The sequence below is a fragment of the Panicum virgatum genome, chromosome 3N, assembly GCF_016808335.1.
Source record: "Panicum virgatum strain AP13 chromosome 3N, P.virgatum_v5, whole genome shotgun sequence".
NCBI lineage: Eukaryota > Viridiplantae > Streptophyta > Magnoliopsida > Poales > Poaceae > Panicum > Panicum virgatum.
In genome coordinates this window covers 55463856-55535030 of record NC_053147.1, presented here as the reverse complement: position 1 = coordinate 55535030, position 71175 = coordinate 55463856, and the positions used below count along the sequence as shown (strand labels likewise).

General features: G+C 46.8%; 3 protein-coding genes, 2 long non-coding RNA genes and 1 pseudogene across 5 annotated transcripts; 2 read left to right on the top strand and 4 right to left on the bottom strand.

Moving 5' to 3' along the window:
* Nucleotides 1–20902: 20902 nt before the first annotated feature.
* LOC120666234 (phospholipase D delta-like) lies at nt 20903–21854 on the bottom strand. Its single transcript, XM_039946018.1, has 2 exons — nt 21368–21854; nt 20903–21282 (listed from the first exon to the last, which is right to left on the bottom strand). The coding sequence occupies exons 1-2, from the start codon at nt 21533–21535 to the stop codon at nt 20989–20991; spliced, it is 462 nt and encodes a 153-aa protein (XP_039801952.1). The 5' UTR covers nt 21536–21854; the 3' UTR covers nt 20903–20988.
* LOC120667909 lies at nt 21590–25591 on the top strand (annotated as a pseudogene).
* A 20872-nt stretch (nt 25592–46463) lies between these two features.
* Nucleotides 46464–48230, top strand: LOC120666233. Its single transcript, XR_005671635.1, has 2 exons — nt 46464–46766; nt 47883–48230. It is a non-coding gene; the product is annotated as an uncharacterized LOC120666233 (long non-coding RNA).
* On the bottom strand, nt 46947–51344 carry LOC120666232 (receptor like protein 22-like). Its single transcript, XM_039946017.1, has 2 exons — nt 49565–51344; nt 46947–49087 (listed from the first exon to the last, which is right to left on the bottom strand). Exons 1-2 carry the CDS (start codon nt 51207–51209, stop codon nt 47319–47321), a joined length of 3414 nt encoding a protein of 1137 aa, XP_039801951.1. The 5' UTR covers nt 51210–51344; the 3' UTR covers nt 46947–47318.
* Nucleotides 51345–52379: 1035 nt separating this feature from the next.
* Nucleotides 52380–53545, bottom strand: LOC120666231. Its single transcript, XR_005671634.1, has 2 exons — nt 53509–53545; nt 52380–53433 (listed from the first exon to the last, which is right to left on the bottom strand). It is a non-coding gene; the product is annotated as an uncharacterized LOC120666231 (long non-coding RNA).
* Nucleotides 53546–54686: 1141 nt separating this feature from the next.
* On the bottom strand, nt 54687–56622 carry LOC120667908 (zinc finger MYM-type protein 1-like). The gene is made up of 2 exons (XM_039947897.1): nt 56335–56622; nt 54687–56249 (listed from the first exon to the last, which is right to left on the bottom strand). The coding sequence occupies exons 1-2, from the start codon at nt 56572–56574 to the stop codon at nt 54687–54689; spliced, it is 1803 nt and encodes a 600-aa protein (XP_039803831.1). The 5' UTR covers nt 56575–56622.
* Between the last annotated feature and the right edge of the window lie 14553 nt (nt 56623–71175).

Below are 71175 nucleotides of genomic sequence, written 5' to 3'. Positions count from 1 at the left end.
TTTTTGTAATTAGTTAATTAGTGATTAATTTCATCACTAGTTAGTTACTAACCATGAAGGGCCATACCGAAGGGGCATGTCCCTTCAGCCTCTCTTGGTCTTGTATATAAACAGAAATTTCTCATCAATGGATACAACAATTTATTCCCTCAATTCATTTGCTCTCTCGATTCTATTCTTTAACAACTTGATCTTGTGTCTACATGTTACCTATGATGAGAAATAGTAGTTGCATGTAATTTGTATATTGCTCAAATTGCTTATTAGAACACCAGATTAGCATGGGGAGTGGATGAGAAGGTTTATCCGGTGACACTTCAATGAAAAGTCCTAGCTGTTGCTTGCTCGTGGGATGCACAGGAATTAACAGAGCAATGTGAGCGTAAACCAGATGCACAGGAATTAACAGAGCAATGTGAGCGTAAACCATATAGTATAATGCTGCTTGTTTTAGGGCCGTTGTGTTAAGCTTGGACAGCCTGCAGAACATCCACCAGTTCTACACCTGTCTGCAGAACTGTAGAGTATAATGCTGCTTGATGTAGCGCTCACAGGTGCTGGCTGCTGTCCAATGAAATGAGGGGACCGGAGAATGAGGCCTCTACAGACTTGCTGCTTGACAATGGCCAAACGAATATGGTTGAAGACTCAGTGATATTAACTACTCCCTCCGTTTCAAATTATAGGTCGTTTGACTTTTTTGACACCAAGTTTGTCCACTCATCTTATTCAAAAAATTTATACAAATATAGTCAAATTCAAGTCATTCTTAAAGAACTTGTATTGATAAAACAAGCCATAACAAAATAAGTGATATTTTGCACAAATTTTTGAATAAGACGAGTGATCAAACTTGAGGTTAAAAAAGTCAAACGACCTATAATTTGGAACATATGTAGTACCATATATAGCATTAATTCTATTGGTATGCCCGGGTACCACACGTGACTTCTAGCATGAAGAAGAAACTGTAATAAGCCGAGCTACTGCCTTCATACTAGTATATATATCGGAGCTCAACAACTTGCTACTATATGTACTTCTAAAGCTGATTGATATGATCGGAAGTTGTCGAAGATCAAATGATTTTTTTTTTGAAATCAGCCAGGAGCTCTGGCACATCATGTAAGAAAGAAGGAGGTGGAGCATCCGCGCCGGCCGGCGTCGAACGCGGGTGGGCTTGCTCAGCCCCAGCTGGGCTAGCCAACCGAGCCCCAGCTCGGTCCCCGAAGATCAAATGATGGTACTCGTGTCCAGTGCTCTGCTACTTGGGAACAGAATGCACAAGGAATGTTAGCTGAGCACAATCGTCTCTTTTGTCAGGATTTAGTGAGATTTCTTTGCCATGTAGATCGGTTGTGCCACTGGCTGGTCATATACCATCTACTAGTAAGGACTAAGGAAGCGGCAGCTTGCACCTGCACAGGCCAACTTCATTCTCGACACCTAGCATTAAGGCTCAATTACACTGCATCGGAAGTCCTCATGTCATCGATTAATTAAAGAAGATCAGCTCGATGATGGTCTATAGGGTTGCGTGAAAAATCTTGGAAATGGGATCAGAGAAATGATGTGCCATGTAAAACTCTGCCATCATTTAACTTCATATATGGTGGAAGGTGTGGCATCAATCAAACCCAACCTCAACCACACCAAATCCTTCTCCAAACCCTATTCACTTGATACTATACTCTTCATGCTAACGATGATTAAATGCTGGGGCTCCACCACCGCTTTGGAATTGGGCCCTTACTCACGAGACAAGGGCTTCTATGTTTCGGGTCATCATTCCATACATGCTGCAATAAGAACCCCCCCCCCCCCCCCCAATGGTTGTACTCATGACGGGGTGCAATAAGATTTGATGAAATCATCAGAAACCGCTGGGTGCAATAAGAACCGCTGGGTGCAATACGAGGTGCAATAAGAACCGCTGGGTGCAATAAGATTTGATGAAATCATCAGAAACCATACTCAGTTATTAATTAAATTATCTTATAATATATTATCTAGTGATATTTGTAAGAATTTCATAATTTTTCCTATACAGTTTCGTTGATAGTTCCGATTTCTTTCCAAACAAATTTGATGCAGGGCATTGCTAGAATTTCCTTTTCCTCGTTGAACATTTCTTAACCAAGTTCTTTTGGTTGGGCAGAGCTTTGTTGCAAGAAGCCCACCTAAATGAATGATGGGGTCAAACATCGCATGGTTTAATTGGTTGTCGATCTTGCGTCCTTGAAGAAAATTCCACTTTGATGATATACATGCGCTGAACATATACATCTTTTGGCTTCATGGGAATGGCATGACCCTGCTACATGTGGGAATAGGAAGATGTTATCGCCATAAATTAACAGGATTAATTTATGGGCCGAAAGCAAGATAGGCTTAAAGAAGAAGATTGAAGAAGACTTGTAAATCGGCTCCTGCGTGAGCATCTGGGCCACATGGGCCATGTATCCTTAGATTTAGTTTAAGACCAGAGATAGAGTCCAATCGGGACAAGATTAGTTTAGATTGTTTCCCAAGTCTCCGGACTATAAATATGTACCCTTTGTTATTCGTGAAAGAGAGCGTCATCACGTCTCGCAAACAACAAACTCTCGGCGCATCACCACCCCTAATCCTAGGGTTTCATCCAAGTAAGTGCCATGCTGCCCTGATCGCACCTCGCGATCAGGGCAGCGTTGTTTTTGCTTTTACCTTAGTATTACATGTACTGAAGCGTTTTTGATGGCAAGTAATACTAGTTATCTTGATGTTCGTAGCATGGCTTCTAGTAGATCCGTTGTGCTTCGTTGCTTATCATCTACGAATATCATGTTGTCTCTGTGCAATCACGTTTCAATCTCATGCTAGTTCTTATCGCATAGAATTAGTTGCACAGAGACAACACCCTGTTTCCTTTATGTTTAGTAGATCTGATCTGTTACAGTTTGCTCTTGTTCTTAAGAGTTGGCGTAATATCTGCTAGGTTAGGCCTTGCAAACGGATTGGACGATCCGGTGGTGTCTTAGATGCTTTGCTTTAGTCTTAACTGGGAATTGATCCGGGAATCGGCTTTTGCTAGTTCTTAGGCCTCTGTTTTGGTTATAGCTTAGTTATCTGCTATGTTTATTAGGCCTAGTCACGTGTAGGATGTTCCGATCTAGCAGTGAAGCCTTTACCGTTGTGGATTAGATCAACTAGATTTAATTGAAGCGGCTTTACAGTTATTTGCTTTAATTATCAATATCTGGATGCAACAGATCCCGTCTGACACCGGGACTCGATCGGCTCTTTAAAGTCGATGCAAGAGTCGTCCCGGGGAGCCGACCACGGCTCGGACTTACGTTTCCACGTGTTTGTGTGTGCATGTCAATCATCGCAAGCACGTCCGCACCTTCCTGATCGGGTATAGGTCAGGTGGCGCGCCCTGCGTCTTCACAAGCTGAGGCGCGTTGCTGGAATTGCGGGCCGTCGACGAGGGAGCAGTGCCTGCCAGCGCCCCGGCGACCTCCCGGCTCTTCGTCTTGCCCATCGCTGCTAGCCGGTGGGTTTCGACCGACAACACATTCTGGCACGCCCGGTGGGACTCTCTTCGGCAACAACGTCCACGGCAACAATGTCTGGAGCTCAAGATCAAGAACCCGCTCCCAAGCCCGTCACGTACGAAGAGCTCTCTCCTGAACACAAGAAGAAGTATGATGAGATCAAAGCTCTGCTGGAAGCCGATCTCATCGGCTCTTTTGAGAGGACCCGCAACCATGGCATCAGGTGGAAGGGGTTCTCACCAGAAGGTGCTCTTGACAACATAGATCTGTCTGTGCCATCAGAAGAGCGCACCAGAGCCCTGCGTCATGAGATGAACTACATGGTGGCCCATGCGCTTCATCGGCACTCTCAGAGCCTGATGAACGAACTCGAGCGCATGGCGCATCGCGTCATCCAGGAGATAATCAAGAACCAGTACTCTCCATCGGGGCCAACCCTGGGGAGTCACACAGAAGAAGCTGCACTGCATTCTAGGCCGCAATTGCCATTCTCATTTGCGGCCCCAAGACCACAGAGCGCGCCGATCTACGTCGTCCACAAGATCGGCGGTGATCCTGGAGAAGGCCAGTTCCTCACCGAGCCACCCAAGGAGATCCCGCACGGCTACACATGCGCCTACATCCCTGACAGCGTCAATCCAGCACGCTCGGTGCAGATGGTAAACCCAGGAGCTTCTGGAGCAGACACAGAGAAACAAGCGTGGCTGGCGAAGTACGCTACTGGGCCGAGTGCTGAGCCATCGGCCCCAGGAGTTCTTAGCGTGGAGCAGGTCAGAGCAATACTAAGAGACCAGTTCGGCATCCTGCCCAAGAGGAAAGCGATCGGTTATTCCAAGCCGTATCCACGTGACTATGCTTGATCCCACTGCCACCCAAGTATCGGCTTCCTGAGTTCACCAAGTTCAACGGGTCAGAAGGAGCCAGCTCCATCGAGCACGTGAGCCGATACTTAACGCAGCTTGGGATGATCTCAGTGTCGGATCCGTTAAGGGTCCGGTTCTTCGGCCAATCCCTTACAGGCCCAGCTTTTGGGTGGTATGCATCACTGGCTCCGGATTCGATTCGGACTTGGAGGTAGCTCGAAGATCAATTCCATACCCAGTACCACTCGGAGGCTGCTGAAGCTGGAATTGCCGACCTCGCCCAAGTCAGGCAGAAGCGATGAGAAACTGTGTCAGAATACATACAGCGCTTCAGGGAGGTCAAGAACCGATGCTACTCGTCGCGCATCACAGAGAAGGAGGCAGTCGACCTGGCTGTCCTGGGACTCGCTAAGCCGATCAAGGATGCGGCTTTTCAGTTGGAGTTCACATCTCTAGCGCACCTGGTGCAGAAGCTTACAGCATACGAACATTACCATCCTGAGCTATACCAGGACAAGTTCAAGCGCCATGCAAACATGGCCCAGGCGGACGAATCTGATGACTCTGGCGAGGAGCAAGAAGTAGCCGTGGCAGAGTGGACTCGGGGGACAAACCCTGTCCCGTGCAAGTGGATCAAGCAGCAAGGGCTTGTGAAGGGCTTCGACTTCGACGTGACCAAAGCAAAACAGATATTTGATCTGTTCCTCAAAGAAAAACAGCTGAAACTCCTAGAAAATCACAAGCTACCAATGCCACAAGAGTTGCAGGGAAGACTGTACTGCAAATGGCACCACTCATTCACTCATTCCACGGGTGAATGTAAGGAGCTGCGTCGTCAGATCCAATCGGCTATCGAGCAAGGCCGATTAATTTTGGCTCAACATACGATGAAGGTCGACACAAAGCCCTTCCCACAAGCCAATGTGGTAGAGTTGTCGGACTTCACTCCTACGGGCCAGAATTTTTCATTCCAGATCAACATGGTGGGACCCATGAGCCGCCATGACAAGCAGGGGAGAGAGACCGCTTCTGGCAAACGGCCGCAGGATGAACGTGAGCTGGAACAGCGGCATGTGACTGAAGAGCAGGTGCGTCACATCCGCAATCAGCTTCCAGCTTCTAATCGGCTTCTAGAAAAAATACCAGTACCAGTACAAGTTGCGCCGCCGATACGAATCGGAAGAAGATGAGTACGAGCACTGCTCAGGAAGGACATTGGGGAGACGCCAGGCTGTACGCGACCACTGGCATTGCCCGTTCTTCAGGTACTGTTGAAACTCTGGCATGAGCCGATTGCCTACCATAGATGATTGCTTGGAGTGCAGGCCTCGAGGACACCAGCAGGACGAGACGTCAGTGTTTCGGCGCTTAGGGCCCAGAACACGTCATGATGACCGTGTGAGGAGGCCAACCAGGGGTGATTCCAAGCAAGAAGAAGAAGAAGAAGACAGGTACCATCATCCATGGTGGTGTCCTGACAGGCTTAATCGCTCGCAAAAGCGCAGAGTGCAACGCTTGCGCAACCTGGAAGAGGCAGAAGCAAAGTATCTTGACGTGCTGAGAAAAGCGCGTCCGGATCTCGCGGAGCAAGTCAAGCAACTGCGAAGGGAAGTGAGGCGCCCTCCCAGAAAAGAGTGGCACCCCAAGAAGACAAAAGCCGATGAGAAGCCATCGGCTGATGTGAACATGGTATTCGTGCTCCCATCGGAGTTTCGGGCACCCCAACTGGAAGAATCGGCTATCGCACAGCTGGATCTGGGCCCACAGCCGATCATCTTCGAGAAGCCCAAGGAGAAAAGCTACAAGCACCTGAAGGGATTGTATCTCAAGGGCTTCACTAATGGCAAGCCTGTGAACAAGATGTTGGTCGACACTGGTGCCGCAGTCAACCTGATGCCATACTCTATGCTGCGCCGATTGGGTCGTTCTTCTGCCGATCTGATCAAGACCAATATGATGCTTAATGACTTCAATGGACAGCCATCAGAGGCGATGGGGGTCCTGAATGTGGAGCTGAAAGTGGGTCGCAAGACTGTGCCAACATCGTTCTTCATCGTCAACAGCAAGAGTACATACACAGTACTGCTTGGGAGGGACTGGATTCATGCCAACTGCTCTATCCCTTCCACAATACATCAGTATCTGGTCCAATGGGATGGCGATGAAGTAGAAGTGGTCCCTGTAGATGATTCCAGCGAAGTATCACTCGCAGATATGAATGCCTGGGATGCAGATGGACAAGAGCCGATCTCAGGGATTGCCTTGGAAGACTGTGATCGGATCGAGGCGACAAAAAACGGACTGAGGTTGGTCTTATCCACTGGCCTCACAGAGTAGACGCATCCTGCCATGCTACGGGATGTGATAGAAATAGAGAGGCCGATCCCAGCGATCGGCCCCAAAAAATAGAAAAATCTTGTTTGGGTTCGGAATTGTTACATCATGTACACACGATGGCCTGCTCTGGCAGCTGGCCACTCATCGACTATTGGGTTTCGAATGATAATGGAAGAGTAGAAGTGGCCAGCCCACGCGGTTGGCCAAATAATTTTTCTTGTCATTTCCCTGTGTTTGCCGCTGATCTTACGAATAACGAAGATTCGCTTGCGTTCACAGCTGATTTTTCAGACGACGGCAAACTCGGATACGGGTTCATGTCAGTTGATGACTTGGAAGAGGTTGACATCGGTCCTGGGGATAAGCCACGGCCGACATTTATCAGCAAGAAGTTGGATCCGGCCTTGCGAGAGGAGATGATTGCACTACTGAAAGAGTACCGGGACTGTTTTGCATGGGACTACACCGAGATGCCCGGTCTGGATAGAAGCATCGTCGAGCATCGGCTCCCGCTTAAAAAAGGGTTTCGGCCGTTTCAGCAACGAGCACGTCAGATGAAGGCCGAAGTCATAGAAGAAGTCAAGAAAGAGGTGGAGAAGATGTTGGATGTTGGGTTCATCAGGCCGTGCCGGTATGCAGAATGGATCTCTAGCGTGGTACCGGTACAAAAGAAGGATGGCCGATGGCGTGTCTGCGTCGATTTTAGAGATCTCAACAGAGCGACACCAAAAGACGAATACCCAATGCCTATTGCAGAAACATTGATCAACACAGCTGCCGGCCACAAGATGATAAGTTTTATGGACGGTAATGCCGGCTACAACCAGATCTTCATGGCCCCAGAAGACGTGAACAAGACCGCGTTCAGAGTACCAGGCGCGGTCGGATTGTTCGAATATTTGGTGATGACCTTTGGATTGAAAAATGCCGGTGCAACATATAAACGTGCCATGAATTATATTTTTCATGATCTCATCGGCAAACTGGTAGAAATCTATATTGATGATGTCGTGGTCAAGTCCAAATCAACTGGGGGGCATTTAGAAGATCTACGTCAAGTGCTGGAGCAAACTCGAAGGTTTGGGCTCAAAATGAACTCAAAGAAGTGTGCCTTTGGCGTGTCGGCCGGTCAATTTTTGGGATTCCTGGTGCATGAACGGGGAATTGAGATCGGCCTGAAGAGTCAAGAAGCTGTGAAGACAATGAAGCCACCTACTACAAAGAAAGAGTTACAGAAGCTCATCGGTAAAATTAACTTTGTCAGACGATTTATTTCTAATCTGTCTGGGTGCATTGAACCATTCATGGGTTTAGTAAAGATCAAATCCGATGATGAGTTTCGCTGGGGGGGTAGAACAGCAGCAAGCTTTTGATGAAATCAAAGAATATTTGTCAAAGCCTCCAGTGTTGGTTCCTCCTCAGCAAGATAGGCCGTTCTACGTGTACCTATCCGTGGGTGACACTTCTATTGCTTCGGTGTTAGTCCAGAAGCACGACGGCCAGGAGAGGGTGGTTTTCTACCTCAGCAGGCGCATGTTAGATGCTGAGACCAGGTATCCTGAAATCGAGAAGCTTTGTCTTTGCTTATACTTTACATGTACAAAGCTTCGTCATATTTTGCACTCGGCGGAAACAATTGTCATATGCAAATCGGATGTCATAAAGCACATGTTGTCGGCTCCTGTCCTGAAAGGCCGACTAGGAAAATGGATGTTTGCATTATCAGAGTTTGATATTCGGTATCAGCCTGCGAAAGCAGTCAAAGGACAAGCACTGGCAGATCTTGTTGCAGACAGGATCAGCACGAATATTGCTGCACTATTTGTTCATGCTTGGGCTATGTTCTTCGACGGATCGGCTTGTGATGATGGGTGCAGTGTGGGAATTCTATTGGTCTCGCCTCGTGGAGCGATTTACTCTTTTTCCATCAGAATGACTTCCCCATGCACCAATAATTTGGTGGAATATGAAGCCGTTCGCAAAGGGATGGAACTGCTCCTTGAAGCTGGTGCAGAAGCGGTGGAGATTTTTGGAGATTCAAAGCTAGTGATTTCTCAACTCATGGAAGAATATAGATGTGAGAGCGAGGCTCTATTCCCGATATGGATGTAGTGCCGTGATTTGATGTCACAATTCAGGTACATCAATTTCCACTGGATACGTAGGACTCTGAATAATGAAGCCAATGATTTGGCACAGATGGCTTCCGGATATAGGGAAACAGCCGATGGGGTTGACGTGGAGGTTCAGTTTCTAGAACCCGGAGACTAGAGAGTCGATATCTTCAATTACTTGAAGGATTCGGCTCGGGGGGCACCCAGAAGGATAAGACTCAAGGCCATGAAACATGTTCTGATAGGGGATGACATGTTCTACAGGACTTTGGAAGGACTACTACTTAAATGTCTGGGACCTTCAGAGTCAAATCGGCTCTTGCATGAGGTTCATGAAGGAGCCTGCGGTACTCATCAATCGGCTCATAAGATGAAGTGGCTGATTAGGCGATCGGGATATTACTGGCCCACTATGCTTGAAGATTGTTTCAAATATTACAAAGGATGTCAGGCATGTCAGAGGTTTGGCAAAATTCAGATAGTGCCAGCATCAGTAATGAATCCTATCATCAAGTCGTGGCCATTTAGAGGTTGGGCCATGGACATGATTGGTCAGATCAACCCGTCGTCTAGCAAGGGTCACCAATGGGTCTTAACTGCTATAGATTATTTCACAAAGTGGGTAGAGGCAGTGCCCATGAGATCAGTAGCATCAAGAGATGTGATTAGCTTTGTCAAAGAGCACATCATCCACAGATTTGAAATTTCTCAGACTATTACGACCGATGGAGGATCGGTCTTCATATCCGAGGAGTTCAGAAAGTTTGCCGATGACATGGGAATTAAGCTGATCAGATCATCTCCATATTATGCTCAAGCTAATGGACAGGCTGAAGCATCCAACCAGAGCCTCATCAAGCTCATAAAGAGAAAGATCGATGAATATCCTAGGCGCTGGCATGAGGTGTTATCAGAATCTTTGTGGGCATATCGTATTTCATGTCATGGGTCCACCAAGACGTCGTCGTACCATCTAGTCTACGGCCAAGATGCTGTGCTACCATGGGAGATCACGGCCGGATCAAGGTGTGTTGAATTTCAGAATGATTTATCTGCTGAACAGAATGCAGCCTTCATGAATGACAACGTGGAGGACCTGACAGAGCTAAAGCTTTGGTCGCTGGAGAAGATCAAAGAAAATAAGGCTAAGGTTGCTCGTGCATACAACAAGAAGGTCAAGCCTAAGGATTTCCAGGTGGGAGACTTGGTTTGGGAGGCAGTATTGCCGTTGGGAACTAAAGATAAAAAGTTTGGTAAATGGTCTCCAACTTGGCATGGGCCGTACAAGGTTGATCAGGTTTTGCCTGGGAATGCATACATGCTCGAGGAATTGGACGGCGTCAAGTTTCCTGTTGCTGTCAATGGCCAACATCTCAAGAAGTATTTCCCGAGCATATGGGAAGGCGAGTAACGAAAAGCCAATGAGATCCATCTGGCTGCAGTATAATAGGCCAACACGTTGAGTTGGCCGCAAAAAAAAATCATGACAGGCCAACACGTTGAGTTGGCTAGTAAAAAAAAAGAAAAGAAAAGAGATAGGCCAACACGTTGAGTTGGCCGGTAAAAAAATAGTAAAATACATATGAGGAACGAAACAGCCGATGTGTAACCATCGGCTTAAGATGTTTTTAAACAAGTACAAGTTTCAGGTTAACAGGCAGTGCTAATTGTCTCTTGAGCCTAGCTACTGGTTCAGGAATTCTTCTATGGCGTGGATGGCTTCTGTGCAGACGGCGTCTGCTCGTGCTATGATTGCTTCATCATCCTTGTCATCGCCTGTTACTATCTGCCGACTCAAGGTGCTTATCTCTGCAAACTCTGCTTGTATCTGCTCGGTTATTTCCTGGGTCTTTTGTTCGGAGTATGAAATGGAAGTTTCTTCGGCCTGGATGAGCTTCTTGGTGGTACGGACCTTTTCTTCGAGTTCTGCCAGTTCTTTCTTCAGGAAGTCGAGTCGCTTCTTGTTGGCAGACACGTCAGCTTTGGTATCTAGAGTTGCCTTCTTCTGGTTGAGGGCCTTGCACTTTTGAGCAATGTCAGTTTTCAGAGAAGCTTGAGAGCGACGTGCTTCTATTCTTTGTTGTGCTTTGTTCACTTCTACCCGGAAGAATGGAAGATTGCTAGCTGGCCAAAGCTTGATTTGCAGTGGCTCCGAGAGTTGGGATTCTATTTGCTCGAAGATGTTCTTTATTTCACTAGAATCGCCAACTAGAGCAGTGAGTGGAGCAGATAGTAGGTCCTTGATGAGATGAAGCTGATGGGCCAAATTAGTCGATTGCTGCAAAGATGGTGTTTCTACTCCGGGGGCAGTCAGACCCATTGATGCTGGGTCAAAGCAAAGCAAACCTGAAATGTCGAAGCCCTATGGACATATCTGGAGTTAGAGCAAGGTGCATTTATAAAGCTATCGGCTGATTCAGAATTGGATTGGTAATGTTACCTGTTCTGAAGAAGTGTTGGGCGATTCAGGAGCAATAGTCCTGTTAGAGCTTGTGTTGGCATCGAGAACATCGACTGTATCGGCTTGTTCCTCGTTTGCCTCCATCAGAGCGTCAGGAGTTGCAGCTATCTCATGTTGATCCAGGCTTTCTGCATTGGGGATTTCTTCAGCTGCGTCCTGAAAATAGAATTACAGTCAACCAGAGTACACATGTATGAAGTAAAGGAAAAGTTTTTGAATGATGAGTTACCTGGTTGGTATTGGACTCTGATGGATTTGGGGAAGCTGGTGCTGGTTTCTTGATCACTCGCCTCGTGATCATTTTCCTTTTCTTGGTCAAGACTCGGGGGGCAACGCTTGCGGAAGTTTGTCTTCGCTTGAAAGCCGACTGAAGTAAGTCTGGCTGAACAGACATTATCACTTTCTTTATTGGTGGTGATCCTTTGCAGAAGAGTACATCAGGAGCAGTTGGAAGAAAGTGGAATGGCTCTCTAGTGCTGGTCGTGGGTTCTGGACCATCTTGTTGCTGCTAACAAAGAAAGCAGGATCAGCCAAGAAAAGGAATAAAGAGTTTGAGGGAATAAAATGCATGAATTTAGTACCTCTTCCTCGGGGATTACGTATTCAGGATCGATTTGCCGCAGTCGAGGACCTAAAGCTTTCCTGAAGACATGAGTTTTCCACATATTCCACCAAGTATCAAAGCCGATTGATGAAGAGGTGAAGGACAGATCGGCTGGTATTGGGATATGGAGATCCTCAAACATGCTGTAGCATCTTGAACTGGTGAGACCGTCAGGCAAATCGGCTCTGCTCTCCACCAAGTGGTGAATGTGGAAGTGGGGAGGGACCTGTCCTAGGCCACATTACCGAGCTGCTATGACTGGCTGGTAAGATTCATAACCTGGCTTGATAATTCTATTAGAGGTGCTGATGCCAACGGGGAGGAAGCCAGGTCGAATCATCAAAGAGTATAGATGCCGAGTGTTGTCGTCATCGGCAAAACTATCTAATCTGAGGGCAGTTGGATTCTCAAAGGATTCACATTCAGTGAATGGGAAATAGAGTGGATTATCTAGTCCTTTGTAGAAGATTCTGAACCAATTTGCTGCGTCTGTTGAGTTCAATTTGCTGCCAGGAAGACTAAATAAAGCTTGGCCATAGCTAGTACATCTAATTGGTTTGCCACTTTCGTCAGAAAAAGAGTTCTTGGTTAGGCCCTGGAAGTTTGGGATATGGTGCTGAAAGTATAGTTGTGCCCACAACTGAATAAACCACCAAGGGCCTCCAGTTCTCAATTTCTTTTGGTTAAGCAAGTTAAATGTCATCAAATGGAGAGTAGGGGTCATGGGTCCATGACCAAAGAAAAAACAGTTCAGGTCATCAGACCAGAAATAGCCGATGGTTTTCAGAAGATTTTCATCTTTGTCAAGGGGCGACAGTGATAAATTAAGTGCATCGGCTATGTTCAAATCCTGCCATAATGGCATGTGAGTTTTTGCTACTCTGTTGTACCATGTAATCCAGCTCTCAGGGAGATTAGGCCAGGCTCTTAAGCAGTCGGCCCAGAGGTTCAGATCGATGTTTTGACTCACAAAAGTGATCCTATTTGCTTCACAAGAGATCAAATCTATGGTTTTTTCATGGGTCCGTGGCCAAGACAGAAAGATTTTGGGTTAAAAGGATGCGGCAGAAGGATGTCTGACACCTGAAGTTCAGAAATTCAGAAGTATGCATATGGTGTCATATTTCAGAGTTCAGTATTCAGATGCTTAGTAAGCTGAAGAAAATTAAAGGATTGGGCCGAATATTACCTTCAGGTCGCAGATTGCCGCATCATCGGTTGCTGAGCTTGTCGTCTGAGCTGCAGAATCTGCCATGGTTTAGATCTGTTGACTTAGGGTTCGATTGCTGTAGGCTCTGTTTCGAATTCCGGCTGCTTGGAGGGTTCTTGCTCGGACTTGTAGAGCTTGGTTTTCGAATTATGCTTGGATTCAAGAGTTCGGTTCAAGCTGGAAGTGATGTTCTACTTTTGTGCGGGTTGCTTTTAGTTTGAATTTCGTCGGCTCTTGGATATTTATAGAAGCCTGATGCGTTGCCATCGGCTTTTTAGAAAGTGAACGGAGACACATGGAATTAAAGGGAACTTGATTTCATTAAAAGAAAGTTCATTACAAGGAAAGCCGATTTTACAAAGGAATAATCCTTCGGCTTTGTGATTCCACCCCTACAATGCTACCTACATCTATTAGTCATAGGTGTCTGAACTCCTACGGCGCTTCGGGCTTCGCGACGGTGCGTCTCTGCCGTCATCGTCGTCGTCGTCGCCGTCGTCGCCGCTGCTGCTGCCGTCGTCCTCAGCGCTGCTGCTGCTTCGCCCGCCGCCGCTGCTGCTTCCCTCTTCGCTTCCCTCCGTGGGGGCTTTGAGGAACTGGTGGGGGTTTCCTCCTGCCGCCGTATCGTCGTTGGAAGAAAAGCCGATCTCTTCGGAGGAGTCGGCTCCTTCCCATGAGAAGGCGTCGTCTTCGCTGCTCTCCAGTTCCTCTTGGAACAGGAACTGGAGGTCTTCCTCTCCCTCAGTTGTGGGTTCGTTCTCCTCGGAGGCGACCCCGAAGTCGAACTCCTCTGCATCCCAGTGCAGAGGAGCCAGCGCCTCGTACGCTGCAATCGGGTCCCATTCGGGGGTCGGCTCTCGGCTCTCTGGGATAGAGTCGATGGAGGAGGCCGAGAGGGAAGAAGAGGAAGGAGGAGTGGAGGAGGAAGAAGAGGAATCTCCAAAAGAGTTGGAGCCAGAGGAAGAAGAGATGGCCATGGCTGCTGGAGGATTGGGGTTTTCTGTGCTACTGGCTTTGGGAGGAAGAAGGAGTTTGCTGTGGAGAAGAACCGATTCGGGTGAGATTAAATAGTGAAAGATGGGAGTTGGATCGGCAGTTTTCACGTTCTACGAGGAGCCAGTTGCAGAGACGTTGCGTCTTCCTTGGTGGTTGCAGTATGTTTAATGAGCATTAACGGGAAGATGAAGCGACGGATTGGTTTTGGAACTATTATTGCCAAAACCAGGGGGGCGTGTGTTATCGCCATAAATTAACAGGATTAATTTATTGGCCGAAAGCAAGATAGGCTTAAAGAAGAAGATTGAAGAAGACTTGTAAATCGGCTCCTGCGTGAGCATCTAGGCCACACGGGCCATGTATCCTTAGATTTAGTTTAAGACTAGAGATAGAGTCCAATCGGGACAAGATTAGTTTAGATTGTTTCCCAAGTCTCCGGACTATAAATATGTACCCTTTGTTATTCGTGAAAGAGAGCGTCATCACGTCTCGCAAACAACAAACTCTCGGCGCATCGCCACCCCTAATCCTAGGGTTTCATCCAAGTAAGTGCCATGCTGCTCTGATCGCACCTCGCGACCAGGGCAGCGTTGTTCTTGCTTTTACCTTGGTATTACTTGTACTGAAGTATTTTTGATGGCAAGTAATACTAGTTATCTTGATGTTCGTAGCATGGCTTCTAGTAGATCCGTTGTGCTTCGTTGCTTATCATCTACAAATATCATGTTGTCTCTGTGCAGTCACGTTTCAATCTCATGCTAGTTCTTATCGCATAGAATTAGTTGCACAGAGACAACACCCTATTTCCTTTATGTTTAGTAGATCTGATCTGTTACGGTTTGCTCTTGTTCTTAAGAGTTGGCGTAATATCTGCTAGGTTAGGCCTTGCAAACGGATTGGACGATCCGGTGGCGTCTTAGATGCTTTGTTTTAGTCTTAACAGGGAATTGATCCGGGAATCGGCTTTTGCTAGTTCTTAGGCCTCTGTTTTGGTTATAGTTTAGTTATCTGCTACGTTTATTAGGCCTAGTCACGTGTAGGATGTTCCGATCTAGCAGTGAAGCCTTTACCATTGTGGATTAGATCAACTAGATTTAATTGAAGCAGCTTTATAGTTATTTGCTTTAATTATCAATATCTGGATGCAACAGATCCCATCTAACACCGCGACTCGATCGGCTCTTTAAAGTCGATGCAAGAGTCGTCCCGGGGAGCCGACCACGGCTCGGACTTACGTTTCCACGTGTTTGTGTGTGCAGGTCAATCATCGCAAGCACGTCCGCACCTTCCTGATCGGGTATAGGTCAGGTGGCACGCCCTGCGTCTTCACAAACCGCGGCGCGTTGCTGGAATTGCGGGCTGTCGACGAGGGAGCAGTGCCTGCCAGCGCCCCGGCGACCTCCCGGCTCTTCGTGTTGCCCGTCGCTGCTCGCCGGTGGGTTTCGACCGACAACAGAAGGGTTCAGTGCGACTACGCGGTGACTTCATAATGCTTCGCAACGCCTATATTTCAGATTTATGCCAGCCCCTTCTGGTGATGAACATGCTGACCAAGGTGAAAGAATTGTCAATACTAGGTGGCAATGGAGTCTAGACCATAATTTGCGTCAACTGTGATCTTGAAACTGGCTTGCTACAGTGCAAAATGGCTTGAGCAACGCTGTTCCATTTGATGCCGCACAACTCCGCAAGGCTCAATAAATAATTATGTAATAACATGAGACCTTATTACAATGTGAACGCTCAATCAATTCCATTAAAAAATCATGTGCATGTCTATGAGTGCCATTTAATTGGATGTTGAACATGCATCTATGTTTTCTTTACAAAAATACTGGAATGCTAATCATTTGTGAATATATATGATCTGGTACTCTGGTTAGTGGAAAATGAACAAAATACTTGAGTTGAAGTCCAACTATCTGCCTTGCATCAGTCCTACCAACAAGCTGATAAATAGGGTGAGGATTTTGGCTCAAGGCGCAGAAAACAAAATGAGGAGGGATGAGATAGCAGAAGAGGAGGCAAGTGGTGTTGGTTGGGAGTTGGGAGTGGGATGCACCGGGAAATCCACTACCACCTGCTGAATGGCCTCCTCCCCACAGCTCAGTGAGATGGGATTATTCGATGGGTCGTTTTGTGTTGGGTCGACCCTATCTTGCCCCATTGGATCATAGTATGCTCCAGCTGTATGTATTTCTGTCACACCCCAAAATTTCAATTTTGGGGTGTGAATATATTTTCGAATATAACTATCCATCTTCTGAGTTTTTCAAGAATTTACCAGATGCTTTTGGCAATTATTCTCATTTATCTCTTGAGCTAAATCCATTTATTAGAAGGTTCTAAAAATCTTTCTCAGGAGCTCCTAGTATTTTATTTGAATTCCTCGTGTTTATCTTTGGATTTTTTTCCCTAAATTTTTCAGGTTAAAATTCCTTTCTTTTTCTTCTATATTTTTCTCTTTCTCTTTTTTCCCCTCGTGGGCCAAACCTTGCTGCTAGCCCATGCCCCCTTGCGTGAGCCCAAGTCTCCACCATGGCCTAGCTGGCCTCCCAGCACCGTGCACCACTAGATCAAATTCGTGTACACCACGTCACCCCGACGCCCTTTCCATCTAAATAATCACGAGAAGGCCGAGCCCCCTGCGACCGCCCCTGCGTCGCCGGCGCTAGGTCTCCACGATCCCTGCTCCTTGTGCCCGTCTCTTGCCGTGTGCCGCCAGGATGCAGCGCCGCCCATCTTCCCATGCTGCTCGCGATGCACCAGGGGCAGTGCGCCCAAGACTTGGTCGCGCCTCCTGCTGCTTGCGTTGGGCATGCACGCCGGGTGCCGCGCGCCGATCAAAATCACAAGGGACATCCAGCGTAGGCACCATGGAGTTCGACGAGAGCAGACCATGCAAGTCCGGCCACCACGTTACATCCCCGATGCAAGTGATAAGTAGTAAAACGGCACCTCTCGTCATCCTCTTTATTTTTCCCCTAAATCTCGAGCTCTCTCATGCCCTAAGTCGTCGGGAATCTGACCTGCAGTAAGCTTATCTACGGCAGCCATGAAGGAGATGGAGTTTTTGCAATCTGGTTCTTAAAATCTGCAGCTAATCGCAAGTAGGTCCCTACAGCCTTGTTTCTTCTATAATTTATATGTTTTAGCCGTTTTAGTTCGTTCTTGTTGTGTTAGCTTTGTTTTAGCATAAGCTCCTGTGTAGCAGCATTGTTGTATCGTAGTTTCTGTTTCAAAATAAATTTAGAATCAATTGGATTGATGTCAACTCAAATTAATGTTTCTAATTAAAAGCTAACTAGAGCAATACACCGGTTTTCATAAATAATATTAGCTTGATTAAATCTCAACTCAAATGTGTTTCTAAATAATTTGTTTAGTTCAAACCACGAATCATAAAACTTTACCCTAGTTGTTCTCACATGTCTTTTATTTGATATTAAATAGTTAACTGGTATAATTTATACTAAAACTCTATAAATAAAATATAATTAAGTTCTATCTCGTCTTTACAAATATAAATCAATATAAGTTAATTGTAATCTTGAATTTTATTTTAAATATCCTTTAACATATGTTTTTCTTAATTAAAATAAATCCAGCTTATAGTTTTCTTTTATGTTATAATATAAATCTTTCGATAGCTGTATCTTTTTAACAGTAATTCTATTTTTTGCGTTTCTTGCGCTCTCGCGATCGTAGCTTTGAGCCCCACCCTTTAGTGTGCTCTTTTAAATGCTTTCCTTTTGTTTAGTGCTGTGTTCTTAGCTGTGCTTGTTTGACTTGTTTCTTGTATGTGTGCCGATGCTTGTCGCGAGTAGAAAGGAACGCAGTTCGAGAGCTGTGAAGATGAAGAATTGCAAGAGCAAGAGTTGAAGACTCTGAGCAGTTATTATCTGGATTTAAGATAAGTATATTTCTTGATCATATTTTGTTCTAATGACATTTATTATATGCTTGCATGCATTAATATTGATGGGTACCTATTATCCTTATTGATTATTCTTGTCCTTGATGAATAGCCGGGTGACTTTTATAAAATCTTTTGGGTAATTTGCTTAGTTGCTGAACAATGATTACAGGTTATTTACAACAATGTTATTTGATACATAAGACTTTATTGAATAACTTTTGAAACAATATGATGTTTTGGTAACTTGATTAAAATCAACCATGGAGAACCACCCGAGAAAACAGCGCAACCACAAGAACTATATGGCTCTGGTCTTGGCTGATTAATTAGATGTCTCTTGCTTGTTAGTAGCTTACCGAAAGGCGCAAGAGGGAGGCCTAGGTTCAAGAGGGGTACTCGGCCTGCCAAAGGGGTTGGTACGCCTACGGGGTACGCTCGCTTTGGGGGAGGGTGCACTCGCCTAGCTGTTGAGACCTTAGCGGGCTACTGCTGGCTAGGGAGTCTTTGTAAAGACCTCGAAGTGAATCCCTGCCATTCACCTCGGAAGTGTTTAAAGGCCTTGCAAACCCGGACACAAAGGGAGACAGGACTTGTGGTGAAAGTGTGCAACCTCTGCAGAGTAAAAATTGATATATCAGCCGTGCTTATGGTCATGAGCGGCTCGGACCCTCACATGTCTACTTAATTGGAATCTATACTTTAATTGAGATATTTAAATATTCCAAATTATTTGTTTATTCAGACATATATTTATTTTTCATAAATGTGGGATGGTTTTATACATATTTAGTAAATAGTTGTTAATGTCAACTGTTAATTAAAATGCTTACCGCTTTATATAGTCAGCCTTAATTTCTTGCTTTAAGCCTTGCATGTCATTTATTTCCAATATACTTGCTGAATACGACATGTGCTCACCCTTGCTATAACAACACTGCTCAGAGAAGAAAGTTGCAATGAAGCTGAAGGTGTTGCTGAGTTTTAGGCGTACGCAACCCCTGGTTGATTGCTTGTGAAGTGTGGAGCCGTCGTTTCCAGGATGAGCTGTGTATCTCTGATAGACTTTTATTCGTTGTAAGTATCTTTTATGTGACATTATTGCTCATTATTCGCATACATATAGTTATGCATTCGGTTTTGTTTTAAAAACCGGGTGTGACAATTTCTTCGTTGATCATTTCTTCACCAAGTTCTTTTGGTTGGGCAGGGCTTTGTTGCGAGAAGCCAGACTAAATGAATGATGGGGTTCAAACATGGCTATGTTTAATTGGTTTTCGATCTTGAGTCCTCAAAGAAAAATCCACTTCGTCTTAACCTTTCCTAAGTCAATCAGCACTAACTCTGACCAAGTTTCTATGAAATATTTATAACCTATACTACCCACATATTTCATAGTCGACTTACTAATTGATGTTTTTCAATGTTGGTGCTCTTATATATAAACATGGTTAAATAATATATTAATCTTTGACTCAAGAAAAAGCAATATATATAATTTGCAACATAGGGAGGAGTAGCAGTTACTCTCTTCATTTCTTTTTAACACACACGCATGCATTCCAAAATTCGTAATTTGTAAGTGTTAGCTAGCTTGAAAGCACTTTCAGCTGGTAATAATATTGTTGTAATAGACATTGTACCCTTAAGAGAAATTAATAGTACAACAAAATATAATCTTGGAAGATGATCTGCGTTACCAAGCGAAGTTCAACAGTGCTTGATATTTTCTGAATCGTATGTGTAATGATTTCAATAAGATTCGGTCTGGTTGGAAGTTGGTTAATCTTTAATCGTAGCTGTAGGCCCAAGCCACCTTATTAATTTCTCATCGGCCCCAGCTACTACCACATAAATATGGTTATTGCGTGGAACACTGCACGCTCAGGGCGCTATTGACAAGGCTGCATTTGAACTAGTGATGGTACCTGCATGCCAAGCGTATTCTCTTTGTTGTGAGTGGGATGCACGGGGAAAGCAAGCGAAACAGAAGTGTACATTACTACAAAGATTGGTGAGACCGTCTCCAGTAGGGTATACCGTACCGTGAAACATCCCTTGGTTTTACACTAGTCGCCACAAATGGGTTCCCGTCCTCACTGGTACGGGCAACATGATGCGGTTCAAATTAAACATGCTGTCTACGTACACATTGTCTTGCGAAATGACTGCTGATTGAAGGGTGACCCGTGGTGCTCACTCCGATTGCTACTAACATATTGGACCTGCAGCTGCTCTGCTACTCGGTGTGATGTCCAGCTACATTGGCACCCGATAGGGCTCAAGCATGACTAGCAAACAACTCCTTTGCAAACGGATAACAAATTCGCGCTTTTTACATAGTTATCATCAGTGGAAAGATACGCGCACATTTTCATTCTTTGGATGCCCTTCTTTTAGTAGAAATAGAGAAAAGAACTCATCGCTTGTGGATTGTTGACCAGATAACTATAAATGTGATGACTAATCTGTCAATGTGGAAGCTCAATACTTAATGTCATGTATATATTTACCTCCTCCATAAGAAATATAATTATTTCTAGCCACTACTAGATGTGACAGAATTGCTGAGGGGTTTCTTCACTACTAGAAAAAGAGCTCTTAGCACCGGTTGGAAACAACCTTAGGTACCGGTTTTTCAACCGGTGCCCCCAAAGTGAGACCAATAGGGTTTAGCTTTAACACCGGGTAAATCACCCGGTACCTAAAGCCACCTTTGGTACCGGTTGGAATTCCAACCGGTACCAAAGGCAGCTACGTCCGTTCCCTCTCATCATCTCCGTTCTGTTGCTTGCACTCTCTCCCATTCCCCTCCCATCCTCCACTAGCATCCCATCCTCTACTTGCAGTAGAGATTCATTCAAAAGAATCAACAACAAAATATTGAATTGATCCAAAAAAAATACTCATAGATCCGACAAATCATTCAAAAAATCGTTCACAAGATAGATTCAGTCCATTAATCCAACAAAATCGAGCTTGAGCAGGGCGTCCTCCTTCCAGTGCGCTTTCTTGCCGAACGGTAGCACACCCTTGAGGCGCAGCCTCGTCGTCTTCCTCCAGCGCTGCTCGAAGTTTTCGAGGACGTCCGTACGCCGCCGGCCCGTCCAGCCAGCAGTGCATGTCGTGCCATGGCTGCCGGGGACCCAGCTTCTTGGCATCCTCCTCCTCCCGGAACGTGGGGTTGTAGACGAGTGCCTGAAGAACTTCTTGGTCTGCTCGGCGTGCGTCTGCATCACGCCCCTCTGCAAATTAATGCAAATTCATCTGGAAATCAAACAGCAGCTTTAATTTTTGTTGAGATTATTGATGTACACGACGATGACGAACCGTCCGTAGGAAGAAGTTGAGGAGTGAGGTGGTGTCGTCGCAGAGGAGCAGCATCCGGACGCCCTCCTGGGACTTGTACTTGAGCAGGTTGCCAGGGCTCATGTCCTCCACCGCCACGCCGCCCAGCGCCCTCACCTCGGCCGCCTTGGCCGCCATCTCCGGCGACATGGCACCCCGCACAGCCGGACCCTGGTGAACGCTGACCAGCCCGCCACGTAGACGATGTGCTGCACGCCCAGCACCGCCAGGCACAGCTCCTCCCAGCACCGCCCGGGCTCGCCGCCCAGCTCGCCGGCCCCGACATGCACGTCCTGGTACAGCCTCACGTCGCAGCAGTGCCGCAGCGGGAAGAACGCCGGGACGCCGCCGGGGAGGAGCCAGGGCAGCGGGGTGCTGCCCGCCAGGACGAAGGTAGCGGAGATGCGGATGGCCAAGCCCGGCTTGGGCGGGCCGCGCTCGGCTCCCTCGGTGGCGGCGCCTCGCGCGCCCCTCTCTGCGGCTCCCGCGGCGGCGCCCGGCGCCCGCGCGCCCTCCCGCGGCGGCGGCGCTCGTGCGCCCCTCCGCTCCCAGTCTCCCAGAGATAAGGCCGTGGGAGAGGTGGGAGAGATGAGAGGTAGAGAATGAGAGATGAGAGAGACGAGAGAATGAGAGATGAATGGCCACGGACTTAAAATATCGCGCGCGGAGGCAATGGGCGGCCATGTTTTGGTACCGGGCGATTCTTTCAACCGGTGTCAAAAGACGTGTTTTCAATTGCCACCAACCGGTGCCTATATCTAAGACATGCACTGACACCGGGTTATGGTGTGACCCGGTGCCAATGTCTGCACCAATAGCACCGGGTCGTGCCTCCACCCGGTGCCATTGATGCATCGACTATTTGGTACCGGCTCATGGCATTACCCGGTGCCTTTGTCAGTGCATTGGCACCGGTTTGTGCCGTGGCGTGTCTTGCCAGCACTCGGCGCAGACCAATAGTACCGGCTAGTGTTGCAGCCGGTGCTGATGCCTTACATTAGTACCGGTTCAAACAACAAGTGGTACTTTTGGCCTGGATCTTTGGCCTATTTTCTAGTAGTGCTTTGAGTGGCTGAGGAGAGCAGCACTTATATTTTTTCCCATGCCAATTTAGACCAAAGACCACTTTTCGGTCCGGCTTATATATAAAGTCCGGCTTATATATAAGCAATAAAGGGTTCTGCTGGGGGATACCAGCTTACTGGTTACAAGGGAAACGCAAACAAACCAACTTAGGCCATGTTTAGTTCTTTACATGTAAACGCAAAAACACCGTAAACGCATTATTTTGCAACGGAATCTTGCTAATTTGAAGCACTAAATGAAGTCTATTTACAAAACTTTTTGCATGGATGTGCTGTAAATCGATAGACGAATCTAATGAGCCTACTTAATCTATGATTTGCAACGGTGATGCTACAGTAACCATCCGCTAATTATTGATTAAATATGGATTAATTAGCATCATTAGATTCGTCTCGCGATTTACAACTCATCTATGCAAAAAGTTTTGCAAATAAACTTCATTTAGTGCTTTAAATGAACAAGATTCCTTTGCAAATTTTTTTTGCAAAATAAACTAAACAGACCCTTAAAAATAGAGTAGCAGCTGAGGCAGCGGCTAGAGCACCACCAGCAGCAAGGAAGGAAAACTGGAAATCCAATTTAACAATCGCGCGCTGCAGCGCTTCCTGGAGCATGATGCGACCACAGCCGCGTTGGAGCTGCACTCACCCATGTGTGACGTCCGGTCCATTAATTTGTTTTCTCTTTCAATTTTTTCCTTTATGTTCCATAATAGCATGTGTTATTATTTGCTTTTCTTTCCAGGTTTACCCTTTTACATTACAATATGTGTGAATTTTTCTTGATAACTTTATATAGAAATTATAATAAAAAATTATACTAAGGATTGTACTTAGAAGTTATATGATGAATTTGTGCATAAAAGGTTGTGTGAGAACTCTTTCCGATAACATCTTCATATAATTTGTGCAAAAAAGTTGTCCTCTATAAGTTATTTAAAGAAAATTATACATTAAATTTGTTGTATCGTGAAGTTGTACTAAGAAACTATTCTTCAATTTGTTAGGGAAGAGTTATACATAAAAATTATGATGAGCTTTTTATCTTAAAGATGATGTTCAAAGAGTTTTACTTAAAAGTCGTATTTACAACTTATAATTTTACAAAAGAAGAAAATTCCGGATAAAAAAGTTTCTAGAAAAAGAAATATACCTGTTGTCGCCTGTCGGAGAATCGCCCGCCGCGAGCGCTCCTGGTGCGCGCACGGACTAACAGGCCCCGAGGAAAACGAGACTCGACCACATAAAGGGATCACATCCAGAGATGTATCCAACGGCTAGCAGACAGCCCCAATGTTGATGGCCACCACACACTACAAGAGAAAGTGCCTTTGGTTCTGAATGGGAGATAATAATTTCGGGATAGAAGGTCCCAGCTTTTAGTCTCGGTAAAAAAAAAAAGAAATGGCGGTGAAAACGGGATCCAAGAGGCTCACCGTCTTCCTCTCCTCTATATCCCGCTCGTCATCCTTCCCCCGCCGATAGGCCTTTTTGCCGAGTGCGCTCCCCTCGCCAACACCCTCCTCCCGCGCACGCCCTTCCCATTCCCGCGCACCTTCCTTGTCCGTGCGCCTTCCCTGCCACACTCGTGCCGCTCCAAGCCGTCCCCTCATGCCGGCGCCGCTCCGGCCCACACCCTCGTGCCGGCGCCAGTGGTCTCCCCATGTACAGGTTGCCGCGCCCTGCTGCAGTTGGTTCGTTGCGCCACTCCCGTCCCCTCGCAATGGCATTGCCGCCGCATCCTGACACTGCTACACTGGTGCCACTAATTTCAACGGTGGCTCAGGAATCCACCATGTGTGATGGAGCTGCTGGTAATTTTCCCACACTTTCCTTCTCTCCATTTGCGCCTGCTGGTAGGGGTATGAGGGGGCACATCGCCAGGAGGTGGAGCTGGATCAATCCGCTGCTAGATCGATGCGGTGTTGGGTTGTTCCTCCAACAAACTTGGATAGCCGGATGCCCGAAGATCTTCTCAATTCTGAGCAATTCGATGTGGAGGATGGCTGCAAAGGTGAGATATTTGCAGCTTTGAATTGTTGAATGCCTGAAGTCGCTTGATGTGTTTCTGCATGATGCTCATCATTCAGTAGTCTGAATATATACTTGTGTTACGGATTCAGTGTATTTCACTGACCTCCTAGTGAATGATTATGAAGATTCTCAAATTCCCTCACCTCCTAGTGATCCATCCAGCCAACATGCTCTCACAGCAGCCAAGACTTCTTATGGAAGAAGCAAAAATTTCAGAGTTGAGGAGGACATACTTCTTGTGTCAGCTTGGCTAAATGTGGGCATGGATCCTATTCTAGGAGTTGATCAATCACAGGGCATATATTGGAGAAGAATACATGAATATTTCCATGGAAACAAGAAGTTTGAGAAATTGTATAGAAGGTTCTTTAATGAACTGTTGGTCTGGTATACAACATGATGTGAATATGTTTTGAGGATGTCTGTCCAAGATTGAGGCTAGGAACCTTAATTTTCTGTTGATGAACTGTTGGTCCGGTACACAACATGCGTGGGTTGGTCAGTTGATGACAAGGTCACTTAATTTTCTGCAAACATTTTATTTGTCAGTTATGATCATTTGTCTTTGCTTTCATCTTTATGTTGCTTTCAATTATGCAGATCATAAATGCATGTACACTCTTCTTTTTTTAAAAAAATTCATGTACACTCTTCAAGGCTGAAGAAAAAGGAAGTTTGCCTACTTGCATTGCTGGAAAATCCTGAAGGAAATTGCAAGTGCAAATAAAACAAGTAATAAGAAACCGAAGACAGTGGAAAATTCACCCCTTCTGCATCAGTTGCACTTCCTGCCCCTACTGCCCCTGCTGTTGGTGGTGCTGATGGTGATCCATCGAGAAGAGGTGACGAAAAGAAGAAGGAGAAACAGAAGCTACGGCAACGTTCGAGCATCGAAGCAGTTGACTACCTAGTGGCAAAGAAAAAAGAAGCTGACATTGAGAGAGACTTCAAGAAAGAAGAGAGGTGCACTAAAGCCTTTGCTCAGCAGGAAGAAAACGATCAAATTGGAGAGATAAATGTTTGAAACCTTTACTCATTGATGTTCTTTTAATATAATTCTGAATGAAAGCATCTAGTTCAGGTGCATCATTATTATTGGAAGTTGTCACCCTTTATCCCATCTTTTGTAGTTGCAAACATATTGTCCCATATCGTCGAAGTTGTACTCATATTGTCCCTCGTGCGCATCTCTCTCTCATCTTCAACAATCATGTTATACATTATGATGCAAGCCATCATAATATCATGGAGTGTGTCTTCATCCCACAAACAAGTCGGTTCATGAACAATAGCAAAGCGAGATCGTAAAACCCCAAATGCCCTTTCAACATCCTTTCGACACGCTTCTTGTGCCTTTACAAAATATTTTTATTATTACCTTGTGGCTGTAGAATAGTGTTAACAAAAGTTGCCCATGATGGATATATGCCATCTGCTAAATAATAACCCATTGAATAATCATATTCGTTGATGTTGTAATGAACTTGTGGACCTTCCCCCTCAGCAAGCCTTGCAAATATAGGAGATCTTTGAAGCACATTTATATCATTGTGTGAACCTGGCATTCCAAAGAATACATGCCATATCCATAGATGTGTTTAGATGCAACAGCTTCCAATACAATTGTAGGCTACTTTTTATATCCCCTGTACAACTCGTACCATGCAGTAGGATAATTCTTCCAACTTTAATGCATACAATCTATGGAACCAAGCATACTATGAAATCCTCTACTCGCTTCCACTTGCAAGTAACCTAGCGGCATTAGACAATCTCATGTACTCCAGTCCAAAAACCTAAACAATAGCTTTTACAAACTTTCTCAAAGCTTCTAGAGCGGTACTCTCGCCAATACGAATGTACTCTTCCAAAGCATGAGCCGGTACTCCATAGTAGGCAAAAAAACTCTAAATGTAGCTAGGATTATACCTAAGCTGTTGGAGTTGCTCTTATCCCTTGTTCATTAATTCCTCAGTCTTCCTCAACTTCTCCTCTAAATTTTGAATACTTGACCTCTAATTCTAACTCACAGAGGGGATAAAATATCGTCGGAGATGGGGAAGGTAGAGGCGGATCTCGCAGAGAGTTGAAGATGATGACAAAAATTAGTTGCATGAAAAAAATCAAGCATGAAGAGTCAAGAAAACACTCGAGCAGTGCTTTCATAACAATAGCATCGACGTAGTTGTTATAGTTAGTGTATTAATGAGACCGGGCTATGCAAGAGAGGCAGCAGCCGCCTCCTCAGCTGCACATCCTCCAATCTTAACACGCACCTGAAAACACTACTACATAAACTGTTTATATAGGTGGTTAAAAATATATTTTTGGAGTGGATATAGTATCCGCTGCTACTTTTCGTAGCTGAAAAAAAGATGTAGGGGGCGGGTAACGCACCGGCCCCTGAAAACCTATTTCTAGGGGCATGCCATATCCTCACCCAGGGGTAGGGGCATGCCATATCCTCACCCAGGGGTCGCATGGTAGAGGATGGCTGGAGGTTAAAGGAGAAGCATGTTATCGAGTGGAGAGAGAAGCAGCAGGGGTGTTGATGCATATGCGTACAGTAGTCTGACAGGTCTAGTTACCTGGGAGATGTAGAAATGCAATGATTAGGTAGACTGCAAACTCTAAATTCTAAAGAATTACTCCCTCCATCCATTAATCGGGAGTGCCTAACCCTCTTGTGCGATGACCAAGGAGGAGGGGTGCATGCGTGATACTCCCATTAAATCGCCGCAACCCTTTAACTCATGCCGCGTCGATTGATTTACCGAGTAAAGACCCCGCTAACCACGCTCAAAACGCCTTCACCGCGCGCGCTAGGAGGGCGAAATTTCTATCGCTTTCTTTTCACCATCGCGCGCGAAACTTCTTATTTTTTTGTTTCCTCCGGAGCCATGAGTTTATTTCCTTCTCACCCTACCCGTTATCGTGTGTTTCCTTTCCTTTTCGCCCTGCCCGCCATCACGTGCCTCTTTCCTTCCTTTTCTTCTTGGCTCCAACCAATTTTAAACCAAATTCATCTGCCGCCAGTGCACATCGGTAGACAGTCTATATAAGTCTCCCATTAGTCATCTCTTAGCATGCATATGAGCTCCTAAACTCCATCAGAATCAGATTGAACCACACTCTTTCCAGCAATGCCCGGGATTGACATCGACTTGAACCAAACTCCACCAGAATCAACTTTAGATGATCACATAGATTGGGATGAAATAGAGGAGTGGGATGGCCCTACCAACGAACTCGACTATGACATGATCTGGCATGATGGAGACGAAGGTCAGTAGTTAATCAATGTTCTCTGTTGTGCTATGTATTCCTTCCATGCATGATCTGAATTTTTGTGTGCATGTGTTCCATGTCGTAGGTGATCAAGATGGAGATGAAACAAATGAAGGAGTGCAAGTACCTGCTGCAGATCAAGATGTAGATGGCCAAGGAGCAGTGGCAGATGGCCAAGGAGCAACTGCAGATCAAGACAATGCTGCAGTACATGCCATGCAAGCAGGAGTACCTGGTGCCGATGGCCAAGGAGGTGAGTTTAGATTCAGAGTAGTTCACTCTATTTTCGGATAGTGAATAGTATGCATATGTTAGTTAAAATTCAGTTTGAGTTTTGGCCAGGTTTTGTTGTCATGTTCATTTGTCAGACCATGAACAGTACACGACTTCTTGTTTACAGGTTCCAACAATAACAAGCGTAGGTATTATGGAGATGAATTGAAGATCGCTATATACCTAGAATTATTGGCGAAAACTGATCCTCCTATTCTTCGTCATGGGGTTTCAAAGGGAGTTGCCCGAAAATTTGGTGTGCCTCTAAGAGTTGTTCAATCCATTTGGAAAAAGGAGAAGATGGAATAAATGGAATTGTGAACAAGTGGTCTAGAAATTGTGGAAGGAAAAGAATAGAAGTAGATATGGATCGGAGTCCATAAAAGTGATTCCACTAAAGGACCGCACCACATTAAGGGATCTTGCTCATGCATTGGGTGTCAAGAAGAGCAGACTTCATAACTGTTTGAAAGAAGGCTATTTTCGTCAGCACACTAATGACCTTAAGTTTAACTTGACCAATGCCAACAAGAAGGCCCGCGTCAAGTATTGTTTGTCCATGCTGTATAATGTATAATGTCAAGTCTTTGTGTTTCAAACCAATGTATAATGTCATTTACATTGACGAAAAGTGGTTCTACATGACTCATAGGAACCAAAAAAATTTACCTTGCAAATGATGAATGAAAGTGATCGGGTGCTCTAGCCTAAGAGGGGGAGGGGGTGAATTAGGCACTAATAAAAACTTAGACCTATGGCTCCAACTAGTTTGCACAAAACTTAAACTAAAACAAGCTATCTAGATGTGCAACTAGGTTGTTCTAGTGTGAAACCCCTATCCCAAAAGAGTTTAGCAACCTATAGCCTTTCTTATCAAGAAACTACTCTATGAAAGTAAAGGCATATAAAATGCTAGTAAGAAATGCGGAAGCTTAAAAAAGCGGGATAGGAGATAGCAAACTCTTGACGCGGGTGTTTATCCCGTGGTTCGGTTAGCCACAAAGGCACACCTACATCCACGTTGTTGTAGCACTCACTAAGAGTATTGCTACTCGGCCACCAAGTCTCTTCCGTGAACACAATCACGGTCACCTTGGCCCTGGGTTCCACTAAGGAGCTTCTCCACAAAGGATGGGGTCTCCACGTCCCCCGCACAAAGATGTCGTCGCCGCTCCACACCAAGTCGGAGGGTCGATGACGTTGCCGGCGAGCTTCACGCTCCAAGGTGCCGGCGCACCAAGCTCTTGTTTTGGTTCACTAGAGAACCACAGCACAAAGGCTCAAGGCCTTGCAATCTCACTCACTAAGAGCTAATCCTTTACACAACACTCTTAAAGTGTGCTAAGGGCTAAGGATATGATCTTGATGCTTTTGTATGGCTTGGAGATGTTCTTGGGTGTGTGTGGGATGTCCAGCAACTCCAGCAATCTTCAAATGGCCGGAGTGAGGCATATATATAGGCCACCAAGTCTTGTAGCCGTTGCTCCAACGGTCAGCAGAAAATCTGCGTATCACCGGAAGAACCGATGCCTCTGGCAGGGGTAGCGTCGGTTCATCCGGTCACTCTAATACCCGAAGTAGCCGTTGAACTCCTGACAGCTGACACAGTGACCACCGGTTGAACCGATGCCTCTAGCTAGGGTAGCGTCGGTTCATCCGGTCACTCACAGCATCCTCCTCTTCTGTTGACGTCATTACACCGATGCTATGCACCGATGCATCACCGGTTCAACCGGTGCTGAAGAATCTTCTCCTGGGCTCTTGACATCGTCTCTGGAACATAGGACGCCCAATGCACCGATGCCCCTTTTTGACCCGTCGGTTCATCCGGTGCCTATAGGCTGACTTGGCTTCGACTTCTTCCTGCACCAAACATCATAGCGTCGGTTCTTCCGACAAGCGTCGGATGCACCGATGCTTAGGCATCGGTTCTTCCGGTGCTCCTGATCCGAAGAGCTTTCAGGGCGCTGCCCTGAGAACCCCCGTAGGGGCAGCCCTTCGGGCCTTGCTACGCCTATCTTCTTTTTGTCATCACTTGAACCTAAAAGCCTGAGAATGGTCATCTTAACAATCATATTAGTCCAAGTGTTGTGTTGTCATTCGATCACCAAAATCACTCGAAATGGCATAAATGGTGCCATGTTCATTTCAATGAAGAAAGACCTCAATGAGCCGTGAAAAGCAAAAAGTTTATTGAAAAGGTGATGTTCCTAGCTGTGATAACGAGGCCTAGATTTGATGAGAATGGGCGGTGCACTTTTGATGGAAAACTAGCTAGGTATCTTCCCCTTCACAACGGTGGAGCCAGCAAAGAGATGGAGCCCGAACAGGGACGAAGATATGAAAAATTTCAAGGTTTTTTACATTTTGCATGTGAATGGCCAGTGCACTCATGAGTATTGTTAACATTGTTTGCATGTGTAGGTACCCTTGTAACAAAAGCCATGACGTCTGTAACAAAAGATGTTAGCCGTGATTTCCTTATCAACAAGGTTCTACCTGCAATCAAAGCAAAGTGGCCTGCAGAAGAGAAAGGATTGCCCATATATATTCAGCAAGACAATGCTAAGACTCACATTCCTATGAATGATCCTGGTTTTGTTAATGCTGCCCAAGCAGATGGTTGGGACATTAGGCTCACATGCCTACCGCCCAATTCTCCTAACATTAATGTGTTGGACCTCGATTTTTCTGCAGCAATTCAGGCACTATTTGAAAAGGGAACACCTAACAACATATACGAGATTGTGAAAAAGGTTGGTCAGGCATATCAGGAATATGCTGTGAAAAGGGCCAACCTTATTTTTCTAACGCAGCAGGGATGCATGATGGAGATCATGAAGCACAATGGAGGCCAGCACTACAACATTCCTCACATGAAGAAGACTCTGGAGATGCAGGGCGTTATGGGCCAGGCCTAGCCGGCCCAGGCGCCCCAACCTGCGCCACTGATCACGTAACAGCGGCGGCGACAAGTGGCTAGGAGGGCCACAATCATATTTCATTAGGGGTCAAGTTTATTTCCATAAGTTGAAACATTTATAAGTTAAGTATTGGTACTCTTGATTGAGAAAGACAGGCTGAGAATTAATCTCAGTTGGCCTCACGGGGCCATTCCCCAACTCACGTCTCTCTCCCTCTCTCGTACTCCTCCCACGCCGCCGCCGCCGTCCTTGCTGGTCGCCACGGCTCCCATCCGCCAGTGACTTCCGAGGCCCCGCCCTCCGTCCTCACACCCCTAAAACCTTCGCAGTCATGGTAGGATCGCTGGTCTTACCAACCTGGTATCAGCAATGCCAGGCGACGACAAGAACTCCACACCGCCGCAATCTCCTCCACCGACGACCATGGGAGAACTTGCCGCCATGATGACCAAGCTGATCGGCGGCTTGGAGACACGCATGGAGGCGCGCATCTCCTCCGTGGAGTCGCGCCTGCCATCGCCGCCCTACCCTAGCGCATCCATGCCCTACGGGATGCCGGGCTATGGGTCGACCTCGCTGTCGAGTTCCACTTCGACAGCCCCTGCAACGTCCATGGCGACAGCGCCCCCCGACGATGGCACCGACCCTGCCGATCACCAGTATCTCGTTCCCCCACTCGCCGTCGCCGATTCCATCCGCATTCGACATTCCCCCATTCATTCCCCATGGGGCGCCGAGTGCATCGGGGACCGGCGGCCTCAACGAGCGATTGGGGGTCCCTCGCTTCAGCAAGATCGATTTCCCCCACCTACGACGGCACTGACGATCCCCTGAACTGGCTCCAACGCTGCGAGCAGTTCTTCCGAGGACAGCGCACGCTGGCCTCGTATCGGGTCTGGCGCGCCTCATACCACATGACCGGGGTGGCTCAGACCTGGTACTACGCCCTTGAGCTGGACGAGGGCATGCCGTCGTGGGAACGCTTCAAGGAGCTCACCAACTAGCACTTCGGGCCAGCTGTCCACAGCAACCGTCTCTTGAAGCTCGCACGGCTCCCTTAGCGCGGCGTCATCCAAGACTATCAGGAGCGCTTCAACTCCTTGGTGTGCCACATGCCAGACCTCACGCCACACCAAAAGGCTGACCTCTCCGTGGGCGGCCTCCTAGATCACATCCGCATCGACGTCGAGCTCTGGGTGCCCCAAGATCTTCAGACCGCCATGCATCTGGCGCGGTCCTTTGAGCGCCGTGCGGCAGCCACTGCGACCGCTCCGCTACAGCGTGCAGGCCGCCTTCCCTAGCGCCTGCCCCTACCGCCGCCATCTGTGTCACGAGCGGCTCCTCAGGCACCGGCGCTGCCAGCCCCAGCAGCTTCAGCGTCAGCCCTGCCGGCACCACTGCGGTAGTTCCGCCGTCTCACGCCTGCCGAGATGGTGGAACACCGCCGCTAAGGCTTCTGCTACAACTGCGACGAGCCCTACGTCCGCGGCCACCAGTGCTAGCGCCTCTTCTACCTCGAGGCGAGCGACTACACGTCCGATGGCGAGGACGACGCCGCGGAGGGCAACGCAGGTGCCCCGCCAGTTGAGGGCATCGAGCCAGTCGTCTCTCTCCCCATGCCAGCGCCGGCATCCGCACGAGGACATGATGATGGTCCCATCTACATCCACGGTCACCGCCTCACGGCCCTTCTCGACAGTGGGTCGACGCACAACTTCATCCGATGCGCGTGACGGTGGCCAACAGAGATCGCGTGCCATGCGGGATAGTGGCCCGCAATGTGGCCATGCACATTGGCAAGGACTTCACCATCAGCTGCTTCGGCATCGACTTAGGCGGGTTTGACCTCGTGCCCGGCGTTGACTACTTGCGGACTCTGGGTCCGATCCTGTGGGATTTTGAGGATCCCTACATGGCATTCACGTGGTACGGGCACCGCGTCTTCTGGCGGGGGATTGGGTCCCCCGCAACGACAACTTTGAGCCAAGCCTGTGCGCCCTCAGGGCCGACCCCATGTGCCCACTCCTCGACATCCTCCTACAGTGGTATGATGACGTCTTCGCCGAGCCACGCGAGCTCCCTCCGTCCCGCCCCTACGACCATAGGATCCACCTCCTGCAGGGCACGGTGCCAGTGGCGGTTCGGCCGTACTGCTACCCCCAGCAACAGAAGGACGAGCTCGAGTGCCAATGTGCCACGATGCTGTCTTAGGGCATCATTCGACCCAGCACCTCTCTATTCTCGGCGCCCGTGCTGCTGGTCAAAAAGGCGGACGACACTTGGCGCTTCTGCATCGACTACCGCATGCTGATCGACAAGACCTCCAAGGACAAGTTCCCGATCCCGGTGGTCGACGAGCTTCTCGATGAGCTGCACAGCACCAAGTTCTTCACCAAGCTGGACTTGCGCTTGGGCTATCACCAAGTGCGCATGCACTTGGCTGACGTGGAGAAGACCGTGTTCCGCACCCACCACAGCCACTTCAAGTTCCTCGTCATGCCGTTCGGACTCTCCAACGCGCCAGCTATGTTCTAGGCTCTCACGAACGACGTCCTGCAGTCGTTCCTTCGGTGGTTTGTGCTTGTCTTTTGTGATGATATTTTGATCTACAGCTCTTCATGGTTCGAGCACCTGCAGCACGTCCGCCTCGTCCTCGACGCGCTTCGCGCCCACGACCTCCACCTCAAGCGCTCCAAGTGCTCCTTCGGCTCCAGCTCAGTCGCCTACCTCAGCCACGTCATCTCGGCCGAGGGCGTCGTGATGGATGGCGCCAAGGTGGAGGCAGTTGCGTCCTGGCCTGAGCCCCACTCGGCCCGGGGCGTTTGCGGCTTCCTGGGACTTGCGGATATTACCGGAAGTTCATCCGAGACTTTGGGGCGATCGCCGCCCCCCTGACACGCCTCCTGTGCAAGGAGGCTTTTACCTGGACTGCAGAGGCGGCGAAGGCCTTCACAGCACTAAAGAAGGCGCTCTCCACAGGACCGGTTTTGCAGATGCCAGACTTCGAGGGGCAATTCGTGGTGGACTGCGATGCTTTCGGCACCAGGTTCGGCGCGGTACTCCACCAGGGGTCCGGACCCCTGGCCTTCTTCACCCGGTCGTTCGCCGTCCGCCACGTCAAGCTGGCGTCATACGAGAGGGAGCTCATCGGCCTGGTACAGGCGGCGCGGCATTGGCGGCCCTACCTCTGGGGGTACCGCTTCCTGGTACGCACCGACCACTACAGCCTGAAGTACCTCCTCGACCAGAGGCTGTCGACGATCCCACAGCACCAGTGGCTCAGCAAGCTGTTCGGGTTCGATTGCGTCGTTGCGTACCGCCCTGATTGCCTCAACGCGGCGCCCGACGTTCTCCCACCGCGACAGCGACTCGAGCTCCGACGACGACGCCACGCTCCATGCCCTCTCGGGCCCGTCCTTCAGCCTCCTGGATGAGATCCGTGCCGCAACGACCACGGACGCCGAGGCCGGCCTTCGCCTGAAGCAGCAACAGGACGCGGTGCTCGGCGCCCCCTGGTGCACGGCCGACGGCCTGCTGCTCCACAGCAAGCGCATCGTCGTGCCTGCCCAGCACGACCTCCACCAGCGGGTGCTTTCTGTGGTCCATTTAGCAAGCCATGAGGGCATCCAAAAGACCCTGCAATGCCTCCGCACTGACTTCTACATCCCCCATGATAAGAAGCTGGTGCAGGAGTTCGTCCGTGCCTGCCCGACGTGCCAGCGCAACAAGACGCCAACGCAGCGGCCAGCGGGGCTGCCACAGCCCCTTGAGGTCCCCTCCCAGGTGTGGGGGGACATCTCGAGGGACTTCATTGAGGGCCTTCCAAAGGTCAACGGGAAGTCGGTCATCCTCACAGTGGTGGACCGTTTCTCCAAGTATGCTCACTTCATCGCCCTGAGCCATTCGTACACGGCTTCGTCGGTCGCCCGCACCTTCTTTGACAGCATTGTTCGGCTCCACGGCTTCCCGACGTCCATCGTCAGCGATTGGGATCCGGTCTTCTGTCTTCACCAGCCACATGTGTCAAGCTCCGCTTCAGCACAGCCTTCCACCCTCAGACCGTCAGACGGATGGTCAGTCTGAGGTCGTCAACAAGGTGCTCGCCATGTACCTGCAATGCACCATGGGAGACCGCCCGCAAGCCTGGGTTGACTGGCTCGCGTGGGCAGAATACTGCTACAACACCTCCAACCACACGACGCTCCAGGCGACACCCTTTGAGGTCGTCTACGGGCGGCCACTGCCGGCGCTCCTTCCATATACCGCCGGCACAGCCATGACCGAGGCGGCAGACACGCTCCTCCGCGACCGCGACGCCTTCCTCGCCGACGTTCGCGAGCGTCTTCTCCAGGCCCGTCAGCACGCCAACACTACTACGACGCCCACCACCGCGAGCTAGAGTTTGCGGTGGGCGATTGGGTCTGGCTCCGCTTGCTCCACCGGCCAACCCACTCGCTGGAGCGTCGTCCCAAGGGCAAGCTCGGCCCCCGCTATGCAGGTCCGTTCCAGGTGGTCGAGCGCATTGGGCAGGTGGCCTATCGTTTGCAACTTCCAGAGGGATCATGGCACCACGACGTCTTCCATGTGGGGCTCCTGAAGCCCTTCCACGGCGATCCCCCAATGACTACACCGCCATTGCCGCCTGTCCATGATGGCCGGGTGGTCTTGACGCCTGTTCGGGTGCGGTGGGTGCGGCGGGCGCGCTTCCGGCATGGCGCCTGGGAGATCCTCATGGAGTGGCAGGGTCTCTCCCCGGACGATGCTACTTGGGAGCCACGAGAGTCCTTCGTCGAGCGCTACCCCGACTTCCAGCTCGAGGACAAGCTATTTCCCGAGGAGCGGAGAGATGTTATGGGCCAGGCCCAGCCGACCCAGGCTCCCCAACCTGTGCCGCTGATCATGTACCAGTGGCGGTGGCGCACAAGTGGCTAGGAGGGCCACAACCATATTTTCTTAGGGGTCAAGTTTATTTCCATAAGTTGAAACATTTGTAAGTTAAGTATTGGTACTCTTGATTGAGAAAGATAGGCTGAGAATTAATCTCAGTTGGCCTCACGGGGCCATTCCCCAACTCATGTCTCTCTCCCTCTCTCATACGCCTCCCACGCCACTGCTGCCGTCCTTGCTGGTCGCCACGGCTCCCATCCGCCGGCGACTTCCGAGGCCTCGCCCTCCGTCCTCACACCCCTACAACCTTCGCAGCCGTGGTAGGATCGCTGGTCTTACCACAGGGCTGTCTTCCTACTAGTTTGAGTTGCACTCAACAACTCTATAGTCAAGCAATTCAGTTTGTTGCATGAAACATCAAATCTTAGCGAAAATGTAATGCTTGTTTTTGAATGAACTGCTAATGTAAGTGTTGAGATGAAGGACTGAATGAAAATGATCATCACTTGTTTTGTCGGACCATGAACAAAACAGTACATGTTTCTTGCTTCATCATGAAAATTTACATCCTTTGGCCAAAACAGTACTGCTAAAATTATCACTAACTCAAACTTTCTAGTGGCACTAGTGGTCAAACATGAACGGAAAATAATCTTAAACATGGACATCTTAACTTCTTCAGTATTCTTCTTAGGCACAGCATCTTGAATCCTTGCATCCACTCCAGCATTGGCAAGATTGGAGTGCCCACGACTCATCCAAAGTAGTGATACTGCAGCATCATGGACGTCATCGTCGTGGTCTCAAGCGAGGAAGCAACACAGGGAGCATCAAACTGCAGCCTTCATGTTTAACCTTGTCTAGATGAAACATCGATTCAAACGATTCTAGGGCATGGACAACATCAGGTTGGTCGACTTCGGCAATGTCCATCTGGGAGTCCGGCACCTCAGTGTTACCTGCACATGTATCATTCACGAACTGTACCTCGCTATCGGTCATGGGGTCTTCATCTTCTACTTGCACGTCACTCTTGAGGGACCGAAGCTGGCGACCAGAGGGGGGGGGGGTGAATGGGAGCCGATCAAAATTTCTTCGAAATTCGAATCGTTGGCCTATGTCCCAAAATCACCGCAAACCTTCAAACTGAGAACAGTGAGAATAGCTATGGACAAGCTATCTCAACTCCGAAAACTCAGATCAAATCGTGGAAGCAAAAGCGAGAGAACCAACTCAAATCGAGTCTGCTCAGGCACAGACCGATCTGACCGGTATAGAAGACCGGTCTGACCGGTCAAGCAGTTCAAACACAGGCAGACCGGTCTGACCGGTCTCGCCAACCGGTCTGACCGGTAGCATCCAGAAAACCCCGAAAATCCAGTTCCAAACCGTGAATCAAGATCAAATCCCGTCCAAATTGGATGAAACTTGGAGGATAGCTTCGTTCCTACCCCAAGAGTGTATCCCCAAGAAATCTCACCCTAAATATATCCATAGCACGAGAATTTCGGGATGAGATCAAAGGGGGTGGGGTTTTCTCTAGTCTCCAAGAAATCGAATTTGGACGAGCTAGTGATTCTAGAGGGTTCAAGAACAAAGTAGAGGCATGGGAATCACAGCAAAGAACTCGTGGACTCCTCGCAATCAAGTGCACCAAAAATGAAATCGAAATTTCATCAAACAAGGCACAAAACGAGGAGATGGATTGATTCAAACCGCCCAGAGGGCACGAGGAGGTTAGGGCCTCCTTTCCCAATCAAATCCACAAGAGTTCTCACACAAACAACATTCAAATCTACCCTAAAGAGATGAACAGGGGGAGAGGAACACAGGGGCGGCGGCCTGGAGAACAGAACAATTCACGGACACAAAACAAAAGCCACTCATCGCCTAACACAAGTGAAGGGGTATTTATACCCGCGGGACCGGTCAGACTGGTACGCTGGACCGGTCAGACCGGTCAGACCGGTGCCAGGGACCGGTCAGACCGGTTGGCCTGCAGCACCCCCTGTACACGATCTCATCCGACGGCCGAGGTTCTTTCTTCGGAACGAAGTCTTCTCCACGATGCCGCCGTCTTGATGAAGATCCAGTCCGCGGTTTTGGAGGGTCCGCGAAACCCAGGTAAGTGGCCGGTTTTGAGAAAACCGCCAAAACCTCACGCGCGGGAGGATTCCCGCCTCCACGCGTGGCCCTAGACGCCATTCCCGCCTTGGCCTTCTGACGGCCCTAGACGCCGCCCGACGTCCGTCACCTCCTCGCCCGCAGCGAGGCCCTAGACGCCGTCGACGCCCGTCGCCTCCGTCAGTCTCGAGACCGACGCCCGTGCCTCCACGACTTGGCGTCTTCAACCGCCGTCCGCCTCCTTGGTTTTGTGGTGCAAACCAAGAAACCCGCCTTCCGTCGCCGCTTACGCCCTCGATCCAGGAGTGGACGCCACAGCTGCCGCCCGGTCCGAGCTCCGGTCCCGGCTGCCCTTCACCGCCGTCCACCGCACGGTCCATCGGCCACAGCACCTCCACGGCAGCTCCCCGTCGACACTCGACGCCCGTGTACCTGCAATCCAAATTCCAAGCGCACGATCACACCGCTCGGTTGACAATTCACTCATCACAGGCAGGGTAGAGTACTTACATTCCTCAATCTCCCCCTTGATCAGTGCATTGTCAACACACCACAAACGAACCAACAGAAGTGAAACCAGAGAAGAACAAAGAAGCACGAAAGAGAAGAACTCAAGCAAGTGACGAAAAGCTCAGAAAGGCAAGAACAGTCACTTACTCAAGCAAAGATCGATCCCCTAAGACAAGGGCAAAAGCTCGACGCAATCGATCAAAAGCCAAAACATGACTCCTCAAAGACAGAGGTAACGCTCAACGCAGTCATGCAAGAAGCAGAGGGAAAACGAGGAAAACCAGGAGCCAAGAACAAAGCAGAAACTCCCCAAGCAAAGTTTTTCCCTCTCAAAAGTGCAACTCTCCCAAAATGATGCACTCTCGAAGCCCTGTGCACAACAAGTTTTTCAAAAATCAAACAAGTCTCCCCCTTGTTCGATCACTTCTCTCAAAATTCTCCCCTTTGTTGGCACATGCACACATCAAGCCTAAAAAGACCTAAAGCTCCCCCTGAAGCTAAAACTCCCCCTGAACAGATGCTATGCAATGAATGCAATGCAGGAGGTGTAAGTGAAAGCATTCAGGGATACAAGGATATGAGCAACATCTAGTCATAAGCATGTGTGCATCCATAAGCAAGACCTGCATCTAGCTCAACAGGGTATATCATATCAGTCTAGAGCTAGGCAAGTTTGGTTTATGAGAAATAAAAGCATCACCCATGATCTAGCACTAACAAGTAGGGAATGAAAAGCAGTGCTACTCAAACTCATACAGGTGAGCCAAACCAGCCAAAACAAGTTGCCAACATTCATTTTTCAATCAAATTTATATCAAGCAATTCTTAATGCCAGGGGTTGAAAGCTTGTCATGCTTTACTTAGCAACGAGACCAAGCCTATGCCAAAAGACAATCAGAAGCTTAAAGCACTCGTTTCAGTCATGCACAGCCTTGCCCGGGTTCTCACAAGTGCAAAGTGAGCCGTCCCGAAAGCTCGATCAGTGCGACAAGCAATCCCACCTGGATCTTTTCAATCCATTTCAAGAACAGTTCAAGCAATTTTATCAGATTTAAATCATTTCAAGTGTGAATTGTTGAACGAAAAGCCACACTAGCATGAATAAGATAGCAAAGCATATCAACACGCCCTAACATGCTAGTAGCCAAGACAGGGTGATCATGTTTTCAGTTTTTCAAATCAAAATAGCTTAACTTAGATGATGTCATATACACAGTGGAGCAAGCTATACATGATCAAATTTATCAACTCACACTAGCAGGTACTAGAAGATCATAGCAGTGTATACAAGAATGCTAGTGCAAGTGAGACAATGCAAAATGCAAACATGTACAATGCATATGCACAATGTAACTAACCAAGCTAAAACTTAAGAGAAAGACAAAGAAAAGTAAAAAGCTAAGCAACTGAAGAATTCAGGAAATACAACGGCTCAAAGACACACATGACTAGACCAAATGGATCCAACTGAGTACCACGGAAAAGGCAACAATCAGAAAACCACAAGTCCATCCTGAGAGGAAAATGTACAAGCCGAACGCTCACATACCTCGATGAAGATCCCGCTGGACCTAGAGAATAGCAAGCTCGAGGTCACCTCCCCTGTGTCCTCAGCGGGTCCACCTTCTGCTCGAATAGATTCTTGTAGAGGTGAACGATCGAAGTGGAAGTAGTGGTACTGGATCGTCCTCCTGAGCTGAGGTAGTCGAAGCAGAAGGGGCCGGAGCCTGCAGCCGGTGCAGTAACTCCGGATTATCAACTTGTGGTAGAGCTCCCCCTCAACAAGTGATACCTAGCACAAGAGAAGCTAGGACACAAGAAGATAGCAAACACCAAAGATCCAGAGCAAAACTCAAGCAAATGGTTAGGTGTTAGTCAAGTCACATGCAAGGGTATACCAAAAGACACTCTAGAACATATCAAGACAAAGATATCCCTAGAATAATCTAAAGGCACTCAACAACATGAACCAAGGCAGCAAGACTATATGAAGAAGATACTTGAGCTAGCAACCAGAACTAAGGAGCAAAAGCTATACAAGCATGAGGGGACTGGACAAAGCACACACCCTGAGCTAGCAAGAGACATGACAAAATGAAAATCACAAAAACTAGCATACAGAGTGGCTAGTCCACCAAAGCGCAAGCACAGACCTAGCAAACAAAACAAGTAGAGATGTAGAAACTACAACATGTCACACGCAGAAAATGTACAAAGAACTCAAAAGACAAACTCAAATGTACAGAGAATACAACAGCCATCATGGGCTATCCATCAGCCTTGGAGAACCATCAAGTCTTGATCAAACCTGCATAAGACCAAGATCCATGGAGCACTTGTTCTCCAGGCCTCCAACCTGCATCACCATTGAAACAAAGGAGGAGCAAATGTCTCGACACTGGGGTTAGCAAAGTGAGAAGCAAACCAGTGACGAGCCATTTGCTCTACAGAAGGGTAACCAAAGTCAGGTAAAGCGTATCCCCTATCCCGTCTACTGCGAGGCTGACGATCACCACCGCGAGGAAAGCGTGGAGCCTCAAAACCTCCTCCAAAGCCTCGGTCTCGTGGTCCATAGCCGTACTGAAAACGACCAGGAGCACGACCAGCAAAGCGACCACCCACTGGAGCACGGTAACCACCACCGTCTCCCTGACCTCCACCTACACAGCGCGCCCTAGCATCTTGCCTACCACCACGCCGAGAAAGACCATGCACCCGAGCAGAGTACATGTCCGCGTTCCGTCTCTCCTGCTCTCGCCTCACAGCCCGCTTCCTCCTGAAGCAAAACTCCTCCAGGTGACCTTCCCTGTCACAGAACTCGCAGTGGTACCTCACCTCATGCTTGGGAGGTGGAGGCCTAGCCTGCGGACGGGGAGGAGCAGCCCTCTTCTTCTGGGCAACCTGGGTTGTGGCAGCAGGGAGCGTATCAAGGGGGTTCCACAGCACATTGGGCTTTGGAACCCAAACCTGCTTCTGCGGAGGTGCTTTCGGTGGTTCTTTAAGCACACCATCCGCGGGGTCAACAAGCGAAGGCTGTGTGCTCGTGCTAGCAGTGTTTCCAGCAGCCTTGCCAATCTTACCATACAACATGTCAAAGTCTGACTTCGTGTATGTGTAACCAACCCCAAACCCATCACCACGCCTGAACTACTTAATCATCATGCCCAACTGCGGCTCACTGCTAGAAACCCAACTTAGAATCGCCCTAAGGTATGTGTTCTCATTCTCCAAGTTGGCTTTCTCTACTGCAAGACTATCCAAATCAGATATTAAACCAGGGCAAACAGAGCAGTCAATAGGTGGGCTAGACTCTACGACCATAGTCTTTCCAAAAGACTTGATCAAAGCGTTCTTCTCCTCTAGCTCCAACCTAAGCGTGGGACAAAGCTTACAAGCGCCAAGCAAAGCAGGCCTAGATCTAAGCTCCTCTAGTTCACAAACAACAGTAGCAAACTTGGACTGCAAAGAAGCTAGATCTGACTTGAAGATAGGACACTCATCACATTCAAGCACATCACTAACAATGGGAGCGTCCTTGACAAGTTCAAGCTCATGCTTGGCCTTGGCTAGCTTGTGAGACACGTCAGAAAGCGAAGTCTTAGCAACATCTAAGTTCGCGACGTTCTCATCATGCTTGGCACGGAGAGCAACAAGATCATTCATGTGAGATATGCAGCCAGCGCACTCATCCTCACTAGATTTCTCCCTAGCACAAGCCAGCTCAGCCCTAAAATTTCTACGCTCTCTAGCTGCTTCCTTAAGCAGCCTCTTCTGGTTGTCGAGAGCGGCGTACAACTCCCTAACCTCTGTATCAAGCAGGTCGATCGTGGAGTTTACCTCTGAATTGCTCTCGGATCCAGGAGAAGAGCCGGAGTGCGTCGGTGTAGCATGTCCACCCGAAGACGCACGAGCACCATCAGCTTCGCCCGCCATGGTGCAGAAGCTCTTGCGCCGACCGGCCGCCAAGCAAAGGCCGATTAAGCCGGTGGCTTCCTTGTCCCGCTTCTTCTTCTTCTTGTCATCGTCGTCGGAGGTCGGTGAAGAAGAGCGATCGGTGTCGGAGCTCTTGTCGAGGTCGCTGAGCTGCGCCAGGAAGGCCTTCTCCCGCTTCTTGGCCTTGTACTGGAAGCGCTTCTTGAGCGACTCCTTGTCGAAGCGTCCTCCCCGGTCACGACTGCGGTGCTTGTGGCGCCGACGCTCCTTGTTGGAGCCTCCCTCGTCGCGGTCGCGGTGGCTGTAGTAGTCGAAGGAGTTGTTCTGGCCACCGCCGGACTTCTTAGGGCAATTGGCGACGAAGTGGTTCATATCGCCGTACTTGTAGCACCCGGGGTTCTTCTTCCTCTGCCTGTTGTGGTAGACGCGCTGGAACTTGCTGATGAGGAGGCACAAGTCGTCGTCGCCCAGCGTCTCCAGCTGCTCATCTGAAACAGAAGGCAAAGAGGCAAGAGAAAAGCCAAGAGCAGAGTTAGCGTTAGAGCTCGATCCACCTGGGCCTGTCATAAGAGCGACGCTCTTGGAAGGAGGGGCACCATTGAGCTTGGCTCGTGTCTGGTTATCCACCTCCGTGGCCTTGCGCTTGCTGAAAAGCTCGTTCACGGTCAAAGTCTCAAAGCCTGCAGACTCAATGATCGTGTTCACCTTGACCCACACAGAGCGGTCAAGTGCGTAGAGCAACTTGAGAGCCTTCTCATGCTCTGTGTACTCAAGGGCACCAGCAGATCTGTTCGCATTGACCTTGTTCACAATCGACTGAAAATGACTGAACATCAGGTCAATGCTCTCACCCAGCTCCTGTGTGAAGTTCTCGTACTCACGCCAGTGAGTCTCGAACAGTCTGGCCTTCACCTGAGGTGTACCCTCGTGGTAGTTCTCAAGGCACGTCCAAATTTTGTGGGCTTCCTGAAAACCCTGGACGCGTGAGAACTCCGCACGAGAAACGCCAGCGAACATGGCATTGACGGCCTTGGCGTTAGCCTCGTGCTGGGTCACCTGAAGAGGCGTGGCCCGAACAGCAAGCACCTCGTAAAGCTGGTTCGTGGTAATCCCCCAGACATCGGCTCCCATGCTCTGCAGGAAGGCTCTCATACGAACCTTCCAGTAGGTATAGTCCTCGCCGGAAAACACCGGGATCTTACCAAGACTCGCCATGGTCGCCGAGTGGTTTTCGAACCGATTAAGGTACTGAAAACCTCAACCAAGCTCTGATACCAATTGAGGGACCGAAGCTGGCGACCAGAAGGGGGGTGAATGGGAGTCGATCAAAATTTCTTCGAAATTCGAATCGTCGGCCTATGTCCCAAAATCACCGCAAACCTTCAAACTGAGAACAGTGAGAATAGCTATGGACAAGCTATCTCAACTCCGAAAACTCAGATCAAATCGTGGAAGCAAAAGCGAGAGAACCAACTCAAATCGAGTCTGCTCAGGCACAGACCGGTATGACCGGTATAGAAGACCGGTCTGACCGGTCAAGCAGTTCAAACACAGGCAGACCGGTCTGACCGGTCTCGCCAACCGGTCTGACCGGTAGCATCCAGAAAACCCCGAAAATCCAGTTCCAAACCGTGAATCGAGAGCAAATCCCGTCCAAATTGGATGAAACTTGGAGGATAGCTTCGTTCCTACCCCAAGAGTGTATCCCCAAGAAATGTCACCCTAAATATATCCATAGCACGAGAATTTCGGGATGAGATCAAAGGGGGTGGGGTTTTCTCTAGTCTCCAAGAAATCGAATTTGGACGAGCTAGTGATTCCAGAGGGTTCAAGAACAAAGTAGAGGCATGGGAATCACAGCAAAGAACTCGTGGACTCCTCGCAATCAAGTGCACCAAAAACGAAATCGAAATTTCATCAAACAAGGCACAAAACGAGGAGATGGATTGATTCAAACCGCCCAGAGGGCACGAGGAGGTTAGGGCCTCCTTTTCCAATCAAATCCACAAGAGTTCTCACACAAACAACATTCAAATCTACCCTAAAGAGATGAACAGGGGGAGAGGAACACAGAGGCGGCGGCCTGGAGAACAGAACAATTCACGGACACAATACAAAAGCCGCTCATCACCTAACACAAGTGAAGGGGTATTTTTACCCGCGGGACCGGTCAGACCGGTATGCTGGACCAGTCAGACCGGTTGGCCTGCAGCACCCCCTGTACACGATCTCATCCGACGGCCGAGGTTCTTTCTTCGGAACGATGTCTTCTCCACGATGCCGCCGTCTTGATGAAGATCCAGTCCGCTGTTTTGGAGGGTCCGCGAAACCCGGGTAAGTGGCCGGTTTTGAGAAAACCGCCAAAACCTCTCGCGCGGGAAGATTCCCGCCTCCACGCCGTGGCCCTAGACGCCGTTCCCGCCTCGGCCTTCTGACGGCCCTAGACGCCGCCCGACGCCCATCACCTCCTCGCCCGCAGCGAGGCCCTAAACACTGTCGACGCCCGTTGCCTCCGTCAGTCCCGAGACCGACGCCCGTGCCTCCACGACTTGGCGTCTTCAACTGCCGTCCGCCTCCTTGGTTTTGTGGCGCAAACTAAGAAACTCGCCTTCCGTCGCCACTTGCGCCCTCGATCCAGGAGTGGACGCCACAGCTGCCGCCCGGTCCGAGCTCCGGTCCCGGCTGCCCTTCACCGCCGTCCACCGCACGGTCCATCGGCCACAGCACCTCCACGGCAGCTCCCCGTCGACACTCAACGCCCGTGTACCTGCAATCCAAAGACCAAGCGCATGATCACACCGCACGGTTGACAATTCACTCATCACAGGCGCGGGGCCTAGGCGAGCGGAGCAAAGTGCTCGGCGGCGACGGCAGAGCGGCGGCGACGGCAAGCAATTCCGCATGGGACAGAGGGAGATGGAGAAGGGAAAAGGCACGGCGCGCTTCCTCACCACCACGCGAAGCTCCGGGGCGGTGAGGTCGTCGAGGAATGGCGGCGAGACGACGGATCGGCAGCAGCGGCTGTGGCGGCTAGGATTGCGAGGCGTAGAGGCGGCGGCGGCTAGGGTTGACGGGTTAAGGGTTCGCGGGGGGTCCCTTTTATAGGGTCAAGGGGCTGACCAGGGCGTGCGGGTCGGGGGAGGCCGGCGGCGCGTGCCACGGTCGAACTCGTGCTCAAACCAGAGCATGGCGCCGCGGGGAAGGCGGAGCTGCCCGGCGGGCCCCGCCTGGCAGCGAGAGAGGGAGAGGGAAAGCCAAGCAGGCCGAGTGCGCGAGAATGGGCCGGGGAGAGAGTTGGGCCGGCGGAAGAAAGAGGAAGGAAGGGGAAGAAAGAGAGAGAGGTTTTAGGCTAGGTTGGAAACAAAGGAAAAGAGAGAAAAGGTTTTTCATTTTCTTTTGAAATAGATTCAAACAAGTTCAATTCAAATTTATATTCAGAGAATTTAAATTCAAGTTGAACAACAAGCAAGAAAACAATGCAAAGGCAGCATGAATGCTCAAGACCTATATAACCTTGTATTTATTTTTATAGCTAAGTAATTTATTTAATTTACGATAAATGCTCTAAATTCAAGATAATTCAAATAAAACCTTATCGAACCTATGAAAAATCTATTTAAATTTATTTAGGTTCCTAAATTGAAATTGCGGGTGTTACAGACGACCTACTAGACAAACTTCTACAATAACTTGTTTTTTTAGTCGTCTCATAATTATACCATATTCCTTGATTTGTGGATGAAATAAAGAAATATTTTGAGTTGCATGACAACAACTCATATAATGGTAGAAAGTAATCTCATACTCCTAAATTTTAGTTTATGAGGCAGTTGTTTCGCGAGGCAGCCACCTCTTTCTCTCATCTTGCGCTCTCTCTTCTAAATCACAAAAAATTCTATGTGGCATTGCATGAGACAACCTACCAGAAAAATTTCAAAATAGATGAGTGGTAATGACAAATCTCTCGGCTTCAAAAAATTATAAAAGTATGGATGCAATTAAGAAAAAGAAAAGCAAAAATAAAGCGCTGATTCCCAATGCTCTGGTGCCTACACTCACGTCAGCGACGCGCCGTTGCGGCCCCCAAGTCGGTGCTCCGGCAGGCCGTGGATCTCGCCACTCCGTTCAGGATTCCTCTTGCAGCGAGGGGCTTGGCACTCGCTGTGCCGGGGTGCTGCTCCTGGGAGGCGCAAGCGCATCTTCGGCCGGGGCGGGATCCGCACCGCCGCTTTCCAGATGCGGTGTCTTCAACGTTTGCTTCGCAGGCTCTTCCCATTTATACAGGCCTTGCTTGCGCGCTAGCTCAGATCCCTTCCAATTTCTGTGAGTTCTGCCCATCATTGTTCTGTTACTTGCGTTCGTGCACTATGCTTTCTTTTTTGCTGTTTCATAGTAAATGAGTTTCTGGGGTATCTACTGTGGCCTGTGGGGTAAAATTAGTCGAACATTAATGTGTGGCTCTTGCGTTATGTAGAGTTATTGATCCTGTATAAATAGTCTAATTATCCAATTATTATTACTCAGCTAGCGTTCAGGGGAGAAGTAGTACATCACCAATTTACTCTTTCAGTACAAGAAATCACATCTCAATGCTCAAACAGGGTGCATATGAGCGTGCTAAATCAGAAGTACTTAATAAGTAGCAATGAAAGCTATAGATAATTTGCAACATACTGGAACTCAAAACACTATGAATTTTTATAGTGATTCTACATATGACTACTACATATACTGTATATAGCCCTTCAGTTGCCAGATCACCTTCGCAGAATGCTTAAAATTATGTGGAATTTGTCAAGTGGAACATGTTTCAGAAGAATAGCAGCCGCAAATCCCAGTCCGAATCCCATCCCAACAAATAAACATAGAAAATAGTCAGACATGATCTTGGGGCATGTTTGCCTGCTCCTCATTTGACTGAGTTGAACTGCCACACTGTCTGCTCAAGGGCGGCCCACAAAGGCCTATGTTCCCTTCAAATGAACTGTTTCCAAATGTTCCAAATTGGCGTGACTGTAGTATGCTTCCTTCCAAATTGTTGCTGGACGAGTCCAGGGTTTCAAGAAATGTGAGATTTGCTAGTTCTTGCGGTATCTCCCCAGAGAGGTGGTTCCAGGACAGGTCTAGCGATTCCAGCTGGCCCATCTTTCCAATTTGGGGTGGAATATTTCCTTTGAAGGCATTGTGTGACAAATTCAGTATATGTAGTGAAACAAGGTTTCCAGCCAGCCCAGGAATGGTACCATCAAGTTTATTATTTGATAAGTCAATTGCGGTTAGAGCAGTCAAGATCCTTTCAAATGTAATGTATTGCCCCTTGACTGTTAGTGCAACTGTATCTTGGTAGTAATAGGAGTATCCATAATGTCCAATGATTTGTCCTGTGTTGTTGATATTTTCCATCATGGATTCTAACATCTTGAACCATTGCGGATTCAGATCACCAGAGAAGTTATTTGAGGCAATATCAATGATCTGTAACCTTGAGAAGTGTCCCTGGGATTTTCCTCGTCTGTAAGGGTCATCTAGTGCACCATAGAACTGATTGGATCTCAAGACAAGGACGCGAAGATTGGAAAGGCTCCCAAGCCAAGATGGGAAAATATCAACAATTTGATTGTTTCCGATGTCAAGAACCTCCAAATAAGTGCATTTTGAAAGCGCCCTAGGCAACTTCCCTTGAATGTTATTTCCATTTATATCTATTGTTTGATGATTGCATTGACTTTTAATATTGTAAGGAAACTCTCCCTCAAAGTGATTCCCCCTCAAATTTAATATACTTAAGTGACTGTCTTCTATCAGACAAAATGGAGCCAGGCCACTGAAGTTGTTGTTTGCTAGGTCAAGGACTTCGAGGTTACTTGAATTGCATATAGAGTGTGGTATATAGCCAGTTATGTTGTTGTTGGACATCTTGAGATAAACAGTTTGTCTAAGATACAAAGTGAAGTTTAACATAACAGACGTGAATCTGTTGTTTGAATAATCCAAAACTTGTTCTAAACTGGTAACTGTTGTCAACACGTTTGGCATTGGGACCTGTCCTTGGATTCTGTTGTAACTCAGGTCAAGAGATTCCAAATGACTGTTAGGGAGAACATATGAATCGAGTTGCAAATCTGTGAATGCGTTGTGTGAAAGATTCAAACTTTGAAGGCTATGGTCCCATTTCTCCCGTATCCATTTAGGTATGGTCCCAGTGATCTTGTTGCAAGAAAGGTCCAATATACTCATGTAATCAAGAGACATCAAGAATCTAGGAATTTCAGTCATGCTGCATAACTTTAGATCTAATTCATAGAGTTTTGGTAGTAAAGGCGATGTGGAGTTGCTGTCTTTTCCATCCTTTACATACAGCTGGTTGTCTGATAGACCCAAATAAGTAAGCTTTCTAAGCCTCCAAAATGAGTTGAGGTCTACCAAACCTGCCAAGTTATTTGAACTAAGGTCCAATAGCACCAAATTTGTGAGCCAAAAGAATGATGAAGGAATCTTTCCGTTGAGTTTATTCTCATTCAAATCAACAATTATCATGCTTGAAGATCCTGTATTAAACTCTTGTATGGGTCCAGAAAGTTGATTCGATGAAAGATCCAATTGTAATAATAATGGTAAGGTGAAAACAAATGTTGGAACATCCCCTGCAAAAAAACCCAGTGATGTTATGTACTTGTATTAACTTTGTATTGATACAACAAAGTGCATATTCTGTAAAAAAAAATGGTAATTAACAGGAGACATTTTCGTCGAGGACAATAAATGATATCAATATTAACGATAGTAATTTGCACATAATTTTATATACTCCGTTCGTAACTGTTTCTGAAGCTTGTAAAGGCCGTCAATTCTTCATTTTTCTCAGTAGAACGACAATATTGAAAATGCATTTTTTGGGCTTCTATTGAACATTTGAACACACACTCTCCCTTTCTCTCTCAGACAAATGAATCTTTTTTATATAATGGAGTATTATATTTTGCATGGTAAATAGAAAGTGTTATTCATGGTAAATTTTTGCATTGGTTAATTTATATCATTATTGGTTTTCCATTTATCACCTCATTCATGCATAATTCACGTGATATTCTATGGTAATTGGGATCTGAATTAAATCTTACCAATGAGGTCATTCTGCGAAAGGTCCACGAAAATCAGCTTAGTCATGTTAGAAATTACATTTGGTATTCTTCCAGAGACTCTGCATGCTCTGAGTATTATTACTGCCAGATTGTCAAGGTCTCCAATTGCTTGTGTTATAGGACCAGATAAGCCATTATATGATATTTGCAGGAATTTTAGGTTCTTGAGATTGCCAATTGAAGATGGCAATTGACCAGAAAATGCACAGTCAGAGATTGTCAAAGATTCCAATCTAGTGAGATTTCCAATTGATGATGGTATTGGCCCTGTGAAACCACAATATCTGATATCCAAGCTTTCCAAATGTGTGAGGTTTCCAATCCAGGAGGGCATTATTTTGGAGGAATAACAATCAAAAAGTTTCAAGCTTGTCAGGCTCTTGAGGTGTCTAATCCATGAGAAAAACGAACCTACCTCCCCTGAAAAATCTGTCAGAGAGAGTTGCAAGTTATCAATAGAGTCAAGCTTGTTGGCAAATAAGTACAGGGGCTCCATAGTAATTGATCTTCCATCTAGTCCCAGCTCTGCAAGAGATATGAGATTGCCAAAATTGCTCATTGTGACACCAGAAAAAGAAGTCTCCAGTAGATTCAAAGTCTCCAGTGAACTCCCATTTGGAAATTTTGGAACATACCCTGAGAGTTGATTGTTATTTGACACATCCAGTACTGTTAGATTCTTGAGTTGAAAGATTCTGTGAGGTAACCAGCCTCTGAAATCATTATAGCTGACTCGAAGAACTCTTAAATTGGAAAAGTCTGCGAAGAATTCAGGAATAACGCCAGAAATTCTGTTGAGTTTGAGATTGATCACATTAGGGGAGTGGAGACCTGATATGGAGGAATGGATAGGGCCAAGAAGCCTGCAATTCGCCATGCTAAGAATCTGAAGATGTGGAACAGAGTTTCCAAGAGTTCTGCTCCAGTCTTCTCGACTACTAGAAATGTCCACTCCGTCAAGGTAGAGCTCCCTCAAATTTGTAAGGTTTGCCATGAGGGTCTTGAAACTGGGTTCTTGTAGTAGCAAAAGGTTAAAGCTGTCCATAATATCATAGAGTGTGTCTATTTCGGCTCCACCAATGCCATGAATTGAGGATAGATCAAGAGATATAAGACTTGTGAGTTTGCCTATGGCAGTGGGAACCTGGCCATAGAAACCTGAGTATGAAAGATTGAGGTGTGTGAGTACCGAAAGCCTCTCAAAGCCGGCTGCTGGAATACGGGATCCACCAAAGTCGTTCATGCTGAGGTCGAGACGCTGCAGGGAGGTGAGGTTGAAGAGGGCACTGTCAAGACTGTAGCTGTACAAACCACGGCCACTGAGGTCAAGAACAGTGACATGGCCAGAGACACTGTCGCAGCCAACACCCTCCCACAGGCAGCAGTTGGTGCCAGATTGCCATGAAGGGAGGGTGGTGCTGGAGTAGTCGAAGAGGAAGGATCGCTTCAGTTGGTGGAGTGCAGCAGCCTGCTCTGGATGACAAGGAGTAGTGGATATAGCTAGTGGAAGGAGGTGTATCAGTATGAAGAGGGGAAGCAGGAAATTGACAGAAGCCATTTGGCCATTAGTCTGCTTGCATTTCAGGACCCCGGCTATATATATAGATAAATTTGCGAAAAGCATGACTGCAGATGGAAATTAAATATACGGAGATTGGCCTTGAGCAATTTGGCCAAATCTATGGTGACTTTATGACTTTGAATACTTCAATGTTTGAGATCAGCTAAGCTCAGAGAGTGCAACGTTGAAAAGGTCTGAGTTAAAAGTTGACAGATGGATATTGAACAGTGATAAGATGCTCTTTCTGAAAAGACACCACGGAATATTGTGGACTTTTTTGGCCTTATATCGTCCATGTTACTTTTTTCATAGGATTAAGCTTATAATCATGCCATTTACTTTTTAGTTTAATTGGTGTTTTGTTTATTAAATTTAATCCATTGGCCATCTCCATGTATTTTCACTTTTCAAATGTAAGCATCGCTGCAAAAGTAGAGATGATTTTGATCTGTTAGAAGACCTTTGAACTGTTGTTCTGTCAGGACTTTGTTTTCTTTTCATTGTGAGCTTCAGAGCTTCCGAGTAGCAAGATCCACCAGAACTCAATTATTGTCCTTTGAAGCGGAAACTAGACTGGTGAGCCCCAGTGTGACTCGGATATTTCGAAGTCAAGCCACTTATTGATTTCAGTGGAAGATACAGTGACCGTCAGGCGTCAGATCAATAAAAGAGGCGTTAGTGCAAAGATACTAATATTTATCCAGAAAATGCTGCCACACGTGCTTGATGAGGTCTTCTTTTAATTGGTGACTAGAAACCACGGCGCGGCCTTGTCGCGCCAGCAGCATTGAAGCCGGCCAGTGTTTCTATTACAATCTATTGCATTGGGCTTTTATGTGAAAAGTAATATTTTAACAATAAGCATTTACTTTTATCTCATAATATCCTGAAACTACATAGCTCTATTACTATCAGCAAACTTCCAATCAACAAGTATCCAATATGAAAAGGTCTGCCTTATTCTATTTTACGAAATGGTGAGCTTGACTTTTTTTTACCTATTTAAACCGTTATCGTAAGATATTTAAAACATGACAGCATGAAATTGCAAGTGCCTTGATCATAAACATAAAGGTTTCCTTCAACATCTTTTACATTATATAAGCTGATAATAATCGTGAATAGTTTCATGCTAGATGACAAATTGCAAACAGTCTAACAGGGTAGCAAGATGGCTCATTAGGAGAATAATGCTGATTAGAAGGACCAATTCTGTTTACTTAGACACAGTGATAAACCAAGAGTGCAGGAATCCCTGGCAACATTGCTTTTTAATACAGCAAACAGTACATACAAGTGCTCACGGATATTTAGGATCTAAAGTCATAACAAAAACTTGACACCTTCGATGAATTCCGTGAGGTGCTATATGATCATGGAATGAAGGTTCTGAGAAGAACAACTGTCAATATAAAAACAAAAAAAATGCAAATTCGTTGGTCATGCTGCACAATCGGACATCTGGAATTCTTGTTATTCTGGAATTCTTGTTGTCGTAGGGGCTGTCATCAAGAAGGCTTCTTTTGCTCCGGTGGCTTCCAAAGCCACGTCCAAAGGAGCCATGGCGGCCACCAAATGCGCTCTGTGCTGGCTTGTCGCCCCAGCAGATGCTAAAATAATATAGAAGCAACAGGAAATTCGCGTGAACACAAGCCAAATCCTCAATAATTTGGCGAGCAGTGTTACTGCTTTGGATGAGGACGAGGAGGCATCTCTGACAGTGTTTGGCGCAGGAGGAGAAGGTGCAGAACAGTTAGAATGATTCTTGAATTCATATTCCCAAAGCATGCAAAATCAAGGCCAAGATCAGATTGATTGTTCTTTATTTAAATTTGACATGAGCATATGTGTTTCCTTTGTTACATTTTGTGTCTCCATAGTTGTATGCCAACTCTAGAACAGCTATCTTCACATGATTAGCATAGTCCATGGCTCCATGCTATACAACACTGCAAGAGTCTGAATCATGGTGATTTTTTACGCTAAACAAAATGGCATAGAATCAAAATAGAGTATGCATAAAAATCAAACTAAAAAGCCTCACTCTGAACTATAACTTGCCAGCGTAAGGTTCATGCATCAAATTCGTGAGGTGTGCTAGACATTCATGGTATAAAATTAAAATTTTTGAAGCCCAAAGCAGTAGCTCCTGCTTTCCTCACACACACGCAGTAGTGCACATCCAGCGGATGCTTAGTGTTCAGAAGCATTTCATCAAACGGATTACCTGCATGGAGATAGCAGCCTGAAGAGATCCACTATGCCCAGCCTGGAGGTAGAAATCGATCTGCAAAAAAGAAAAACAAAGATGAAACGCACCCACCAGTATTAGTCACATGAATGAATGAGTTTTTCCTCTCACCGTGAGATTCAGACAAGCATAAAACGATTCCGTTGTTTACGCTCTTCTCTTAGGGCGCGTTTGGTTCGTTGCTGTGCGGAGCCTGGCTCGTATCTAGCATCCAGGCTGGGTTGGGATAGGCTCAAGTCATGCAACACCTCATTGTTTGGTTGCTAGTATATACTCAGCTAGGATGAACACAAACTATGTTTGGTTGCCTGCATATAACGTAAACATAGTTCATTTTCTAGCCCCCATCGCCCACCCTTGCACCTCGCGAGCCTAGCTCCCAAGAAACGGAGTCCGTGGGCGTTTCTACAGATGCAGGCAGAGGGGGTAGAAATGCATGGCGGGGGACAGGCTCTGGACGTGGTTCAGGCAACCAAAACAGCTACACGCCGGGGGCCTGGTTCAGTCATATGCACCGAACCAAACACCCCCTTAGGCGTGACTCTAGATGGTAGGTGTGGAGGAGCCTGCTCGCATCGGTTGTATCTGCAATCATCGGCCTCTTGATCTACAAGAAAAATGGAATAATTTTGAGAGAGCCGATGGAGGGGTTGGGGAGGGGGGCCGCTGTCAAGCTTGCAGAAACCTGAATCCGTGGAGATTGGGCCCCCGACCGCCGCGCCAAGCCAAGCCAGCCATCCCCGCGCCGCCGCCTGGCTGGGAAGCCGTGCTATGTCGCCTGCTTGCTTCACGGGGAGGGGGCGGTAGGCGCTGCCACGGAACGTCGCCCGCCGCGGCAGGGGAGGGGCAAGCGGCGCGGAGCGGCGACACCAGCGAACGGGGCGCGAGCTCTGCGGGCCCCTCGGCCGCTGCCGCGAGGAGATGGCCCCTGGCCGAGGCACCTCCCCCCTCTCTCACTTTTATCTCCTGGCCGGTGGCGGCGCGCGACCCCTCCCCTCGCGGCGGTCAGTAGCTGGGGGCCGGCCGGAGGTGGCGCGCTGCCCTGGCCTCAGCCACCCGGTGCGAGGAGGCGCGGCCGCAAGGGGGTCCACGGCCACGGGCCGCCGCCAGCGCGAGGACAGGGGCGAAGCCAGGATAAAATGCCACCGGGGTCAGCACAAACTTACAAAGTTACAATACAGATTTGGTAAAATATAGTACTATACAAAATCTTAATATCGATAAAATGATATGAGATAAAGGACATTCACATATTGTGACAAATACAAAGTAAGCATTCAGTCCGATGACTACCCTCTACGGTTACGGTCCTCCATCGTGTTAAAGCGGACAATTACATCTTTGATTGGAATTGTGGCTAGAAATCCTTGTTCTACAAAGCATATGATACAATGACTCATAAATTCATCACCAATACGATTTGACAATATTGTCTTCACAATTTTCATTGCTGAAAAGCATCTCTCAACTGATGCAGTGGCAACAGGAAGAACTAGTATTAACTTGAGAAGCCGATAGACCAAAGAAAAAGCAAGATCCTTTTTTGTCCGCACCATCAGCTCAGCAAGTTCAGAAATAGTATCCAAATTGGCAAATCTTTCATCAGCTCGCACATTATCAATGTAAATAGGAAGCTCAAGTCCAAGATCCTTTAGTTGTGTTGAATTAAAATCATCGGGGTACGACTTAGCCAACTCCATCAAGCTCTCAACTTTGAAAGCCTCAAAAGAATTTTTGGGACTGAAAGCAGCAATCTGAGTAAGCAGTTTAGAATTCACCTCATTAAAATGGTCACTAAACTCTGCAAGCTGCAAGTCAATAATTGGATTCAAGCAATCATATCTATAATGTTGATAGTTGGTGCGATTGGTCTTTTTTCTTGGATTATGACGATCAATATAGTCCTCCTCCATATCAACCTTAGGAATGTCATGTTCTTCACAAAAGGAGTATATGGCCTCCAATAAAGAGTCCCAGCCATCATCTCTAATTTGCTGAAATTTTTGCTTGGTTAACTTCACCTCTAACATGGCCTCTAAGATGTCTTTATCCTTCCTTTGCAATGTTAGTGACAAAGAATTTGCATGTCCTAGAATAAGCAGCATTAACTGTAAATGGAACACAAAATCAAAATCTTTGAGATAGTTCAAGAGACCACGAGCTTGACGTCTCTTTGCATCATTTGGACCTTCTTTTTCAACATAATGGAGCACTTCAATAACTTCAGGGTACGGATTGCTAAGGCTCTTGAGGGTTTTATAATGAGAACCCCAACGTGTGTCTCCAGCTCTTTGAAGGGCCTGTTCTTGATTTAATCCAGTTCCACTACTAAGTTGTCCACTGCCTATGGCTTTTTTCACTCTCTCCTGTTGACTTTCTCGAATCATATCTTTACGTTTGCAAGAAGCCCCCGCCACAGTAAGCAATAGGGATACCATGTCAAAAAAATCACTAGAATCATCATTCTTTTTAGCTACTGCAACAATGACTAATTGCAGCTGATGGGCAAAGCAATGGATATAATACGCAGAGCTATTTTCTCTCATGATTAAAGCCCCTAAACCATTAAATTCACCTCTCATGTTGCTGGCTCCATCATAACCTTGTCCTCTAACTTGTTTGAAGCTCAATCCATATTTAGCAAACACATGATCGATGTTAGCTTTAAGACAAGAAGCTGATGTCTCTTTCACATGAACCACAGCAATAAGCCTCTCTTTTATTTCCCAGAGCTTATCAACATATCGCAAAACAATAGCCATTTGTTCCTTACCAGAAACATCTGCTGATTCATCTACTAATATGCAAAAGACATCCCCACCAATTTCTTCAATGACAGATTTCACTATGATCTGCAAAAGAAATAATTAATTCATCTATTCACACTTAGAGAGAGAGAGCATATTTTCTGAAACAAAATAATATTGGTTCTCTTACCTCAGCAAAACACTCTGCAATATCCTTTTGAATTTCAGGAGCTATCATCTTATTGTTTTTTGGAGCCTTACTTATTGCTTCCTTTACCTTGTCATTTCCATCTGCCAAAAGTTGTAACAACTCTCGAAAATTTCCCTTATTTGTGGACTCTTCTGATTCATCATGGCCACGAAAAGCTAAACCTTGATTCAACAAGTATCGGACTGCTTTAATTGAAGTCGTCAATCGAATCAAATGCATCTCTTTAGTGAGATTACTTTGCTTGTTCAAAGCAGCACCAGTTGATTGGCCAGGCTTCAATAAGTTGTTGCATCTTTTCACAGCTGTGTTATGAAAACTATTACATTTGCCTACATGATCTCGAAGCCTATCAGATTTGTTCCAGTTATGTAATAGCTGGTTGGGATGGCTGGAACAAATCTGATAGGCTTCGAGATCATGTAGGCAAATGTAATAGTTTTCATAACACAGCTGTGAAAAGATGCAACAACTTATTGAAGCCTGGCCAATCAATTGGTGCTGCTTTGAACAAGCAAAGTAATCTCACTAAAGAGATGCATTTGATTCGATTGACGACTTCAATTAAAGCAGTCCGATACTTGTTGAATCAAGGTTTAGCTTTTCGTGGCCATGATGAATCAGAAGAGTCCACAAATAAGGGAAATTTTCGAGAGTTGTTACAACTTTTGGTAGATGGAAATGACAAGGTAAAGGAAGCAATAAGTAAGGCTCCAAAAAACAATAAGATGATAGCTCCTGAAATTCAAAAGGATATTGCAGAGTGTTTTGCTGAGGTAAGAGAACCAATATTATTTTGTTTCAGAAAATATGCTCTCTCTCTCTAAGTGTGAATAGATGAATTAATTATTTCTTTTGCAGATCATAGTGAAATCTGTCATTGAAGAAATTGGTGGGGATGTCTTTTGCATATTAGTAGATGAATCAGCAGATGTTTCTGGTAAGGAACAAATGGCTATTGTTTTGCGATATGTTGATAAGCTCTGGGAAATAAAAGAGAGGCTTATTGTTGTGGTTCATGTGAAAGAGACATCAGCTTCTTGTCTTAAAGCTAACATCGATCATGTGTTTGCTAAATATGGATTGAGCTTCAAACAAGTTTGAGGACAAGGTTATGATGGAGCCAGCAACATGAGAGGTGAATTTAATGGTTTAGGGGCTTTAATCATGAGAGAAAATAGCTCTGCGTATTATATCCATTGCTTTGCCCATCAGCTGCAATTAGTCATTGTTGCAGTAGCTAAAAAGAATGATGATTCTAGTGATTTTTTTGACATGGTATCCCTATTGCTTACTGTGGCGGGGGCTTCTTGCAAACGTAAAGATATGATTCGAGAAAATCAACAGGAGAGAGTGAAAAAAGCCATAGGCAGTGGACAACTTAGTAGTGGAACTGGATTAAATCAAGAACAGGCCCTTCAAAGAGCTGGAGACACATGTTGGGGTTCTCATTATAAAACCCTCAAGAGCCTTAACAATCCGTACCCTGAAGTTATTGAAGTGCTCCATTATGTTGAAAAAGAAGGTCCAAATGATGCAAAGAGACGTCAAGCTCGTGGTCTCTTGAACTATCTCAAAGATTTTGATTTTGTGTTCCATTTACAGTTAATGCTGCTTATTCTAGGACATGCAAATTCTTTGTCACTATCATTGCAAAGGAAGGATAAAGACATCTTAGAGGCCATGTTAGAGGTGAAGTTAACCAAGCAAAAATTTCAGCAAATTAGAGATGATGGCTGGGACTCTTTATTGGAGGCCATATACTCCTTTTGTGAAGAACATGACATTCCTAAGGTTGATATGGAGGAGGACTATATTGATCGTCATAATCCAAGAAAAAAGACCAATCGCACCAACTATCAACATTATAGATATGATTGCTTGAATCCAATTATTGACTTGCAGCTTGCAGAGTTTAGTGACCATTTTAATGAGGTGAATTCTAAACTGCTTACTCAGATTGCTGCTTTCAGTCCCAAAATTCTTTTGAGGCTTTCAAAGTTGAGAGCTTGATGGAGTTGGCTAAGTCGTACCCCGATGATTTTAATTCAACACAACTAAAGGATCTTGGACTTGAGCTTCCTATTTACATTGATAATGTGCGAGCTGATGAAAGATTTGCCAATTTGGATACTATTTCTGAACTTGCTGAGCTGATGGTGCGGACAAAAAAGGTTCTTGCTTTTTCTTTGGTCTATCGGCTTCTCAAGTTAATACTAGTTCTTCCTGTTGCCACTGCATCAGTTGAGAGATGCTTTTCAGCAATGAAAATTGTGAAGACAATATTGCGAAATTGTATTGGTGATGAATTTATGAGTCATTGTATCATATGCTTTGTAGAACAAGGATTTCTAGCCACAATTCCAATCAAAGATGTAATTGTCCGCTTTAACACGATGGAGGACCGTAACCGTAGAGGGTAGTCATCGAACTGAATGCTTACTTTGTATTTGTCACAATATGTGAATGTCCTTTATCTCATATCATTTTATCGATATTAAGATTTTGTATGGTACTATATTTTACCAAATCTGTATTGTAACTTTGTAAGTTTGTGCCGACCCCGGTGGCATTTTATCCTGGCTTCGCCCCTGTCGCGCACCCGCGGCGGGGGCCGGCCACCACGGCGGCCCGCGTCGGGGAGGCGGCGTGAGGTCCTGGCCTAGCGGAGGCCACGTTCGCGAGCGCCCGGTTATCTGGCTTAATGGGCGACCGGCGGATCGACGCCCGAATCGACCCGCGATCGGACGGGTGAGATCGCTTTCTCGTTCGATCCGACGGTTGATAGGCTAACGGGTGATGTGGCCTTATCGGATGCCAGAGCTTGGTCCAGGTTTAGAGATTTAGAGATGGGTTTCGGTAGGGGCGGCCAGGTAGAGGATGCGGTGGTCGACGGCAGGGAGTCGTAACAGAGAGACGATCGTGGGAGCAGAAAGGTTTATCGCGGAAACTATTGGAGATTTATTTTTTTTCCTCTCCATACCCATTTGGGGAGTTGGCAAACAATAACTTTTGGAGGAAAAAATGTTGGGAACTGTTTGGAGATGCCCTAACTGTTTTTTTTTGGAGAAAGTCTAAATTACTCCTCTCAACTATATCCAAAGTCTGGATAACCCCCTAAACTATCATTTGGTTCATTTTACCCCCCAAACTATACCATTTAGTTCAAATTACCCCATAATATAATTTGTCATTTTCATTTCTCCATGCATAGGTGGAGTTTTAAGTTGAAATTTTACAACATATTAGTACACACCATAACACATGTTAGAAAAATAAATCATTATTTTTTATCATTATTTTGATAGGTTAGGATATTTAATAATAAATTAATTATTAGAGTTCAAAATTATATAAAAACTAATGGGACAAAATTATAAATTTTTTTCTAAATATGCATTGTGATGTCCATTACTATCCTACAAAATTTGAAATTAAAATTCAACTTGTGTATGGAGAAAAAAAAGATAAATTGTATTATGGGGTAAAATAAATTAAATGGCATAGTTTAGGGGGTGAATTGAATCAAGTTATAGTTTACGGGGTTATTCAGACTTTGGTTATAGTTGAGAGGAGGAAATTGAACTTTTTTTCCTTTTTTTCAGGCCAAAGCTTTTCTAACGCGTTGTAGGCCTGTGGGTTCGCCCTCCGCATGGGGCGACTCAGCGGCCCCCAAGTCTACGCCGCCACCAAGCCGCTGCCTTCTCCTCCTCTCTCCTCGCTGCCGTCGGAGGGGTTCACTCGGAAGCCCGCGCGGCCCCTAGGAATGTGGCGGCGAGGTCTTCGTCCGCGATGGCCGCATGCTCCGCCATGCGGGGGCGGCGCTCGGTCGGCCGGCGCCGAGGCGCGGTGCGCCGGCGACGCGGTGGATCCGAGGTCCAGGTGACCGGATCCAAGCCCTCCACGACCGGATATGGGGTGACGGCAGCGTCGGTGGCATTGGCGACCTGCAGCAGCAGGCAGCGGCGGCCTTGGGTGGCGAGCAGGGGCAGTGTTGGGTGGCCTGCTGCGGCGCGCCGAGACAGCGGGGTGGTGATGGTGGCGGCTCCTGGCGGCGGCCGCGCCTGCGCGGGACGCTGGGCGCGGTGGCCATGGCGGTGTGGCCGCGCGGGGGCTCGACCCTGGCGGTTCGTGCGGTGTGAGGCCGTGCAGGTGCCGGGTGAAGGGCCTGCGACGCGGCGGTGTCTTCTCATGGGCTGTAGGAGCAGAGGTGCGCAGGCCAGAGTGCGGGTGCCGTGCGCCTCTTCGACGGCCTCTTCGGCTCGAATGCGCAACGGTGGGCGAGTGGCGGCGCGGTGGCGTTGCCGTCGCCTGCGAGGAGTTGTGGCGATGTCACGTTTGGCGCTGTTGGCGGCGAGCAAAGCAGAGGTGGAGTTATGGTGGCATGGCGCGTGGAGGCGCGGTGGTGGTGTCATCCCGGAACGGTTGTCGTGGCTTTGGTGCTAGATGCCGTGCCGTGCGTGTGTAGCTTGGGGTTGGGATGCTCCGGGTGAAAGCTCTTGCCGGAGTTGCTGGTGGGATGACGGCGGCGTCCTAGACGTCGTTTTTTCCATTGGGGGCGTCATTTTGGAGCTACAACCCTGCTGCACAGGGTTCTTTAGGTGAAGACTCTATCCTCTGGACAAGCAATGGCGGTGCTTTTGGCGTCATGCCATCCTTAGAGGCATCATCTCTTGAGACCTGCTAGAAAACAAGGCATTTTTCGGTACATTTTAATTCCAAGAATTAATATTTTAATCGTGACAAAAGTAGTGATCTTGTGATAATATGATATGTGCTTGTGTTCCTGTTAATTCTACTAAATAACACAAACAGAAAAATAAACCATAGAAGGTTTAGATAGTACCCGAGATGAGACCGGTGCCGGGGGCACCGGATGCGCCATTCCCTGGACTGGACATTGTGTCGGTCTGAGCTGTTTGATGTAGCCGAACTAGGTCGATGCAGTGCAGATGGCCGTTGGGAAGTAGTCGGGACGATCTAGATGTTCACTTGGGGAACACAACTACGTCCACCTTGAAGTAGTCGTACGTACGAGGAGAACTACCAGGAGGTAGTTGTACAGCATGAGGACGAAGGTCACCAGGAAGTAGTCATTCACAACGAGCATTCACGTAGATGTACGCTCCCCAAAAACCTTATCGCCTGCCTATTCCGAGCAAGATCTCAAGACAGTCACTGTTGGAGAATGGCTTATTAGTGCCGTTCACAGGACGTGTTAGTGCCGGTCCCTGTGACCGGCACTAAATGGCCGGCACTAACGTGACCGGCTACTGTGACCGGCACCAACGTGCGCTACCACGCCACGCCACGCCCGCCCAGACATCCACTTTAGTGCCGGCTGGTATTACTGGCCGGCACTAAATGTTTTTCTTTTTTTTGTTTTCTTTTTGTTTTTATGGAAATTGTTGTGTGTATTTGTGTCGTATTAGGACCGTATTACAGACTAATATTAGGACCGTATTAGTACCATATTGCACACTAATATTAGTACCGTATTAGTAACTTATTGCACACTAATATTAGGATCGCATCACACTAATATAATATTATATATATAATATGTACATACATATAGAGTTCATATATGGAACACTTCGGAATTCAAAAGTACTTGAGATATAACAAATTATTAAGCATCAACTATAGTAATGTATCAGCTTCCTCGTCGTCGGATCTTCTTTGGCGACGCTTGTACGGAGATCGCCATGAAATTCGTCCCTAGGATTTATGACTTCATCGAGCAGGAATCCGCATATAGCTTCTTGAATTGCCCTGACCCGAGCCATTTCAATGAGTTCTTCTTTCATCGACCAACGCTGTCACATTTTTCGATGAAGTCATGAGAATAAAAAATAATGAATTAAAATAATTGTGCTCACGTACATTGAATGCCTCCACTGTCATTTGCCCTTTTTCACTTGCAAAAGAGTTGATCCACTCGCATACGTAGTATCCACATAAGTTGTTTCCTTGGTCCTGTCTCCAACACTATGGACAAATGTGGGTTACGATATAGAATTTTTCTGATGTTTATTGTGAATGATATTAGTAGCGAGAGTATATTCATACCGGAAAATCAGTGAACCAACGAAGAGGCTCGATTTCACCTATGGGCAAGCCTATGTGTTTGCGGAGGTAGCGACTCCATGCAATACTTACCACCTCGATGAGATCTTGGTACTTTGATTTATCTTGCCTTAACAATTCGTACACCAAGACCTTGTGCTCCTCAATTCGAATACAAAGCAATATCCAATGAATGCTGTGTATATAGATATGCACAACCAATTAATGTTGATTATAATAGTTATTAAATAGTATTATTAATACGAAGGGATTGAAAAAAAGAGGCTAACAAAGAATGACTCACTGATGGTTGTATGACAAGAGAATGAAGGGACACATGCTATTCTTACACAACCCCCTGTATATAACATTGACTATGTCTTCAGGCTTTTGCGCTACCGATTGCTCGTGTATAACATCGGGTCGAAGAACCCGACGTTATGGAAGTTCATCGGGTCGAAGAACCCGACGTTATGGAAGTTCTTCTTTCGGCAAATTTGAATTTTTGACCTACGGGACACAAGAAAAATGGGGATCAGTCAACACACAAGGATAAAATAATGAAACGAGAGACAATACTTACATGCACCATACACTGATGAGGGATTTGTGAAGGGCAACTTGATGGTATAAATCGTAAAGTGCTGCAAACTCGATATATACATCATCTGCCCCTCGCCAGAAATGCTCATCTTTAATTCGAGCTGGGAACATCTCTAATTCATTAGCTTTAGATTGCACGGTATACCATTTGTGTAACTCGGCCATTCTCGTTGGTAGGAATGGTATCAACTCTGGCCATATCAAAGGTTCACCAAGTACAAACTTTTTCTTGCCGCGGGCATTCTGTAGGGCCTCCCCAAGCAATTGAGCCCTTGTTAGATCAGTTTGCAATATCATCCCAGCCATGGTCAACGGATCTCTTGATTCATCGGGACATTTTTCACGCGGCACTATCAACGGAGGGATCGATTGTTTGGACTGCTCTCCAAGCTGGAGAACGGTCTTTCCATTAATCCGCCGATTCTTGGGGTTGCTATAGCACTTTCTGATTTGCTGATCATAATCCGACTCCCTTTCTTTCTCCTTGGTGGGATCTTTAATGAATTGTGCCTTTGCAACCGGATCTATTTTTGGCTTCTTGTTCGCAGCCTCTCTCAGTAGCTTGCACTTCAGCAAGAAGGTTTGAAACGATTCTTCTGCCTCTTCCTCTTCTGGAGCCTTCGCTTTCTTCTTTCTTTGCTGCTTATGAGATGGCTGGACCGAAGGTACAGTGTATGCCTTCTGTCGCTGACTCTGATTCTGTTGTGTGGCTGGTGATGATGCCGAAATTGGCTCGCTTTGTGCGGCTGGTGATGGCGGATCCATGCTGGGGTCCCATGCAGGCGGTGGAGAAGGTGGGCCAACACTAGGATTCCTATCAGCTGGCATTGGTGATCTTTGCTTTGAGCTCCGAGCGGAATCTGTGGCTGCTTGCACCAATCTTATGTCACGCTTTGGCCATGCGATCCATGTGTGTACGTCATGTTGTAGTTCTGTTTCTTCAGGACCTATAGGGATCGGGAGGTTCATGTCTTCCCAGCGTTCTTCAGTAATTCGGTCAACAAAGACTCTGGCGAATCCTTCAGGAATCAGCTGGCAATGTATTGTCCCGCCATCTTCTTGGACTTCCGCATAACCCTCAGCACAAACTTTGAGCTTTTTCCCATAAAGAACCAGAAGCTCACATTGGGTCCTAACGGTGATGTCATCAATGGGCTCCCTCGGCCTGTCGGCACCCAAATTAGGGTGCTCCGTGGAAGCAACACTGCTACGACACTGAGAGGGGGGGCTGATCTCCACATTGGCAGCTGGTTGGTCCGAGCGTTGCCCAACTGTTGCCTCACGTGACATTATCCGGTTTTCTAGGCTACGGATCTTCTCTGCCACTACTGCCTTGCTTCTGCATCGGCTTCGGTAGGTTTCGAGATCTCCGGAAAATCCATATTTCCATGGAACTACACCCACGCCTCGGGTCCGTCCAGTGTGTTCCGCATTCCCAAGAGCGTAAGTCAGCTCGTCATTCTCTCTGTTGGGCTGGAAGGTTCCTTCTTCCGTACGCCTCATTGCGTTGTCGAGTCTTTGGGCAGCCTCTCTTAGTACGTCGCTAGTCACAAACATTCCAGTGTCGGGGTCTAGTGTGCCTCCATGAGCATAGAAGTAATACCTTGCTTGTTTGGGCCAACTCAAGGTCTACGGTACGATTCCTTTTGCAATTAAATTATTTTCCATCTTTTCCCATTTCGGAACAGCAACCTTATAACCTCCAGGCCCAAGTCTATGGAAGTTTGTCTTTTTGCTAGCATTCATTTTGCCTTGAATCGAGGCTGTCATGCTGTCAGCACTGTGCTTGTATTTCACGAATTCATTCCACCACTCTCGTTGCTTCTTCCAGACTTTATCAAAATCTGGTGTGAGGCCCTTATTGACAAAGTTTGCCACCAATTTTTTCTTGAACGAGCCGAACTGAATTGCCATCTTCTTAAATGCCCATCCCTTTACTTTGTCAGCTTTGCCTGGGGGAAAGTTGAAGTACAACGACACCTCTTTCCATAACAAATCTTTCTCTGAATCTGGCACGATATCTTCAGGTCGATCAGAGACTTTATTTCTCTTCCAAAGCTTGTACTTTATGGGGACGCTTTCCCTAAGAAGATATCCCAATTGATTTACAAATGTCGTCTTAATTTGACCAGGGGCAAGTGGCTCGCCGGTTGCTTCATCGATCCGGTTGCTTCATCGATCTCCGTGATGGTCGTACATCCTACCATCTTCCTCTTGGAGCCACATTTCTGTTTAGGCTTCATCGATCCTAATGCCTGAAAGAATCACAAATTTATCAAACGGGTAGCTAGCAACTAGTGGACGTCACGGCAGGTATGCGTAACCTGCATAACCCGCAAGCAAGGGTTTCAGATCGAAAATTATCATGAAACATTCTTGAGAATTTTTAGCTGGAGCACGACTGCTTACACAAGGACTGAAATCATCAACAAAGCTAGCAACATAACACAAATAGTTTGCAGCTGGGCCGCATGTGTCACAAACAAGAATTTTCTAATCACATATAAGAACCCGCCCCGCCTGCAATCTGAATAAATTCTAATCACATATATATTGACAAAACATTTATCCTGATGCCTGAAAGAATCACTAAACTTTTATACCTTGGCTTCCTCGACATTTTCTTCTTCGTCCCCACTAGTATCTTGCTCCTCGTTGCCATGATAATGCAAGTTTAAAAATTGGCTGCCATCGTTCTCATCCTCATCAAACTCTAGAGCTATGTACCCAGTACCACCACGAATGAGGTCGTGCATTAACTCGTCTGGGTTGTCCGTATGATCCATTTCCACTACCTGAAACAATAAAAAACATTAAGTATTTTCTAGTACTAATAAAATGTACATATTTGCAAAAATATTGTACACATGTTTATATTCATAAATGCTCATAGGATTTTTTTATTCAATCGACATAGACAGCAAGCCACATACTTTGTTTGAATCATGGCTGAATTCAGGAGGTGGCAAAACTTTGCCAAACATCTTTTTCTAGCAAAAAATTTATTATCAGGTTACAAAGCATCTATTAAATCAAAGGTTAAACTCAATTTAAATCATGGCTGAATTTAAACTCAATTTAAATCATGGCTGAATTTGAACACATGTTTATAATTTGTTTGAATTCAGCACTCTTCAGACAAAAAAATTATTAAAAGCATAAATCCATAAGCACAGTTGAACAGCAATGGAAAATTCCAACCACGTTCTGTAAATGAAGGCCGCTTTGAAATTAACCCTTGAAATCATGATGGCTTTCAGTTCAACTAGGCTTTCAGTTTGCATTTTTCTAAAGCTCTAAATACTAAGAATACCATTTCAGCACCAATGGTAACATTATCACAAAGAAAATTTGGGCTATGCTTGGGTGTTGATATTTTTTATTTCATTGGGAAAGAAGAGGACTTTTCTGTGCATTTTCATCCAAACTCAAATATCCCATTGTAATGTACAACAAAAAAAAAACAAAAGGTGTGTATATATGCCCCCAAGCATTATATAATATATGCATTAATGTTAGTTTGGATTTGTGTTTGCTATATCCTATATGACAGCTGAATGAACTAGACAGATACAATGAATGGTAACTCGGTAAGTGTTTGGTTTTTGTCAAACTAAGAAAACTCATACTGAACTGAATCAAAGTTTAAATTGCTGAAAACCAGCAATCATTCAAACAAGTCAGCTTGAATAATCTTTGCACATGGTTCACATGGTTCAAACAAACCAGCAATCATTCAAACATATCTAGGTTCAGATGGTTTGCATATTCAAACAAGTGTACACAATTGTAGTGTGGTAAGGTGTACACAATGGTTTGCATATTCATTAGTTCGGATCAAATCAAATACCTATTTTGAGGGCGCAGCCGGCGAGGATGACGAGGCACGGCAGCGCGGATCGGATGAGGTCGACGACGAGGTGTGCGGCAGCATAGGCCTGGACGACGACGACGAGGCGCGCAGCGGCGGGGGCGAGGACGAAGTTCGGGGCGGAGGGGGTAGGGCCGGCTGGGACGACGGCGCAGGGGAGGACCTCGAGGCGGCAGGGGCAGCCGGGCGGCCGGGCTGCGCGGAATGGGCCGCGCGCGAGGACGACGAGGTGCGTGGCGGCGGGGGTGTTGGCGCTCCTTAAGTACCCATTTTATCCCTTGTTTATCCTTGATAATGGCATGAATTCAATATCAAAATCACTAACCGTCCTAACCCCGGCCTAATTATTGGTCATTTTCACATATGCACATATATTTTGGAGGAACTTCGTTTTTACAGGTTTTTGGCCTATTTTGGAGCATGAAATGACGAGGCCCGTGATCGAGCACTAACATGGAGAAAGACGAAGGCCAAAGCCCAAAGGAAGGACCAAAGCCCATGTTGATTCGAAGCACATTCATGCACATCCATCCTCCAAGAGAGCCCAAAGGACCAAGCCCACGAAGATGAGATCAAGATACTTCGGGATTAAGCAAAGCAAATGAAGATTTAAGGAAGGATTCCCTATCCTATCCTTTCCTCGAAGATATCTCCAAGATAACAACGTCCAAAGGGGTGCAATCGTGAAGGACAGAAACTCTAGAACATGCGAGGAGTCTACACGCCAAAAATGAGACCGAGGCGAGCCCGAAAAGGGGTAGGCCGGCCGGCCAAGGCCCATGGGGCCGGCCGGCCCAGCCCTTTTCTGAGGCGGTTTGCCTTCCCCTTCGACCGGTGGCTTCCTCGGCTTATAAATAGCTCGCACCTTATTCAACTCGAGGCATCCATCCAACCAGAACTCGACGAAAACCTAGGGCCAAGACCGGAGGGAGACGACGGCCGCCGCAAGTCTTCGAAGTTGTTTAGGAGATGGCTTAGGCCATCCCTAGCTGCCATGGCCTCCCTGCGTGGTTGTGTCATGGTGGAGTTCATGAGCTAGTTGGAGTCGTCAATGGTGTATACGCGGTGGTGGCGATCCAAACGAATCTATTATGTGAGTAATGTCTTCATGTCATCCGATCTATTTAGCGATCATGTCTCTCCTCTTTCGATTTCATTCTTGCTTTGGGTGCGCTTATTCCTAGATCTATTCTAGAGATAGATTGCATGGGGTGTTCTTGTAGCTATGGTGGCTAGGAGTTCATACCGGATCTACCCAAAGGGGGTTCGACTTGCTTCAGGGTATCCCGTTGAAAGGGGTGGCGTCGTGACAGGCCGTTGCCACTAAGTAGGTTGGGTATCGAGGGATCGGATTGGAGGTTTTGATTTAAAGAGGCTTTGGATGAGATGCATGTTGATCTTACTCGTTTAGCTAGAACTACAACTAGAATGCATGTGATAGGTTTAGTCATGCCTTCGGTCATGCTTTATCCTTACCGATGTTCATGGATGAGATCAACCCTCGTACATCACTCATATTTATCAAAGGTTCACCTTTTATATGCAATTAATGCTTCATGTTAGGATAGATCCGTTAGATTAGATGGAAAATCCTAGTAAGTTCATTGTCGATCCACGGATTGATAAACCTTGGGGGAATACTCTAAGGGAAAAGCTACCACGAACCGTGCGCTTGCGGTATACAAATCGGGGGCGTTAGTGAACGTCAACAAGCTTTTCTGGCGCCGTTGCCGGGAATCGGCAACTCGAACCCTAGGGCGATCTATCTAATTTTTTGGGCTAACCCTAAATTTTATTATTGCATATACCCTTGTTTTCTTGTTCGTGTCCTTGAAAGCAGGTGGAAAAAGCTAGACACCAAACTTGGGCTTCGAGAAGTCCACAACCCGCTCCAACAAACTTCGACAATCGATGACAAGACGATCGAGGAGTTCTCGACATCAACATCGAAAACCCTAGATCCACTTCGACAAGATGTGAATAACATCAAGTTTCGCTCTTTAGTGGTAGGTGCTAACTTTTGTTAGTGGCCCAGCATCCGCTATCGAGTCCCCACTCCCTAGAGCAAAAGATGATAAATAAGGTACGCCGCCATGTCAATTGATTTTAAAGACTAATGTTTTTGGGAAGATTTGTTTGCTCAAGCAATAGGTATGAAGCATGTCCGAAAAGAAAATCGTGCGATTGGATCATCATCATCTATGAAGTGTCGCTGTTGTGATGAGTTTTTCGTCCAAGATCAGATATGTGCCATGAGAAATAATAGATTATTATGAAGTTCCGTCAAGTCTTCTTTCCAACGCATCAAAAATCGTTAATTTTGGAGATCGGTGTGAAGAGTTATGGAAAGATCTTTCAACGCTGCGCGTTCTGAAATCTCTCGGGACGAAGCGTAGCGCCGGAGTAAAACAAGCATAACTTTTTCATCCGAGGTCCAATTTGGGTAAATGACCACTTGTTGGAAACATGATTTGATACACCTCACAATGAGCTTGGAGTTCGGTACATGTTCTGCACTAGACAAAGGAGCAATTCAATGAAGAAAGGTGCAGCAGCAAACAACGGAGAAAGTGATGACGATGTCAAAGGATGATTGGAAGGCCGACTGCACAAAAGATGATGATTTGAAGTTGACCAAAGCTGGAGGCAACAAGATTAGAAGAATCATGACACCACCTATCTTTTCCAGTGGGATGCTCGATATACTTCTAGTCGAGTGATGCTATCAAGGAAGAAAACCGCTCAGATCATCAACACAAAGCACGGGAGCCTCCACTAATCTCGATACCTTGGGTAAAGCAAGAATCATGGAGAAGACACATCATTGAAGCCATGCTATGTGCTAGTAAATCAATGGTGATGACCTTGAAGCCAAGGACGCACGACAAGACGCTCCAAAGACCACATGATTGAGATCATTGACATCTTCGGATGAATTCACAAGAAGATACTATTCTCATCAATATTCTGCTCAACCTCAGAAGAAAATTGCAGTATATTTTTGGATATTGAAAAGCTCCACGAAGTTCCGATTCCAACGAATCAAGAATGAAGTCAATCGAAGTTTCCCACAAGAAGTTATGGCCAAAACATCAAAAGTCGTGCACTCTGAAATTTTCTGGACAGCACGCAGCGCTAAAGTAAAACGGTCATAACTCTCTCGTTTGGACTCCGTTTAAAGAGAGTGACCACTCGTTGGAAAGGTAATTTCATAAACTTTTCAATAGATCTATATTTTGGTATATGTTCTGTTGAGTGTACAGGAGATATTCTACGAAGAAGAGGCAGGAGCAACGCGATGAGAACAAGATAGAAAAGATGACGATGACAACAATGAAGAGGAGTTTGGGCGATGTTTTCATCAAGCGTACATAATAAAATTCAGAGGCTTGGAGTAGAGGAAGAACCCCAATGACATTGGCAAATGAAGGCACAAGCGGTCGACCTTAGACAAATGAAGATGTTGCAAACAAACCACGACGGATTACAAGAGCGCAACATTCAACACATGGAGACGTGAGAAGCAAATCACGACGGACCACGAAGAGTGCATCAAGATGACATCTCGCACAAAGCACCACGACTCCAATGAGTATGAAAAAGCTCTGAGGCTAAGGTATACAGTGAATTCTCAAGCTTCTATTGGTTTTGTTGATAATCTTTAAAAATCTCATGCTCGAACCGATAGTCAGAATGAAAGTTTAAATTCTATGCCTTGTTCTTTTCATGATGATAGGCTAGAGTTTCTTGAGAAGGTTGATTTCATGCTTAAAGAACCTTTGCCTAATAATGAGCTCCGCGCTATGCAAGAAACACATGCTGCATTTAATTACACCATGTCTTGTTGATGAAAATTAATTGAGGATGTGATTATGTTGCATATGTTTACAAATAATTGCAAATCTCGATCTTGCTTTGTGCTTGGTCAAGCTCATGACCCTAAAAGAGCACATGTCGGGAGAAGCCCCGAATTTCACTAACCATGTAGGACATGAAACTCAAATGATGAGGAGGGAAACTGTGCCCAAAATTTTGAACACCATCATCAACATCTTCAAGTTTCAAGAACGGACGTCGCTAAGCCTCATCAATTTTGTGCACAAGTCCAGAGGTTTGCAATGCAAGAAATTTGAATATTCAGGATCTCCATCAAGTCCTCGGTTCAACGCATCCATGATCGATACAATTGAAAACCCACGGGAGGAGCTATGTCTCAAACATCGGAGATGCATGTGCTGAAATCAGCACGAGGCAGATTGCAGTAACGGGAAAAAGGGGCA

What these genes read in the sequence shown, in the direction of transcription:
- LOC120666234 (XM_039946018.1), bottom strand. Translation starts at nt 21,535, where the DNA reads ATGTCGCCGGAGATGGCGGCCAAGGCGGCCGAGGTGAGGGCGCTGGGC. An exon ending in TCAACTTCTTCCTACGGACG is followed by an intron (nt 21,283 to 21,367) that starts GTTCGTCATCGT and finishes ATTAATTTGCAG; the next exon opens with AGGGGCGTGATGCAGACGCA.
- LOC120666232 (XM_039946017.1), bottom strand. Translation starts at nt 51,209, where the DNA reads ATGCTTTTCGCAAATTTATCTATATATATAGCCGGGGTCCTGAAATGC. An exon ending in TTCGCAGAATGACCTCATTG is followed by an intron (nt 49,088 to 49,564) that starts GTAAGATTTAAT and finishes GTTTTTTTGCAG; the next exon opens with GGGATGTTCCAACATTTGTT.
- LOC120667908 (XM_039947897.1), bottom strand. Translation starts at nt 56,574, where the DNA reads ATGCATTTGATTCGATTGACGACTTCAATTAAAGCAGTCCGATACTTG. An exon ending in TTGCAGAGTGTTTTGCTGAG is followed by an intron (nt 56,250 to 56,334) that starts GTAAGAGAACCA and finishes TTTCTTTTGCAG; the next exon opens with ATCATAGTGAAATCTGTCAT.